Here is a 72,089-nt window from a genome sequence, read left to right as displayed (position 1 = left end):
TTTTGCACCATGAACTTTAATAAGTCAAAGTACAGGTCCAAACTTACTGATGAGCATTTCAAGCCATACTGAGGGTCTCAATTGCTTCCTCCCTCAAGCCAAATGTGGCTCAGCTGTGTAAGAAGAGGAAGCGCTGCCAGGTCTCTGGAAGCATGGAGTAGGTAAGAGAAGCCTATGTTCTGAAGAACCGTTCATGTTCTGAACTGTTATTAATAAAGATTGAGAAGATTGGATCAGTTGCACTTTTTTTTGGAATACTTGATGCGGCCCAGCCTCACCCAGACTCTACCTCCAGCGGCCCCCAGGTAAGTTGAGTTTGAGACTCCTGCTCTGAACGCATGTTTCTAAATATGGAGGGAAAAACTGGAAGACCTGGAGAACAATCCACGCGACCACGGGAGAGAGAGAGACATGCAAACTCCAAATATACAGGCGTCAGGGTCCAGATCGACCACACGACCTCTTGCATACCTGGTGAAGGAGTTAACATCCCACCACCACGGCACCCTTATGTACCAGGTTACACAGTCACGGACTCAAATGAAGACACAGTCCCTTCATTTAACAGTCTGTTCGATAAATAAGTGCTGTTAGCGAGCACCTATTAAGGCTAGCATGCCACACGAGGGGGTGGGTGGTCAGTTTTAGCCAGGATAGCCCTACTGGCTCTTTTCAGGAGGGTTCTACCACATTTCCCAGCAATGATTACTAGGCACAGTATATTCCAACTGGGTAATTTGCGGGCAATTGTATTTAATTCGGTAAATCTGGTCCATGACGCTGGGATCTTCAACGTCCACTGAAGCAGACGGCACATGGTGTCTTTGCGGTGAACACGCCTGTAGCATTAAACAGGGCGGCCGCTGGATTCAAACCGCGAACATCTACGACAAGCGGCACACGTACAACTGCTACAGACACACGCCGAGTGTGTAATCACTCAATATGTGAGTGATTACACGCAACATTGTTGTGTGATTAAACACAACGTTGTTGTGTGTGTAATCACACACAAAAATATTGATGAAACGCAACGACGTTGTGTTTAGTGTAATCACACACAACGACGTTGTGTTGAGTGTAATCACACACAACGACGTTGTGTTGAGTGTAATCACTAACAACGACGTTGTGTTGAGTGTAATCACAGGCAACAATGTTGATGACACACAGCGTCCAACAGAGGGCGTCGTAGTCGTGCCATGGGGAGGCGGCGAGTGATGAACGCCACTGCGGCGCCGCAAAGAGATCAGAGCCGTGATATTTATTTATTTGTACACTGGAGGAGGAATCCGATGAGCTACGAAGTTCTTTATCACAAACGTCCAGCGTCTTGGCCGTCACGATAGAACGAGGCCGATAAACGTGGAGGTATAAATGAGGGTGATGCTAAGTCGGTGTGCCGTGCCCTAAGTGAGGTTGCCATGGGCGTGTGTGTTGGCCGTGTCAGGAGCGGGTGAGGAGGACGAGGCAAGGGGTGAGGAGGACGAGGTGAAGGGTAAGAAAAACGAGGTCAGGAGGTGAGGGGTGAGGAGGACGAGATGAGGTGTGAAGAGGACGAGGAGAGGGGTGAGGAGAACGAGGAGTGAAGAGAACGAGGGGTGAGGAGGACGAGGGTGAGGAGGACGAGGGGTGAGGAGGACGAGGGGTGAGGAGCACGAGGGGTGAGGAGGACGAGGGGTGAGGAGGACGAGGGGTGCCGAAGACGAGGGGTGAGGAGGACGAGGGGTGAGGAGGACGAGGGGTGAGGAGGACGAGGGGTGAGGAGGACGAGGCGAGGGGTGAGGAGGAGGCGAGGGGTGAGAACGAGGGATGAGGAGGACGAGGCGATGGATGAGGAGGACGAGGTGATGGGTGAGGACGAGGTGAGGAGAGCGAGGGGTTAGAGAAGGACGAGGTGAGGGTGAGGAGGATGAGCTAAGGGGTAAAGATGACGAGGCAAGGGGTAAAGATGACGAGGCAAGGGGTAAAGATGACGAGGCAAGGGGTGAGGACGAGGCGAGGACGAGGCGAGGACGAGGTGAGGAGGACGAAGTGAGGGCGAGGTGAGGGGTGAGGAATACGAGCTGAGGGATGAGAAGGACGAGGTGAGGGGTGAGGAGGATGAGGCGACCCGAGCTCGATTCCCGCTTACAGCCACCATCACCACTGCGTCCTGGATCTCGAGAGGTCGGTTCAGCCTTAAATTAGTATCTGGTACGTTGTGTACACATCACAACTCGGGAGAAAAAGGCAGCTGAGGGTGGTCCCGGCCACCCACACAGAACATGTGTGAAACCCAGAGATTATGCGTGAAACACGTGCAGATCATTAGAAAAACAGGCAAATATCTTGTGTGATATCAAATATGGATCATGCGTAAAACACATACCGATCATACGCAAGAAACACACACTCAGGCAATGTATGAAAACACACTCATATGCTGCTGTAGGATACGTTGGTTCAGCAGATGTACAGGGTGATGGATTACAATGTAAAGTTTTTTTTTAAAATGGCGATGAAGAATATTGTCCATTCATTTGCAGTCCAGCCGTACACTCATTCATTCACGTGCTATCTTTTCGTCTATGCATCGGTCAATCCGCAAGTCAATTATGCAAGAGGACTCAGTCCCCCCTTGCCCCACCCCCCTCTGCAAGTAGTAGCAGCTCCCTGCACCACCCAGCTAACCCCACACTGCATGCCGCGTTCTGCGCGATGCCTCAAGTTCAAGGTCGTGTGGGTAACACATTACCGTGGTGATTATTTGAAATGTAACTTTTTATTTTACCAGGTAAGTGAGCCATATAGCTCTTTTTAAGAAGCGATCTGGTCACAAATGTTAGTTTTAACGGAGTGGCTCATCTTGTGGAAATTTATAGCAGTAAAATACTCTAAACCAGGGGTCTCAAACTTGCGGCCCGCAGGCCAATTGTGGCCCGCGGAACGATATTTTGTGGCCCACTATTTGACATCAATTTTTTATTTTTTAATTATTATATTTTTTTACCATAGCTCAGGCTCGTGACAGCTTCCGGTGTTTGTTGACAAGTTAGCCAACGCGAATTAGCAACGTTAGTCACTTGGTTGAAACGTGATTCCGGAGTGACACCAAGTGGAAGGAAAATATATCCTGTCACTCAGTGCAAGGTACAGAGGACTTAGGAAGTGGGCGGACTCAACAAGTGTAATCAGTGACCTAATAAAGACAACAGAGTGTTGCGATAGGAAAGGGAAAATAATTACATGGATAGCAAATAGCATGAGATGGGTGGCAAGAACAAAAGCCAAATGGTGGTTAGAACCTGAATATTATAAAGAAGTTATAGATTATTATTACAAGAGAAACAAAGAAAAGGAAAAAGGACAGATATGTGCAATCGCAAAAGAAAATAATTTACCAAGAACAATTTAATGAAAAAGAGCAAGAAATTAAAAGATATAAAACATGAGACAATGCACTTGATGTTAAGAATTAAGACAGGTGGAGTAACATGGACACCAGAGTTAGCTCAATGGCATCCAGAGAGATTCATTAGAGCAGAAGGATATGTAGGATGTGAACAAAAAGAAGAAAATCTAGATCACTTTATTTATGAATGTGAAAGGTATAAACACCTGAGAGAGAACACGATTGATGAATTCAATAATGATAAAAAAAACGAAGTGCTCAAAAAAAGCATGAACAATGATAAAGTTTTCAAATACCTCTCAGAATATATAGAAAGGGCATACTAAATAAGATCCCAAATACTCAGGTATTGGGATAAAAACATGTAAATATATATCACCCCCACCTTCCCTGAGCTTTCCAGGATGTTCAAGCAGACCATGGGCCTTTTTGGGAGCACATATCTGTGTGAAAAGCTCTTTTGCACCATGAACTTTAATAAGTCAAAGTACAGGTCCAAACTTACTGATGAGCATTTCAAGCCATACTGAGGGTCTCAATTGCTTCCTCCCTCAAGCCAAATGTGGCTCAGCTGTGTAAGAAGAGGAAGCGCTGCCAGGTCTCTGGAAGCATGGAGTAGGTAAGAGAAGCCTATGTTCTGAAGAACCGTTCATGTTCTGAACTGTTATTAATAAAGATTGAGAAGATTGGATCAGTTGCACTTTTTTTTGGAATACTTGATGCGGCCCAGCCTCACCCAGACTCTACCTCCAGCGGCCCCCAGGTAAGTTGAGTTTGAGACTCCTGCTCTGAACGCATGTTTCTAAATATGGAGGGAAAAACTGGAAGACCTGGAGAACAATCCACGCGACCACGGGAGAGAGAGAGACATGCAAACTCCAAATATACAGGCGTCAGGGTCCAGATCGACCACACGACCTCTTGCATACCTGGTGAAGGAGTTAACATCCCACCACCACGGCACCCTTATGTACCAGGTTACACAGTCACGGACTCAAATGAAGACACAGTCCCTTCATTTAACAGTCTGTTCGATAAATAAGTGCTGTTAGCGAGCACCTATTAAGGCTAGCATGCCACACGAGGGGGTGGGTGGTCAGTTTTACCCAGGATAGCCCTACTGGCTCTTTTCAGGAGGGTTCTACCACATTTCCCAGCAATGATTACTAGGCACAGTATATTCCAACTGGGTAATTTGCGGGCAATTGTATTTAATTCGGTAAATCTGGTCCATGACGCTGGGATCTTCAACGTCCACTGAAGCAGACGGCACATGGTGTCTTTGCGGTGAACACGCCTGTAGCATTAAACAGGGCGGCCGCTGGATTCAAACCGCGAACATCTACGACAAGCGGTACACGTACAACTGCTACAGACACACGCCGAGTGTGTAATCACTCAATATGTGAGTGATTACACGCAACATTGTTGCGTGATTAAACACAACGTTGTTGTGTGTGTAATCACACTCAAAAATATTGATGAGACGCAACGACGTTGTGTTGAGTGTAATCACAAACAACAACGTTGTGTTGAGTGTAATCACTCAAAACGACATTGTGTTGAGTGTAATCACTCACAACGACATTGTGTTGAGTGTAATCACTCACAACGACATTGTGTTGAGTGTAATTACACACAACGACGTTGTGTGTAATCACACACAACGACGTTGTGTTCAGTGTAATCACTAACAACAACGTTGTGTTTAGTGTAATCACTAACAACGACGTTGTGTTGAGTGTAATCACAACAACAACGTTGTGTTGAGTGTAATCACTCACAACAACGTTGTGTTGAGTGTAATCACAGGCAACAATGTTGATGACACACAGCGTCCAACAGAGGGCGTCGTAGTCGTGCCATGGGGAGGCGGCGAGTGATGAACGCCACTGCGGCGCCGCAAAGAGATCAGAGCCGTGATATTTATTTATTTGTACACTGGAGGAGGAATCCGATGAGCTACGAAGTTCTTTATCACAAACGTCCAGCGTCTTGGCCGTCACGATAGAACGAGGCCGATAAACGTGGAGGTATAAATGAGGGTGATGCTAAGTCGGTGTGCCGTGCCCTAAGTGAGGTTGCCATGGGCGTGTGTGTTGGCCGTGTCAGGAGCGGGTGAGGAGGACGAGGCAAGGGGTGAGGAGGACGAGGTGAAGGGTAAGAAGAACGAGGTCAGGAGGTGAGGGGTGAGGACGAGATGAGGTGTGAGGAGGACGAGATGAGGTGTGAGGAGGACGAGATGAGGTGTGAGGAGGACGAGGAGTGAGGAGAACGAGGAGTGAAGAGAACGAGGGGTGAGGAGGACGAGGGGTGAGGAGGACGAGGAGTGAGGAGAGTGAGGGGTGAGGAGTAAGAAGAACGAGCTGTGGGGGTGAGGACGAGGTGAGGGGTGAGAACGAGGTGAGGGTTGAGGACAAGTGAGGTGGACGAGGTGAGGGGTGAGAATGAGGTGAGGGGTCAAGAGGACGAGGTGAGGGGTCAAGCGGACGAGGTGAGGGGTGAGGAGGATGAGGAGCAGGGTGCGGTGGACGAGCGAGGGGTGAGGAGGACGAGGGGCGAGAAGGACGAGGGGTGAGGAGGACGAGGGGTGAGGAGGACGAGGAATTAGGAGGTGAGGAGCAGGGTGCGGTGGACGAGCGAGGGGTGAGGACGGGGGGGTGAGAAGAACGAGGTGTGGGGGTGAGGACGAGGGGTGAGGAGAGCGAGGGGTGAGGAGAGCGAGGGGTGAGGAGAGCGAGGGGTGAGGAGGACGAGGGGTGAGGAGGACGAGTCGAGGGGTGAGGAGGAAGAGGTGAGGGGTAAGAAGAACGCGGTGTGGGTGAGGACGAGGTGAGGGGTGAGGCGGGCGAGGCGTGAGGATGACGAGGCGCGGGGTGCGGTGGACGAGGTGAGGGGTGAGGAAGACGAGCTGAGGGGTGAGGAGAACGAGCGGTGAGGAGGACAATGGGTGAGGACGAGGGGTGAGGAGGGTGACGTGAGGTGAGGGGTAAGTAGGATGAGTCGAGTGGTGAGGACAAGATGAGGGGTAAGAAGAACGAGGTGAGGGGTGAGGAGGACGAGGTGAGCGGTGAGGACGACGACGGGTGAGGAGGACGAGCTGAGGTGAGAGGTGAGGACGAGTCGAGGGGTGAGGTGGACGATGGGTGAGGAGGACGAGGGGTGAGGAGGACGGGGGGTGAGAAGTAAGAAGAACGAGGTGTGGGGGTGAGGAGGACGAGGGGTGAGGAGGACGAGAAGTGAGGAGGACGGGGGGTGAGAAGTAAGAAGAACGAGGTGTGGGGGTGAGGAGGACGAGGCGAGGGCTGAGGAGAGCGAGGCGTGAGGAGAGCGAGGGGTGAGGAGAGCGAGGGGTGAGGAGAGCGAGGGGTGAGGAGGACGAGGGGTGAGGAGTGCGGAGGATGAGTCGAGGGGTGAGGAGGAAGAGGTGAGGGGTAAGAAGAACGCGGTGTGGGTGAGAAAGACGAGGTGAGGGGTGAGGCGGGCGAGGCGTGAGGATGACGAGGCGCGGGGTGCGGTGGACGAGGTGAGGTGAGGGGTGAGGAGAACGAGGGGTGAGGAGAACGAGCGGTGAGGAGGACAATGGGTGAGGAGGACAATGGGTGAGGAGGACAATGGGTGAGGAGGGTGAGGTGAGGGGTGAGTAGGACGAGTCGAGTGGTGAGGAGGACAAGATGAGGGGTAAGAATAACGAGGTGTGGGGTGAGGAGGACGAGGCAAATGGTGAGGACAGCGAGGGGAGGACGAGGAGTGAGGACGAGCTAAGGGTGAGGAGGACGAGGCGAGGGAGAGGTGAGGGGTGAGGAGGACGAGGTGAAAGGTGAGGCGGAGGGGTGAGGACGATGGGTGAGGAAGATGAGGCGAGGGGTGAGGAGGACGAGGGGTGAAGAGGACGAGGGGTGAGGAGGATGAGAGGTGAGGACGAGGGGTGAGGAGGATGAGGGGTGAGAAGGACGAGTCGAGGGGTGAGGAGGACGAGGGGTGAGGAGGACGAGCTGAGGAGTGAGGAGGATGAGCTGAGGGGTAAAGCGGATGAGGTGAGGGGTGAGGAAGACGAGGTAATGGGTGAGGATGAGGTGAGGGGTGTGGACGAGGTGAAAGGTCAAGCGGACGACGTGAGGGGTGAGGACGAGGTAAGGAAGACGAGCTGAGGGGTGCGGAGGACGAGGTGAGGAGGACGAGGTGAGGGGTGAGGAGGACGAGGTGAGGAGGATGAGCTGAGGGGTAAAGATGACGAGGCAAGGCGTGAGGAGGACGAGGCGAGGACGAGGTGAGGGGTGAGGAGGACGAAGTGAGGGGTGAGTACGAGGCGAGGGGTGAGGAGGGTGAGGGGTGAGGAGGGTGAGGTGAGGGGTGAGTAGGATGAGTCGAGTGGTGAGGAGGACAAGATGAGAAGTAAGAAGAACGAGGTGTGGGGTGAGGAAGATGAGGCAAATGGTGAGGAGAGCGAGGGGAGGGGAGGACGAGGAGTGAGGACGAGCTAAGGGTGAGGAGGACGAGGTGAGCGGTGAGGACGACGACGGGTGAGGAGGACGAGCTGAGGTGAGAACGAGTCGAGGGGTGAGGACGAGGTGAAAGGTGAGGCGGACGAGGGGTGAGGACGATGGGTGAGGAAGATGAGGCGAGGGGTGAGGAAGATGAGGCGAGGGGTGAGGAAGATGAGGCGAGGGGTGAGGAGGACGAGGGGTGAGGAGGACGAGGGGTGACGATGACGAGAGTGAGGAGGACGAGGGGTGAGGAGAGTGAGGGGTGAGGAGAGTGAGAGGTGAGGAGTAAGAAGAACGAGCTGTGGGGGTGAGGAGGACAAGGTGAGGGGTGAGAACGAGGTGAGGGTTGAGGATAAGTGAGGTGGACGAGGTGAGGGGTGAGAACGAGGTGAGGGGTCAAGAGGACGAGGTGAGGGGTCAAGCGGACGACGTGAGGGGTAAGGAGGACGAGGTGAGGGGTGAGGAGGATGAGGAGCAGGGTGCGGTGGACGAGCGAGAGGGTGAGGAGAACGAGAAGTGAGGAGGACGGGGGGTGAGAAGTAAGAAGAACGAGGTGTGGGGGTGAGGAGGACGAGGGGTGAGGAGGACGAGGCGAGGGCTGAGGAGAGCGAGGCGTGAGGAGAGCGAGGGGTGAGGAGAGCGAGGGGTGAGGACAGCGAGGGGTGAGGAGGACGAGGGGTGAGGAGGTGAGGAGCAGGGCGCGGAGGACGAGCGAGGGATGAGGACGGGGGGTGAGAAGAAAAACGAGGTGTGGGGGTGAGGACGAGGTTTGAGGAGAGCGAGCGGTGAGGAGAGCGAGGGGTGAGGAGGACGAGGGGTGAGGAGAGCGAGGGGTGAGGAGAATGAGGGGTGAGGAGGACGAGGGGTGAGGAGGTGAGGGGTGCGGAGGTGAGGGGTGCGGAGGACGAGTCGAGCGGTGAGGAGGAAGAGGTGAGGGGTAAGAAGAACGCGGTGTGGGTGAGAAGGACGAGGTGAGGGGTGAGGCGTGAGGATGACGAGGCGCGGGGTGGGGTGGACGAGGTGAGGTGAGGGGTGAGGAAGACGAGCTGAGGGGTGAGGAGAACTAGGGGTGAGGAGAACGAGCGGTGAGGAGGACAATGGGTGAAGAGGACGAGGGGTGAGTAGGATGAGGTGAGGGGTGAGTAGGACGAGTCGAGTGGTGAGGAGGACAAGATGAGTGGTAAGAAGAACGAGGTGTGGGGTGAGGAGGACGAGGCAAATGTTGAGGACAGCGAGGGGAGGGGAGGACGAGGAGTGAGGACGAGCTAAGGGTGAGGAGGACGAGGCGAGGGAGAGGTGAGGGGTGAGGACGACGACGGGTGAGGAGGACGAGCTGAGGTGAGAGGTGAGGACGAGTCGAGGGGTGAGGAGGACGAGGTGAAAGGTGAGGCGGACGAGGGGTGAGGAGGACGATGGGTGAGGGGTGAGGAGGACGAGGGGTGATGATGACGAGAGTGAGGAGGACGAGGGGTGAGGAGAGTGAGGGGTGAGGAGTAAGAAGAACGAGCTGTGGGGGTGAGGAGGACGAGGTGAGGGGTGAGAACGAGGTGAGGATTGAGGACAAGTGAGGTGGACGAGGTGAGGGGTGAGAACGAGGTGAGGGGTCAAGAGGACGAGGTGAGGGGTCAAGAGGACGAGGTGAGGGGTCAAGCGGACGACGTGAGGGGTAAGGAGGACGAGGTGAGGGGTGAGGAGGATGAGGAGCAGGGTGCGGTGGACGAGCGAGGGGTGAGGAGGATGAGAAGTCAGGAGGAGGGGGGGTGAGACGTAAGAAGAACGAGGTGTGTGGGTAAGGAGGACGAGGCGAGGGCTGAGGAGAGCGAGGGGTGAGGACGGGGGGTGAGAAGAAAAACGAGGTGAGGACGAGGGTTGAGGAAAGCGAGGGGTGAAGAGAGCGAGGGGTGAGGAGGACGAGGGGTGAGGAGAGCGAGGGGTGAGGAGAGCGAGGGGTGAGGAGGACGAGGGGTGAGGAGGACGAGAGGTAAGGAGGTGAGGGGTGCGAAGGACGAGTCGAGGGGTGAGGAGGAAGAGGTGAGGGGTAAGAAGAACGCGGTGTGGGTGAGAAGGACGAGGTGAGGGGTGAGGTGGGCGAGGCGTGAGGATGACGAGGCGCTGGGTGCGGTGGACGAGGTGAGGTGAGGGGTGAGGAAGACGAGCTGAGGGGTGAGGAGAACGAGGGGTGAGGAGAACGAGCGGTGAGGAGGACGATGTGTGAGGAGGACGATGGGTGAGGAGGAGGAGAGGTGAGGACGAGGGGTGAGGAGGACGAGGGGTGAGGAGGACGAGGTGAGGGGTGAGTAGGACGAGTCGAGTGGTGAGGAGGACAAGATGAGGGGTAAGAAGAACGAGGTGTGGGGTGAGGAGGACGAGGCTAATGTTGAGGACAGCGAGGGGAGGGGAGGACGAGGAGTGAGGACGAGCTAAGGGTGAGGAGGACGAGGCGAGGGAGAGGTTAGGGGTGAGAAGGACGAGGTGAGCGGTGAGGACGACGACGGGTGAGGAGGACGAGCTGAGGTGAGAGGACGAGTCGAGGGGTGAGGAGGACGAGGGGTGAGGAGGACGATGGGTGAGGAAGATGAGGCGAGGGGTGAGGAAGATGAGGCGAGGGGTGAGGAGGACGAGGGGTGAGGAGGATGAGGGGTGAGAAGGACGAGTCGAGGGGTGAGGAGGACCAGGTGAGGGGTGAGGAAGACGAAGTGATGGGTGAGGATGAGGTGAGGGGTGTGGACGAGGTGAAAGGTCAAGCGGACGACGTGAGGGTTGAGGACGAGGTGAGGAGGACGAGGGGTTAAGAGGACGAGCTGAGGAGGACGAGGTGAGGGGTGAGGAGGACGAGGTGAGGGTGAGAAGGATGAGCTGAGGGGTAAAGATGACGAGGCAAGGGGTGAGGAGGACGAGGCGAGGACGAGGTGAGGGGTGAGGAGGACGAAGTGAGGGGTGAGAACGAGGCGTGAGAACGAGGGTTGAGGAGGACGAGGCGATGGGTGAGGAGGACGAGGTGATGGGTGAGGACGAGGTGAGGAGAGCGAGGGGTTAGAGAAGGACGAGGTGAGGGTGAGGAGGATGAGCTAAGGGGTAAAGATGACGAGGCAAGGGGTGAGGACGAGGCGAGGACGAGGTGAGGGGTGAGGAGGACGAAGTGAGGGCGAGGTAAGGGGTGAGGAATACGAGCTGAGGGATGAGAAGGACGAGGTGAAGGGTGAGGAGGACGAGGCGAGGGGTGAGAACGAGGGGTGAAGGAGAACGGGGTGAGGAGGACGAGGCGAGATGCGAGGACGGGGTGAGGACGAGGTGAAGGGTGAGGAGGAGGTGATGTTTGATTCGTGACAAAACATGTAATAAAGTTATTAATAACAATCTGAATTATAGTCAATTATTCACGTCTACTACATAGAGTGCAGGTAGCCGTGTGAGGATGAGGTGAGAACGAGGTGAGGGGTAAGGACGAGGTGAGTAGAACGAGAGGCGAGGGGTGAGAACGAGGTGAGGGTTGAGGACGACGGGTGAGGTGGACGAGGTGAGGGGTTAGGATGAGGCGAGGGGTGAGGATGAGGCGAGGGGTGAGGATGAGGCGAGCGGTGAGGACGAGGTGAGTAGAACGGGGGTGAGGACGAGGCGAGGGGTGAGGAGAACGAGGTGAGAAGATGAGGGGTGAGGAGAGCGAGGTGAGGGGTTAGGGGTGAGGAGGCCGAGGCTAGGGGTGAGGACGAGGCTAGGGGTGAGGAGGACGAGGTGAAGGGTTAGGGGTGAGGAGGCCGAGGCTAGGGGTGAGGACGAGGCGAGGGGTGAGGAGAACGAGGTGAGAAGATGAGGGGTGAGGAGAACGAGGGGTGAGGAGGGCGAGGTGAGGGGTTAGGGGTGAGGAGGACGAGGCTAGGGGTGAGGAGGATGAGGTGAGGTCGGTAAGGGAGGTGTCCGTCTCCGGAGTGTTGCATGATATTTGTTGCTATGCTCGATGTTTGGTTGGTGACATAACATTCAATAAAGTTCTAAATAACATCCTGAAAGATAATACATTACTCGTGTCTGCTGCATAGAGGCCAGGTACCCGCGTTTGCCTTCCGCGTGTGCGTGTAGATAAATCAGAATCTGTATTTTACATGAGTTTTGACGTTCTCTTTCACACACGTCCAGAAGGGTCGGGTTAGCCAGTTGCATCAACAACAAAATGCAATTAAAGATACTCGAGTAAGGATTGAGAAAATGTAGTCAAGTCACGAATAAATGTCATGTAAAATCAAACTGTGCAAGCTCATACCTTCTTGTAGATTTGTCAACATCAAATCCAAGCTTGGGCAAGATGGCAAAACACCAACAGTCAAAGGACCATACCAAGACAGTGGCCTCGATTAAATTGCATTCAAACATTGAACTCTCGACACGTGAGTGAAGAGGTTCCGAGTTTCAAATCGCAGACGCAAAAGCCGCGTCGAGAAATTTGAGCCCTGGCTGATACGGAGGCAGCTTCCTCTGCCGCCATAGGGTGCCTGGGGGCACGACGTGATCTGGCTCCGCCCATGGTAGGCGGGGCCAAGTGCGTCACTTCCTGCGCTCTCACCTCCGACCCCAATGGTGTTACGTCACTCCGGCAGGGCGAGCGAGCTGAGTGGCTGCGTTTGTCTCTTGCGCCCCCAACAGGAGCCATGAAGTTCTTCAAGAGACGGCAGCAGATGCAAGCGACGCTGGAGACTCCAAATTCGTCAACAGTGGAGGTGAGTGGCGCCACCTCTTGCGTTGGAGTTATACGAAGTAACAAATATAGTACTGTGATCACATCGAGAAAAAATATTATTTTTTAAAATATTTAAATTTTACTTTAAATTGAGCGCTTGATGCGTGGGTAACGAGGTTCATAGTTTAAGATCACAGATTGAGAGTTTCATCAAGGATTTTAGTCGGAGAAAGCTTTCTCTGGGCAGTTGGTCCTTGTTTGCGTTGCCAAGGTGATAGCATCTCGTGTCAACTGCCATTTCCCAGCAGCTGTGCCTGGGGGTCACGTGACGTTTGGTGACGCAATAAGGCCCGAGCCATTGGCTCCGCCCTTTTTGGGTAAAGCCAGTGACGTAATCACTGCCATTGATGACATCGTCACTGTATTCGATGCCTTCTTCACTGAAATTGACGTCGTCACTGTAATTGATGACGTCATCACTAATCGATGTCGTCATCGCTGTAGTCGAAGGCGTAATCGCTGCATCAACGTCATCGCTGCATTTGATTACGTCAGCGCTGCGGGCTCCTTATCGCTGCGTGGTGGCCTGTAATTCGGGCAAAGCCAGCGATCTGAGCACCTGTGTTTCTTTATCTGCGTCGGCAAGAATATACATGATATTCTTCAACAGACCACAGTTGAGAAAGCAACACATGAGACAATGAATGTGTCAACAGTGTAGGTGCGTAGTGCCACCTCTTGGGGGCCGTCCATAAATGACGTCACGCACTTGGGGGGGGGGGCAGACATTTGTGACGATGTGTGACGGGGAGGGGGTTTGAGAAATGTGATGTCACATCAAAATGCGCAATTTTAAATAAAAATAGACAACACGTTCTACTTAATTAAATACTTTTTAATAAATGTTCTACAACATCAGAGTGCAGCACCACATTAATACGCACTACAATGACAATAGTTTAAGATGTTTTCTTGTTCATGTTTTTGTTTGTTGCGGTTGCACCCGATTCAAGAGCTGAATGGCTCGCAGGGCTATACCAAATAAATGGAACTATGAACTAAAGCGATTTGAAGCATGTTTTTTTTTTGGGGGGTCTGACTTTTTGTGACACCGTGTGACAAAGGGGGAGGGGTCCAAAATCGCGTGACGTCATTTATGGACGGCCCCTTGTGTTTTGATGTCAGAGGAGTTGTACTCGGCAAGAGGTAGGGGACAGACACAAATCTAGGCTGGAGTGGAGGCCACCACTCTGCCACTTACCAGCTAAAATGCAAACGTGTATGGAATGATAAAAAAAAAGCTTTGCCCCAACACCAGATTGACACCTTTTACAAGGCAGCAAGTCCGCATGAACCACAAATACCTGCTAACACCAGTGGCGAGGGATATCTGAGCCAGTGTTGGGACTCCCCTATGTCGACTTAGGCTGAAATGAATACAGGCAGTCTCGCTTAGCGCTCAAGATGCCTATGTGGAGAAATGAGCATTCAGGAAATCAGCGCGAAAAGGGTTATACCATTATATATGGGGATGACTTCTCGACAGCGTTATCGCTTATGAACAATAAATGAGGGCTTCATTGGAGTATCAGTATCAGCGCTATTTTATAAGAGTAATAAAACAGATGGTAAACATTCCATCAAAACGAATTTTTTTTTAAATAATAGCATCAGGAAGTATTATGTACTGTACTCACCAGTGTAATCGCCATATGCTCACTCACCTCGACCGGCCTTATCACTGGCATGTTGACATTCCCAGACATTTTGGGGCTAAGGCAGAGAGACCAAGGAGGAGCAAACACGTCGGCGGACGAGTTTGTCTTTTAAAAATTGGCAAGCGCTGTGTGGCTCAGAGCGTACTGTGATAAAACTGAATATCAAATTAACCTTATGGCGGGACCCCGAGGTCGCGAATAAACGTAAGTCAAAATCGTAATGAATACATTTTTGGTGACTCCGTCACACCGCGCACATAAACGGCGCGACCTACCTGGCGCGGATCATTCTGTTGTCATGCCGTCCAAGCGCAGCGAGGACGAATGCGCAGAAGAAACCAAACTTTGAAACTTTGATTAGCGCATCGTGTAGAGCTCGTCGAGAGGAATAGTTTGCCGTTTTTTTATTCGCCTTCAACAGACAAAATGATGTCGCAACGCAGTTTATGCGAGAGCCGGGGGCTTATGGTACCCCATAAGGTTCAAATATTGTATTAACATTGACGAAATTATTGATTTTTAAGTACTCATGGCCATGAATGCTGGTTGTCTTGGAGCATTTGTCACTCTCATTGGCTGAGCGAATGTAAATGAAGATGGTGTGGGTGCGTTTCCTAGGCCAGCGCTGCTGCGCATTCTACCACTCTGTTTAGGCTGTGCGGGGAATCGTGGTGTTGCCTTTGCTTGGGTGTGTGGGTGTCAGCCCATCTGTCCTATGTGTGTTTACCTGTGTATTAGGCACCTCACTTGCCATGTGCCATGGTGTTGTCTCCACCATCCGATGGCGAATGGCATGTCACAATGCGATTGAAGGCAGGATTTACGCTGGGAGGCGCTAACGTGCCCGTGCCATGTGCCCTTGCTCCCGTCGCAGTTGGAAATGCCGGAGAAAGAAATGCACCAGCTGTCCCGGGAGGTATCGACCCTGCGGGACAATCTGAGCAGGGCAAGAGCGCAGTTCGCCACCCTGCGTGGCGCACTGCGCCAGACAGAGAAGAGTCTCCATGAGATGCTGCACCAACTCAAGAAAAACCATGCTGAGGAGGTACTGTGGCCACCACCAACCCCCCTGTCCCCTTGTTACACGGAGCACGGCTAAAATGAAACTTCGTTTGTCAAGATTTCGTCGATCTTACATTTACATGCAAATTTCATCAAGCCCTGCCCACTGACCCTTGAGCTACACCCATCTCAAACCTTTTTAACTCCCTGCCTTAGCAGCGCTCCCGCCATATATTTTTTCCTGCCTCGGCAGCTCTCCTGCCATATCCTTCACTTGATGACGATTGCTTGTGTTGCGATCGAAATGTCGTGATATTGTTATTATTTTTTTATTATTTTTGTATCTACATGGCCTTACCGAAAGACCCGAATAACGTGTTCACGTTGTGAAGCTGCGTGGCACACAAGCAGAGATAACAAAACCTCAACATATTCGTCAATAACGCTGCAATGGATACTGCTTTGACTTCTCTGATGCGATGAAGGCCATTGCCTGAAACATCACCTTTTAGAAGCTCTGCCCTATTAAGTGCATCATTATTGATTCATGCGTTGAGTTTTTATTCAGAGTTACGATCTGAACGTCAAGGAAATGGCACATTAAATGAGTGCATTCTGGGAGGTAGCTAGGTGCCCCAGGGGTCAGACATGCTGTGCCAGCATGGCTGAGATGCCAGGATTGAATGTGGATTACAGCCGCCCAACCACAGTGATTAAACCGGATTCTCAAGCATAGTGGTCTCAGCCTAGTTGCAAATGAGTGCACAAAAAAACCCATCGAATTATATTTTGGTTCCGTAATAAATTTTGCTAAATTCACTGTAGCGAGTGGTCCATGGTTTTATTCCCAATAATGTTGAAAATGAAAAGATAAAAGCAGATCAAACTAAATTTTTGTATCATAGCATCTCCCCACATAATGTGCATGTATTATGTTTTATTGATTAATACATCTGTACGGTGCTGACCAGCATGGGGAAGTATAGTCAAACACATTCCCATGACCGACATGGTGTGAGGAGGCGTTGTTAGTTATTTGTTTTGAATATTGACTCAATTTGAAGATGAACATTTGGGTGCAACGAGTTTCTTCATTATCTTATGATGAAGAACGTTGCCATGTTGTATGCACGCTTACCAATCGTTGATTGATGTATACAATGTATCATGGTTCTATTTTTTGACTTTCTATTATCATTCTAAATATTTTAAACGTGATTGTGGTATGTTCAATAAGACCACAGGTGTTTACCTTGCATATTTTTGTAGTTCTTGATTTGTTTACAATAGAATCTCAATTTCTTATTTTCATCTTGAAAAGCATCCACTGCACGTGTGCGTCCATCTGCATGCGAGGCGCCTGTATGTGCGTCTCTGTACTCAATGCCCGTGTCTCCGCATTCTTATCTTGTCTCCCTCTGCATGTTCTGCCTTTGGCTATGTACAGCTCTCTCCACATGCACTGTCTTTCCATAATGTGTCCAAATTTGTATGACTTGCTTGTGTCTTTGTGTGTATGTCTCTGCATCTGTAATTTATTTTCTTGTGCCTCCTGCCCATGTCTATAGTCTCTTATCTCTCTGTACAACTACATGCTCCGTGTGTCTGTATGTCTGTACCTGTCCTCATCTGCACGCTGCATGTGTCTGTGATGAAGGGATGCCCACCTATGCATGCACGTGCCTGTGACACTGTGCCCTTCTGCCCGTGAGCAGCTAATGGCACACTCGCAGGCCATCAACAGCCTGCAGGTGGAGTTGGAGGCAGTGCGGTGGGGCGAGCGCGAGGAGCAGCTGAGGCGTGAGCACGATGCGACTCTGCATCTGGCATACATAGAGCTGGCCGAATATCGTGCATCACATATGCACGAAGATTCAGAGTACGACGCTCACGTTGTGCACATCACGGTCCTCCAGAAGGTGAGGCCTCCACTCTCGCAACAGCCACCCCCCTTCTTGCAACAGCAATGTGTCCTGCCCAAGCCCACTTATTTTCTCAATATTTTGGATGAATGCTAAACAATTTATTAATATATTCAAATTACATGTTGTAATTACGTGTAATTTAGATGCTGCCCGTCTCCGCCCGCAGGCGCTGAAGGAGCGTGACGAGCTGCTGCGGCGCTCAGAGGCAGACCTGGTGGCGGCGCGGGAAGAGGCGCGAGAGCGCGGGACTGAAACCGAGCGGCTGGGCACCGAGGCCGCGGAGCTGAGAGCGAACATGCGCGACCTCTTTACCAACCAAGAGGTGCAGCAGACCGAGGTGGACAACCTGCGGCATGAAGTACTGGAGCTGCAGCAACGACTGCAGGAGGCTAACGCTTGCTGCGAGGAGACCGGTGGGTAGGGGCCTGTGCTCCAAAATCTTTCTGAATCCACGGACCCATTGAACACTAATTTTTGTCGAGCACTGTGCACCAATAACTTCTTTTTACGAGTTAAAACGAGTAATTCCTCGTTTTTACTTCATTTCCCACGTGGACCACTTCCGCTGTCTAACATAGGACTGCACTGGGTTTACTAACTGCTCTCTCACTAGGCCCTTCCTGTGCATATATTATTATTCTGGACCCTGTGTTTGCATGCAAGCTGGTGAATAGGTCTGAGGGACCTCAGACCTATTCTGTCTGCTACTACTCCCGCTGCTGGTACTCTTCCTCCTGAGCTGCTGCTCCTTCTCTGTCTGCTGCCACTGGTGGCTGTACTGTCTTCATCGGCATGGTTTTGTGTCCCTTCCGACAGGCAATTCTCTGGAGCAACAGACGGACTTTCTCAAGGCCGAGCTGGGAGTCTCCAGGGCAGAGGAGGCCGCGAGGGCACAGGAGGTGGTGCAGCTGCAGCACACACTTCAGCACACGGATGCTGAGATGGAGTGCATGCACGGCCAGATCGCCGGGCTGCAGCACCAGGTAACCAGAGCCTTATGCGACAGCCCCCCCACCTCCATGTGTGTGCATGAGGCCTGTCCTCATCGCCTGAGCAGTGCACCATCGCATGTTCGAGAATGTTTTTTTAGGTAAAGTCACGTAGAAATAAGAAATAATAAAATTAATAATAAAAACCAAAGAATAATTCCTGCAGTCACGAAAGCTCCAAATTCAAGTTTCATGTTAGAGAATGGTTTGCAGAAGCATAAATCACATAACTACTTCTGAGAAATATTTAAGTGCCCTCTGGTACCCACCCAATAGGAGGAAATACTTTGATATCTGCCCTGCTATGGAAAGTAATGAGTAATGTTCATCACAAAACAGTCGGATCTTTGGTTTTCAGAGCTGGAACTTCGCTCGATTTAGTGTAAATCCGACATTGTTTTCATGGGCTTTTCTGTGAAGTCATTGATGATCAGGCTGAGATCATTAACTCACTGCACATGTGAACCTGGCTTAATCACAGGTGGCTGAAACCTGAAGTGGTTATATAAGTAATATGGATGCAGCCAGGAAGGCAGACAGCCAGAATGTTTTTTTTCGAATGTAGTATGATAATGCATTTCTATATGGCAAAAGGTATAATTGTGACCACAGGATCGGTCCTCCCCTCATGGCTCTTAATTTTGTCTGCAGATATGTGAATGTTGGATGCGGTAATTACACTAGACAAGGCAATTCCTGACTAGGCCTTTAACTAATTCACTACCTCTCAGAATTTGTCATGATTCAGAGTTGCGAATGTATTTTCTCACATTTTAATACTTTCAGTTAGAATAAATACAATTTAATTATAAAGTCAGCTGCAGTTTACAGGACTTTTTCTAAAATGTGATTGGCTTGCATTTGTTAGAGAAACAATATAGGCTTGCAGACACACAGCTATATGCACACCACAGAGTTTAAATGACTTAAGTGGTAATTATTTATCTGTTTGCAAGCCGGGCTTAATTACAGCTGGGTCTTTTCCAACCCAGAAAAGATTTCCACATTCTGCACCCCATATTCAGTATACTTCCCCAGACATGAATCCAGCATTGTGGAACGTGTGCGTGCCTGTAGCTGAAGGAGTCGGAGGGGCACGTCCAGGCACTTGGGATGGAGAAGGCGCAGCAGCAGGACGCGCATCGGAAAGAGGCCTGCGAGCTGGCGACAGGGCTGGAGGAGGTCCGGCTCACCCTCACCGATGCTTTTAAGCAGTTCGAGCGCAACTCCAAGAAGGTATCGGCTCGCAAGGGCACGCGTGGTGAAGCCGCGATTGGCACTGAAGAGGGGCGCCACGGTGGCGAGATGTTAACTACCTCGCCTGTATGCAGGAGGTTGTGGGTTTGATCCCAACCCCGACACCTGTATATTTGGAGTTTGCATGTTCTCCCTGTGGTCACGTGGATTTTTTCCAGGTCCTCCGGTTCTTCCTCCACATTTAGAAACGTGCGTTTAGATTCTATAGCTGCAATACATTTCCACATGATAAGCCACTTCGTTGAACTTTCATTTGTGGGCAGGTCGCTTCTGAAAAAGAGCTATATAGTTCAGTAGGCCTTAGCTGGTAAAATAAAGATAATTAAAGTTTGAGTTTTAAGACATTTGTGGCAGCGTTCACAAGAGGAGGAGACCCTTGTGCGGCGAAATATTTATGATGATATACAACGTATTAATTTACTGTGATGAGCCTTCTGCACTCTGAACCAAGCTGTCCGAGTTTGATTACCAACCATGGCTAGCATTGGTGGCCAGTGAAATCTGACCCAGTCTTGGGTGTACCACTTCGTGCTGACCAGTGTGATGAAGTATGATCAATTAATTCCCATGACCGGTATGGCTCAGGGAAACTTTCATCCAGCAGTATCACAAAAACACATTCAGCGGTGGACGGATCATGGCTGTTCATGATGATGATGGTGATGATTACGATGGTAAAACGAACGTTGCCTGTATTAAGGCTCAGGAGGACGAGGACACAATCACTCGGCTGAGGGAGGAGCTCAAGGCGAGCAAGGAGGAGCTCGCAGCGAGTGAGGCGGAGCGCGCCAGTGCCCAGCCGGAGCTCTCCACCCCCCAACAGGGACTGTCGGCGCTGCAGGATCAGCTGACCACGTCCCAAGCTGAGAATGAGGACACTCTGCGTCAGGTAATGCTCCCAGCCTCGTTCCCACGGCCGCTGAGAACCCAGGCTCTCCTGGCCCCGGAACGGCCCAGGTCTGACCGTGACACAGCACTTGAGTCGTCAGGCTGTGTAGGGTCTGACCATCTGCTCCCCTCTGCTACGTGCATGTCCATGCCCTCCCTGTCCTGGTTTGGGAAGCGATTTTAATCTGACCTTTTAATGCAGATTTTGGGTTACTTAATCCATATATGTGGGCTTTTATAGGCGTAATCATGGGTTGTGTGCATGATGGTCTGACAAGATTGGGTGCATCCTGGGTGATTTGGTCAAACATGGTGTATGGACATCTGTGAAAAATATTTTCACAGCTCATCAGACTCCTCCAATATGAATAAAGATTCTGGTTCTAAATGTGTCTGTTGTTGCATCTGTATGTTCTACAATAACCGCACACAGTCGTTAAAATGCTTTTCTCTGTCCCTCTGCCTGTGGCCCAAGCAGCTGTTCGAGAGGAGCCAGGAGCTGGGATCCCTGCATGCGGGGATTCTTTGGTATCAGCGTATGCTGGCCGAGCTGCACACAGAGCTGGAGCAGTACCGCGAAAACGCACAGATCGGACGCTCACAGCTGCAGCATTTGGACATGCTGCGCCAGCAGAGCGAGGCGGAGGTGAGTACACTGCATTCGCACGTCGCAGACAAAGACTCCCCGTATAGCCTTAATAGACTGTTGGGGAAAGTACTGTTAGTGAGCAGCACCTATGAAGGCCGGCATGGCACACAAGGGGGTGATTGGCCAGCACCATGCCTCGCTGCCTTTGTCTCTCCAGTGGTGGTGTTTACACATCGCACCAGGTACTCATTTGAGGCTGGGTCGATCTAGGGGACGCCCAGGACCGGTTCACATAATCGTCACTGGTGTTGGCCATGAACGGGAATCGAACTCGGGTCGCCGCTTTCGAAGGCTAATCGCTACACTACCGCTCCCCACACATTCACTTTCATACACATAGACACGTGCGCGTGCACACACACACTTATAGGCAAACACTTGCTCCAAGCGCCATCCTGAATTATTACATGTCGCGGAGGATTGCTCCACTGAACAAAATAGTGACGCGGTTCAATTTTCAAGTGCAAGTTCGCGTTTAAAGTCAATGTTATAAAATATATATTTGATGGAAGCAGGTTCGTAAGTGCAGGTGTTTGTAAGTTGAGGACTGCCTATATATACACTTATTTTTCACACAGATGTGTATATGCGCACTGGGTTACTGAGCATCCTCTGTTTAGGGACTGTACCACATTACAATCCACCATCCCACCTCTAGTAAAAGTACCTACTACTACTAGAACATCTGCTCCCCTCTGCTACGTGCATCTCCATCCCCTCCCTATTTTTGGTTGGGAGGCAATTATAATCGGACATTTTAAAGTAGCTTTTGGGTTAATTAATCCATATATCTGGGCTTTTATAGGTGTTATCTTGGGTTGTATGGATGGTGGTCACCCATCCAAGTACCATAAAAGTTCAACCCTGCTTTTCTTCCAAGATCTTATAATATTGGGTGCATTCCGGGTCATTTGGTCATAGGTGGTGTGGTGTATGGACATCTGTGAAAAAGAGTTTCATAGCTTATCAGATTCCTTCATTTAAAATAAAGATACTGGTTCTGTATGTGTTTGTTGGATTTGTATGTTCTTTAACAACTGCACGCAGTCGTTAAAATGCTTAGCCATGTCCTTCTGCTGCCGTTTGTCCGTGGCCCATGCAGCTCATCGAAAAGAATGAGCACCTGGGATCCCTGCAGGCGGGGATTTTGGGTTACCAGCGTGTGGTGGCAGAGCTGCACGCTGAGCTGGCGCCATGCCAAGAAAACCTGCAGAGCATTCACTTTCAGCTCCAGGATCTGCAAGTGCTGCACCAGCAGAGTGAGGCGAAGGTGAGCAAGTGCTGTTAGCGAGCACCTATGAAGTCCGGCATGGCACAAACGCAGATATATACAGTAATACCATTATTTACGCCGTCCCGTTGTACGTACTTTCACTATTAACGTACTCAAGTCATTGATAGCCAATCGCATGTTATGTACTGTGGTACCTTGCCATAGCGTACTTGAGATTTACGAACTTTACTATAAAGACCCAAATAGTTTACGCTGGATGGCGACAGTAAGGCACCAGATGACGCCCAAGCGTTTGCATCTCTGACTACAGTAGTCACTTTCATGTGTACATGTGTAGTGACTAACTCAGAGACAGTAAGACTTTTAGGCGCTTCTTTTATTTAACGAGCACCATTGGGATAATACAGACACCCTACGTGGGTACACACTATTACCGTTGCTGGCCTATACAAAACACTAACCATCTAACACTGACAGCACTGAACGGAGACAGCGAACACCTATCTAGCAGCGTAATATCGAGTGAAGACGGCAGCGACGATGGCGACAAGACGACAGCGACGAGACGACAACGACGATGACGAGATGGTGACGACGACTATCTTATATATACGAACAGCACGACGAGGATCCCACTTCCAGCAACAGCCACAAGGTCCCTCACAGGGGCCCTTCTTATACTCTCAGCGTGGCCTCGCTCCGCCACGGCCACGCCCCCTCTCTGGAACCTACTAGCGGGTTCCCGATGGCCCCCCCTCTGTGACCTTTCCCCTAGATGTCCCCCTCTCGTGTCTATCGTGGCCTGCTGACGTGGGTACTACCATACACCGCAGTTACCCTTTTTTACCAGCAGCCAGCGCTATGCCACTACACATACTCTATCAATATTTTTTCCCCACATACCGGATTTATGGTGAATATTTTTCAAGTGTAAACTAATTTTACATGATAAACAACTAATAATACACACAGTATAATAGACAAATATATCAATAATATGGCAGTCCTCGACTTACGAACGCATTTAGTTCCTGAGGCCCATTCATAAGTCGGAACGGTTCGTAAGTCGGAATACAATAATGTGCGATATTTAAATTCCCATATTGTCAGTGTTATAAAATGTGTTAAGGTTCAACAAAAGAGTTAAACTCGTAAATAAGAAATCATGTACATTTGCATTAACACTAAAAATATAGTGTATCGTAAGTAATACATAAAATGTAGTAAAAATATATTTTTTTCACTCACCGCTTTTAAATCACAAGCGTGCTCACCGCTACACTTCCGATCCGCACAAAGATCCACCGTGTAGCTGTAATAGGCTGTTGGGGCACGTGCTGTTAGCGATAGCCTATGAAAGCCAGCACGGCATGCGAGGGGTTGTGTGCCAGCACCACACCCAGCTGCATTTGTGTCCCGAGTGGTGATGTTTATAAAGCGCGCTAGGTGCTCATTTGAGGCCGAGTTGACCTACGGGAGGCCCAGGAATGGTTCAGATAATCGTCACTGGTGTTGGCCGTGAGTTGGAATTGAACTTGGGTCGGTGGGTTTGCAGCGCAGCGCGTGAACTGCAACACTACCGCTCCCCACACAATCACTTTCACATATACGCACATGTGCGCGTGCACGAGGCTGACTCATGACATCTTGTGGAGGATCGCAGCACTGAACAAAATAGTTCTGTGGTTCAGTTTGGAAGTGCAAGTTCGCGTTTTAAAGTCAATGGTATCCAAAAATTAATACATTTCATAGAAACAGATTCGGAACTCGGGTATCCGTAAGTCGGGTCTCCGTAAGTATGGTGTTCCTAAGTCGAGGACTGTATGTATACACTTATTTTTCACACTGATGGTTGTACAGAATGGATGCGCACTAGGTTACTGAGCATTCTCTGTTTAAGGACTGTACCACGTTACGATCCACCATCCCACCTCTAGTAGAAGTACCTACGACTACTAGACCATCTGCTCCCCTCTGCTACATGCATCTCCATCCCCTCCCTCTTTTTGGTTGGGAAGCGATCTTAATCTATTATTTTAATCCAGATTTTGAGTTAATTAATTCCTAAAAAATGTTTAACATAAAACTTCGTGACTGCAGGAATTCATATTCTTGATTCTTTCGGTAAAGTCACGTACTTTTTTTTAATAATATAAAAAAACCCCACGACGTTTCGATTGCAACACAAGCGGTCTTCATCATGCTTTTATAGGTGTTATCTTGGTTTGTATTGATGGTGGTTGCCCATCCAAGCATTTGAAGTTCAACCATGCTTTTCTTCCAAGATCTGAGATGATTGGATGCATTTCGGTTTATTCGGTCAAAGGTGGTCTATGGACATCTGTGTAAAAGAGCTTCGTAGGTCATTACATTACTCAATTATAAATAAAGATCCTGGTTGTGTGTGTTATTATACCTGTATGTTCTGCAATAACTTCACGCAGTCGTTAAATGCTTTCCTGTGTCCCTCTGCCGCCATTTGCCCGTGGCCCACGCAGCTCATTGACAGGAATTGGAAACTGGAATCTCTGCAGGCAGAGATTCAGTGGTATCAACGTGTAGTGGCGGAGCTGCACGCTGAGCTGGCGCCCTACCGCGACAACGAGCAGAGTGCACACTCGGAGCAGCAGCATCTGCAGAGCGAGGTGGAGGTGAGTGCACAGCACTCGCGCATCGCACACACACACACGTATATAATTTGCGTTTAACGTAAATAATAGATTCATGCACACACGATTCAGTGTATTATGATAATGATGAGCTGGTCTAACCATCACGTTAAGCCGTCATGGTCCCCGTTTACAAATACAGACAATTTCATTATTGCTGGACACAGTGATAACGATGAGAATGATTTAGCACCTTTCTGTACACCGGGGCATCTCAGAGCGCTTTACATCACATCTCATCTCAACACGTGTGAAAGGGCACCCCCAATGACAGATGTCCTGTGGGCACAAGGTGACTCAGCACCTGGTGTGCAATTGGCATTTGTCTGCCAGTAGGGGGTGCTGATTGTTGTGTGTAATCCCAGTTGAGCTGGTAGAAGTACTGAGTTGTGTGTAGTGTCTAATGGGTCAGTATGTCCACAGCTTGTCACGGTTGAGGAGGAAGAGGACATCTCTGGCTGCTCACTGGAGCCCGGCATTCAAGAAGCCTCCCAAGACCTGCCCCCCCAGGCCTCGAACACCCTCTGAGCATCTCACAGCCCCCCACACTTCCAGCACCACCCACCCCCACCAGCACCTCCCCTTCCTTACAAGGCGTCGCGTTTTAATAATAAATATTTGTATCTAATACTATCGCCTCGTCTCAATTCTTTTGAGTGTTTGGGACACGCGAGTGGCTCACATTTATAATGCTAAGGGCTGTCTACATCCACAGTGTGGCTGTTGCGGAGCTTCTAGAAACCAAATGTGAGGCAGAGTTCTGTGTCCCTTGGGTAATGCCAGCCCTCCAAGGGGTTTGCACTGAGTTTGAGTTGGGGGCGACAAGCACAAGGTTGTGGAGGTGGTGATGGTGGTGGAAATTTAGGAGGATGGCAAGGAGGAGATGCCCATCAATAAACTAGTTGGCCACGGTGAAGCCAGCAACCATAGTCGTTCCTACGTCCCCTGATGTGAGCGGCAGTGCTGGAGGGCAGTTCCACGGTCTCAGACGGACGTGGATACTCATTACCATAATCGCACAGTTATCTTACCTTGGGCAAAGTATTTCAACCAAGAGATTCAGATAGAAATCATCTGTGTGAATAATGTAATTTCTAAAGCAATAATTACCTTCTATATTATATCCCATATAAATATATAAAATTAAGATGATGCTGAAATTGTGATGTTTGCCTAATATGTGAAACTGCCCTACATGAAGTGCCAAACACTGACGCTCTGAAAAATATTTCTGCAGCAAATCTGTAGCCCTATCCCTAACTCCAAGCCTGAATAGACTATGGAATATATTAAAACTCAATGTCCAATTCACAAATTCGGAGGCATCATCACAGCGATGCACCAACTCTACTTCTTACACAATGATCTGGCTCAACCACCTCAATCCAATATAGTTGTTGCTCTACATAAACGTCGACCATACGAAGAACATGACTCCAACCCCTGTTCGTCCCCTTGTGCTAATTCATTGCTCAAGACAATGCGTTTCCATGTAGTTCTCCCCTCTTCGGGTTTTGAGAGATCCTTCCCATGATGTGTCCCCAGGTTGTGTACGTCACAGATGGCAACTCTTATCCTCGTACATGGACTGTCACGTTGCGTCCCTTGTCTCCTCCCATCACCCATCACTTGCCATCCCTCCCCCCCCACCCCAATGTAATCACTCAAAACCAACTGTGATTGACTGCAGCAGTGTTTTTAACAGACACCAGTCGTGTTACGGCTATTGGTGTTGTTATCGTTTATTGTAATAAACGCATTGCCTCCAAGAGAAGTCTCGCTCTACGTTCATACCCACAACACAGGCGCAAAATACATTACAGAAGTTATGTTAAGCAGCGGCAAAGTTTGAGTGATAGCTCATCTGACACTGACTCCTCTCACAACGATCAACTTTCCGAATACTCATTCAGTAGTAAGACTCTTAAATTGACGGAGAAAGCTCTCGTCAGAATCCCCTATTTTGATCCACACAATAGGAACAGAGACATACACTCATATCACAACAGTCGAAGTGGAGGCAATGATCAGAGGTCTGAGGAAGTTGGACGAGAAAACAAGTGCTGAAAAGAAGGTTACATGAATATTCTATACCATGGGTAAAGTCGCTACCATACAAGGTTAGGAATTATTTCAAACAACTCAGCCTAACAGTGATTACGAAGTTTGGAGAATATTCAACACTGAGGGGTTTAATGCTGCCAAATTTATGACCCAGTGCGTAAACGAGGAGTGTATTACGCAGGTGATGTTGATCAATACCACGAAGGTGACAAAATGTTCAAGATTGTTTTTTTAATCCTTGAGTCCAGAGATTACAGAAATTGTGGGTATGGTTTTGGACCCAGAGACGGCCTCCTTACACCACATACAGAATAGGGTTCACACGGCATGGCTATATAGAATTAGGAGCCATAATTCGGACAAAACACAGGGAGAGAGATAATGCACCCCGCCATCTAGAGGGAAGTAAAAATCACGTGAGCAGCTACAGCACCTCACACCAAGCCCCACAATAAAGAGTTAGTTAGTTCATAGTTCATTTATTTGGTATAGCCTTGTGAGCCATTCGGCTCTTGAATCGGGTGCAACCGCAACAAACAAAAAACATGAACAAGAAAACATCTTAAAGTGAGTATGTGACTGTGCAAACAGAAAATACAGGAAAAAAATATCAAAATATTCCTGAAATAGCACCGTACACCAACGCTGTGTGCAAAAATCCCAGTGGGATGCAAGTCAAATAACAACAACAACAACAACCACAAGACAACTAAGATTAAAGCCATCAGTCTAACTCCGTACTACAATAAACAAAAACATGGCCAAAACAAAACAAAAACTTTTCGAAATCACCAAAATAAAAGCCATAATTCCAATGTAACAGTGATCATAGGGACTGTGACCGAATTTTTAACAATAAACTACATAAATAAATTATAACACCAAAATCTAGAGCCATATTTTAGGCCACTGAATAGCAGTGGCAGCTAGGGTTGTACAACTCCTCTAGAGCAGTTTTGAGTGAAGATCTCATAGGTAGTGATTCAAGTTGCAGTTTATTGGCAATAGCATTCCAGACCCTGGGGGCATCAATAGCAAAGGCCCTTCCTCCAGTTTTTGTACGGCAATAGGGAATGTGAAGCTGGTAAATGAGGGAAGACCTGAGGTCAAATTTGTTCTTTGAAACAGAGAGGAGATCCAGTAGGTAGTCTGCGGAATTTTTTTTCAGAGAGGAGCAAGCACCCACGAACTACCAACATAATTACACGCATAGATGGCAAGGTAACAATCCAGCGAGAGAGTGGCACACCAATCCGAGGCAACCACAGCGCACAAAGACAGGTAATTATTGGAATTTCAGGGTGTGGAAGCCAAGAGCGGAATCATACCAGCACCCCATGCCACGACAAATTCAAGGTTAAACAAAATCTGCCCATTCCCCCTTCGATACCCCCACCCGGCTATACCAGGAGGGAGTAGAGAAACAGGAAAGGAAACAAAAATGGACTCAACTCAGATACAAAATGTGGCACAAACACGTGGTGAATCACCCACATTAATTGAGAATGAGCTGCCAGTGAGAGCACTGCCCACTGAATTACTGAAAAATAGTTTTTCATCCAAAGGCCGATGCCTGCATTCCTCAGGGCGTGTCCCTGTAGCACGTTCCTCTGCCCCATCCATCGTACAATCATGCAAATCCGCGAGACAATGGGCGACTTTTCCAATTACCTGGCGATTAGGTTTTACTCCCCCTCCCTGCGGTTTATAATCTCCTGTCGGATGTAGATCGGAGTGCTGAAATGGGGGAAGGGAAGATTCACAATGGATCGGGAATTATGTTGAAACCCAGCACACCCAAAAGCACAAAAGAGGGGAGGACCCAACGGGGCACGGAATCGACTCATCGAGTTAAATGTACGGATCAATGAGTGGTGGCCCACTTTACTCCAGTGACCCGGGTGCTGCTGCGGGGTCCACTTTCTGCCCCGCCTCCTTCCCCCCCCCCCCTTCTCTCTCCCCCCTACTGCCGAGGCCTATATAACCTCGTGCCACGGCAGATCTCTCGCCTACTTCAGCAGTGTTTTCTTGCTGTGGTTGTCCCACCTGATGGGAGGGACTTGATCACATCAGCCGCGTCACAGGAAGTAAGATGTGGGGATGGCTGTCATTTTTAAAGGGGTCTGAGTAATTGACCATACACTACACGCGCTAACCACTACACGACAATGCGTTACGCTTCCACATGTGCGGGTCACGTGACAGATTTGACGTCACAGCTCACTTGCCGTACAAAAAATAAATGCATTATTGAGCTCCCCCCCCCCACACACAAAAAAGTGTATTTTCATAACTTTTGCATGGTGTAGAGTCTGGGAAGTACCCACATGGTAAATTTCAAGTTTGTTGCATGTCGGGAAGTACGATAAACATTTTGAACAGACACACATATTTACAACTTTTATATATATGGAGATAACACAAAATAATCATTACCACATTTGCGTTCGTTTGAGCATTCAGTGTCTCAAACCGACGCTGGTGAACTGCCAGATATTTGCAGGCAAGGATGCTCTCTGTTAGTTACAGGTCCTAGTTCTATGCAAAACTGTGGAATACTTCACAAAAAGTCATCATGAGCTTCGCAGAGCTGAAAACCATTCTGACGTTTGCTCGTGTTGAACCAATGCTGCTGAAATAAAAATCACGGCCAGAAAGACAGTAGGCTTTCACGACCAATATTATTCATAATAAACGTTTTTGGGTTAGATCGCATTATTCATAAATGTGTCGTAACCCTCCACTACCCGACACGGCCAATCAGTAAAAAATGTGTCACATTGACAAAAGAGAAATAGATCACTCCTTCAGCCCACCGGTGTGTTGAAGAGTGAATCCACAACATTTACAATTTTTGAGTACGACGTTTCGCTGGTAATTACATCCAGCATCATCGGGCAATTTGCCAGAAAGGTGAAGCCCTCACTTCCTCCCGGTCTTAAAAAACCGGGAGCACCGTCACCATCGCAGCATGACACATGTGTGCCCGTTGAAACGTGCAGCCCTCGATCGCAATAGAACCGATAATAATTATTGTTGGTACAACTTTCTTACTCATTAAAGCTCTGCGAAGTTTCAATATAATAATTGGCTTACATCGTGGATATGAGTAACAAAATTAACACGCAAACGATGATTCCCCTCTTTCACATATCTGTCTTTCCACTTAAAAAATACAAGTATTTGTACACATCCCATTAGCCACACGGCTTTCCTTCTGGGAGTGCATCATTTCAGCAGTATTGGTTGTACATAAAGCAAGCTCTGGTCCGGTTTTTATATTCATCAGCACACTCCAGCTCACTTGAAGCAACGCTGGTGAACTGCCAGCTGTTATAGGTTAGGGCCCGCTCTGTGAGATATGGGTGCTTGAAGGTTGTTGTATATGTAGGTTATGAAAATTTGATGAAAATAATGAAAATTTGATTAAATTTGAAATTTAAATAATTTATCTGAATTAATTGGTGTAATTATGTGCATAAACTATGCTAATTCGAGAGATAATCGTATTAATTTATGCGAGTGGGCGTGGTTATGATGCAGGTCGTTATGATAATTTGGTCCAGCCTCGGTGACGAAGGTTGGTTATTAATTGGAACAACGCAATTAATCGTATGCAGTTGTGCAGGTATTGTGAGCGTGAATGAGAGAGAGTCGACTCGACTTGCTATTTAATTCCGTATTTTCAATAAGGATACAATTATCTTCGATTTAATGCTTATTGATTATGTGCTGGATTAGTGATTAGTGTGCTTATGATAGGTAACCGAGATTCAGATCTCATTCGCAGAACAATTCTATGCAGAATCACGGAAAGAATCACACACAACTCTTCTGCTTTAATCAATTTTATTTTCTAGCTAAACTCTCAACTTCGGAATTTCAACACAGCATTAACATGGTACACATCACGATTGCGTTGTTTCACTTCGATAACGGCACCTGTGGTTAATTCCCGACGCGTAACGCAATGTTGTTGTTGTTGAGAGAGATTAAAACATGCAAACTATTCTATCAAAACCTTAACCTTATAATATGTAATTCGTATTTAAATTGTTACACAACACGGCATTCGGTCATTGATCATATGCGACCCTTAATGCAGATTCTTGTCACGTTGTTAACAGTAGGACGATTGATTATTATGCAACGCTGTTCATATGTAAAGACACTCAAACCATTATTATTCCTAAAGGCACAAATATGCGTTCATAGATTCGTCTTGTTCATTCATGGATACCAGCAAGATTATGCAATAGAAAGAAAACGAACCACTCAAATACCATGAACTGTGATATGGTCGCTGAGGTGAATGAGAACATGTGGGGGCACCGCGCTACAGACACATGCGCGACACTTTCCGCAATACGCTTTTATGCTTCGATGCAATAACGAGCAACAACTATTCTTCAAACATTGAGGGCCTTGTGGCTCTATGGCCACAAATCCTTTCATTACTCCGACCACTTCCCACCCTCCCTTTTGCCCACAGCCAGATGAAAGCGACAATATTTATTTTTCAATTATTCTTAACGTGGTTGAGATGACTTAGACATATACCCAGCTGGAATCTGTTTTTTTACATTTATTGCCATAAACTTCACCTTAATCAGCACTAACTTGACGATTGCCTCTCTTTTGCATTGACTCCGTGACATCACGACCATTTCCAAGGTCGGCCAACATCAAAGCGAGCAGCTCCCATAGGAAAGTGGGCCAAGTGGCACAGTTTAAGGGGCCTGCGTGGCCCACTTGCGGCAGGCGTCGCCCACTGAGACTGCCGTGGGCATCCAGGCTGGGCCTAGATACCTGGTTGACAAACTGGATTGTTACATTGGCTTCTCTCTTGTGCATGTGTGCGCCCACTCTCAGGTGTCTGCAGGACACCCTCATGGAAGTGGACGCGAGCACCGTCCCACCCATGGACATGACTGATCGCAAACGGTTTGGGGCGCGTTCGCGCGTCACCAATGATACCGCTCATCTCCCCTTCCGTTCTGCCCCTGCCACTCGCTCCCCCCTCTTCCTTCATCACTGTTGCCGCTCCGGCCCCGGCTACGATCTCCAAAAACCATGGTCGCCTACCATCATCGTTTCCGTCGACAAACTGCTGGATGGATTCCACAGGAGGCGTTTGTGCAGCGAGCGGAGTCCACCTGGGATTACTGGCGATCTCTGCACACGTCCCACCAACCCTTTCCTCAATTGTTGATTGTTTTAACCCCAGTCGGGAAGGGAAGAGGACAAGATAAAAAATAATTGTATTTGCAACTTGCGTCCTCAAACACACTAACACCTAGTACCCTGGTTGTTATTTCCCCCCACCCTTATAAACGTGACATCACAGGATGTTGCCATGATGTAATGGTTGGTACACAATATAGAAGTCGCCGGTTCGATTTATCGTGGCCATTTTAATCAATGTGGATTTTTCTTAAATCCCTCCGGCTTCTGTCCACACAACCGGTACGAATGAGTAGATAAACAATTGGGAGAACTCAAACATCCCCAAGAAGTGCCTCATCGTGGATCAAACCATCAAGAAGCTCGCTGGACCCCCACCACCACAAGCAGTGGGGGGCCACCGTACACCGGATCCAACCTGGCCATGGCACGAGCAATTGCCTCCACAAATGGAAAACAAAAGCATCACCAAAATGCCACGGCGGGGCACCGCAACGGTGAAAAATGCACAAACGCATCAGGAAGCTCTCTTCACCTGCTGGAGGCCTGCATTACCATTAAGAGGCTATGGTCTTGGATTATTCTTCGTGTTATTTAGGGTCCCTGACTCTGTTCACGACCATTAAAGACCATGATGGTGGGCAGGCCCACGTAACGCTGCATGGCCGGGTGTCAGAGCCATTTCCTCATGTTTACTGTGGGGTGTGATGGGGATGTCCTCTGGCCCCGACACTATTTCAAGTATTCTTGATCGCAGTCTTACAAGATATAATTCCCAGTTGTGGCCAAAATCAGTGATGAATTATATTCTATTTTGCAAACATGATGCCTTGAATAAAGGTGTCAGTTTTTTGTGCCAGTTAAAAGGGTAAAACCTATTCCTATACCAATTATATTCTAATCGACCCTATGCCTCCCCTAAGTCGACTTAACCTTAAATTAGTATCAGGTGTGGTTGGTAAACATCACCACTGGAGAGACAAAGGTGGCTGAGTGTGTTTCTGGAAACAAATCCCCACCATGACAAGTTTGCCTCTGAATGCCAGTTTCTTGGCCCAAGCCACTGTATAAAGTCCAGCAAATATGCATCCGACACAAGATCCTAACCTTTTATATAGTCATATTCATAGCCAGTGTAATGTCATCATTTTTTTTTACTCAAAATTATTCACCTCAATTTTGGTTCACACGACGAACAAATAATGCTACTCAGCTGATTCGGCGTGAGACCTCTGCTGACTGCATAAGTACGGAAACTTCTCCACTTTCTCTACGACTGCCCCATCACTCATACAAAGATCCCCCTAGACTGACGGTGATGTCACGTCGACCCACGCGGCACAGCAGCCTCACGTGACACAGCAGCCTCACGCAGCAGCCTCGCGCAGCAGCCTCACACGCGGCACAGCAGCCTAATGCACAAGCCGCACGTGGCACAGTAGCCTCATGCAGAAGCTGCACGTGGCACAGCAGGCATGAAGGAAGCTGTGGAAGAACTCGAGGAGCTGCTTGGCCTCGTCTGGCAACCCTGGTCAGCTGGTTCAGAACTGGAGGAGGAGAAGCAGCTGTTGTGAATCCCTGCAACAGCTGTCCCTGTGAGCTGCCCCTCACTACAGAGAGCTCCATGGAGAGCATGGGGATGATCACACCCACTCACCCACCCACCCAATCACCCACCGACCCACTCACCCTGTAACTCACTTACTCACCCTCGTAACTTACCCAATCATTTACCCAGTCATCCACCCATCCACTCAATCACCCACTCACTCACCCACCCATCCACTCACTAACTCATTCACCAACCCACTCATCCACCAACCCCACACCCACTCACCCACTTATTAACACAGGCATTCATTCACTAACTCACCCACCCACCAATTCACCCACAAACTCACTAACCAACCCAACCACCCACTCATTCACTTAACAAACCACATACTCACTCAAGAACCAACCCACTCACCACCCACTCACCTACTACCAACGCAACCTCTCACTCACTCACCCACCCATTCACTCACTGACGTATCCACTCACTAACTCACTCATCCCAACCACTCCTTCACGCACCCACCAACCGATTAACCACCCACTCACTCACCCTCTCACTTGCCAACACACTCACCCAATCAATCACCCACCCATCCACTCACTCACTCACTAACCTACCCACGCACCGTTTCACCCACTCACCCATCAACTCACTCAACAACCCATCCACTCACTCAAAAACCCATCCATGAACTCAACCATCCACCGAGCCACCAGCACAGACTCACCCAGTCACCGACTCCATCACCCACAGACTAACACACAAATTAACTCAAACACCCACTAACTCACCCACTGAATCACCAATCCACTCAACCACTCACTCAATCTCTAACCCATCCACTCACTCGTGCACTCACCCACCCACTCACCAATCCACTCACTAACTCACCCACTCACTCATTCATTCACCCCACTCAATCAACAACCCATCCACTCTGTCTCACTATTGCATCTTCACTATCGCATCCACTAAGTCGCCTGTCACTAACGAACCCACGCACGTAGTCACCCAGTGAACAACCCACCCACTCACCCATTACCCAGGCTACCACTCCACTACTCCCCCACCCACCTAGTCACTCCTGACCCACCCACAAACCCACTCACCTACCCGCCAACCCACTCACCTACCCGCCAACCCACTCACCTACCCGCCAACCCACTCACCTACCCGCCAACCCGCTCACCTACCCCCCAACCCACTCACCTACCCCCCAACCCACTCCCTGCCAACCCACTAAGCCACCCGCCAACCCCCTCACCCACCCGCCAACCCACTCCCCTTCCCGCCAACCCACTAACCCATCCACAAACCCACTAACCCATCCACAAACCCACTCACACACCCACCAACCAATTCACCCACCCACTAACCCACCCAACTACTCACTCACATACCCACCCACTCATTCAGCCACACTCACGCATAAACTCACCGACTCAACCTCCCACACTCACCCACCCATCCACTCCGCCAGTGGGGGGGGGGGGTAAGGCACGTGCCCCCCCCCAATGATCCGACCAAAATCCCTAATTTCGATCGGATCATTGGGGTTTATTAGTAATAAATCGGCATTTTGCGACCCCTACTGCCACTGTGTAGCATATTATTACGTGCCCGGAACTCTATGAGATGATAGGATAAGAGTCTGAGTCCATAATTGGCAATAAGTAACGGCAAAGCAGTTATAAGTGACTCACAGAATTGTGCGAAGTTGCGAATAGTACACAACTTCCCGCAAGGCATTCACCTTTAGTGAGCGCGATGCCGATCACACAACACGTTCGAATCCGACCCTCGATCGATGGCTGCGCCACTCAATCTTGTACCCACGAGCTCACTCACCCACCCACACACTTATGCACAGACTCACTCACCCACCCACTCACTCACCCTCCCACTCACTCACCCACAGACTCAATCACCAACCCACCCACCCAATAACTCACCAACTGACCCACCCACAAACTCCCTAACTAACCCAAACACTCATTCACTTCAACCAACCATCCACTCAGCCACCCACCTATTCACCCCCACTCACTCACTCACCCCACTAACTCAATAAGCCACCCACTCACTCACCCACCCACTCATTCAGCTACACACCGACACATTAACTCATCCACTCAACATACCACACTCACACACTCATTCACCAATCCATCCATCCTCTCATTCAGCCACTGACTCACCCATTCACTCACACCCTCAACCTCCCACACTCATCCACTCACCCACCCTCCCACTAAGTCAACCACATACACCTACTCACCACCCACTCACCCATTACCCATGCAACAACTCACCCGCTTACCCACCCACTCACTCATCCACCCATCCACTCACTCACTCGGTCAACCACCCATTCACTCACCCACCCATTTCATCCATTCACTCACCCACGAACTGACCGACCCCTTCACTCACCAAACCCCTCACTCACCCAAACCCTCACTCATCCACACACTCACCCACTCAACCCCCCACATTCACCCACCCACTCACCAACCCACCCTCTCATCCAGCCATTCAATTACTCATCCCCACTCACCCCTTCAACATTGCACACTCATCCAATCACCCACCCACTAACTCAAACACCCTCACAATTACCCACTCACTCACTCATCCATCCACTCAATCACCCACGCACCACATCACTGACCCAACCCATCAACTCACGAACCCACCTATTATTCAGAAACTCACCCAGGCACTGACCTACTCACCCACGACGCACTACACACGTAACTACTCGCCCATTCTCCCACCAACTGACTCAATTTCTCACCCAGCCACCCAACCGCTTGACTCACTTACTCAATCACTCTCCCACTCACTCACCCAGTCATCCACCCATCCAGTCACTCACTCAGCCACACAACTCACTCACTTAATCACTCACCCACCCACTAGCGCTCCTACTAACTCATTCACCCACCCCTCACTCACCTAACCACTCACTCCCTTCAAGCTCCCACACTGCTCGCATCAGCCACCGACTTAATCAACCACAAATATCCACACACTCACCCATCCACTCACCCACTCAATCACACAACCACCCACTTCGTCACACAACCACCCACTCAATCTCTAACCCACTCACTCACCAACCCCCACACCCACCTACTCATCCACCCACGTATTAACAGGCATTCGTTCACTCTCTCACCCACGAACTCACCTTCTCACCCACCCACAATGTCACGAACCAACCCAACCACCCACTCACTCACTCAACATCCCATCCACTCACTCAACAATCCACTCACTCAAATACCTACCCACGCACTCACAAACTCACGGTATCATCCAACCACTAACTCACCCATCCCCTCACCCACTCATGCACTAACTCACTATCGCATCCACTAACTCTCCTGCCACGAACTCATCCACCCACATACTCACCCAGTCACTCACCCACTACTGAGGCTACAACTCCATTACACCCACTGCCACCCACTCACTCACTCACCCACCAACCCACTCACCTATTCGCCAACCCACTCACCTACCCGCCAACCCAACACCTACCCGCCAACCCACTCACCTACCCGCCAACCCACTCACCTACCCGCCAACCCACTCACCTACCAGCCAACCCACTCACCTACCAGCCAAACCACTCACCTACCCGCCAACCCACTCACCTACCAGCCAACCCACTCACCTACCAGCCAACCCACTCACCTACTAGCCAACCCACTCACCTACCAGCCAACCCACTCACCTACCAGCCAACCCACTCACCTACCAGCCAACCCATTCGCCTACCAGCCAACCCACTCAGCAACCACTCGCGCATAAACTCGCGCATAAACTCACAGATTCAACCTCCCCCACTCACCACCTACCCACTCACTAAACCAACTATTCACTCACCCCACTCACTCACCCATCCATACATTCACTCACCCACCCCCTCACTCACCGAACCCTTCACTCATCCACACACTCACCCAATAACTCACCCACTGAACCTCCCACATTCACCCACCCACTAACCAACCCACCCGCTCAACCAACCATTTAATCACCCATCGACTCATCCCTTAAACCTCACACAGTCATCCAATCACCCACCCACTAACTCAAACACCCATTCACTCACCCATCCCTCCACTCACCTACTCAATCACATAACCACCAACTCAATCTCTAACTCAAACACTCACCAACTCACCCATCTTCTTATTCACTCAATCTTGTACCCATTAACTCTAATCACTCACCCACCCTCCCATTCACCAACTCACTCACCGACACACTCACACACCAACTCAGCCAGCCACGACCCACTACCCACGTAACCACTCACCCACCCAAGCATTAAATCACCCATCCACTCACCTTTTCAACCTCCCACTCATCCAATCACCCACCCACTGACTCAAACACAAACATCCATTCACTCACCCACCCACCTGCTCACTCACCCACCCACCTGCTCACTCACCCACGCACCAAACCACCCACCCACCCAATCACTCACCCACCCACCTTTTCACCCAGCCACCCTCTCAAACCCGTACCCACTAACACACCCACTGACCCACCCTCACCCACCCACTCATGAACTCACCCATCCAATTATTAACCCACCCACTAACCCACTAACTCACCCACTAATTCACCAACCCGACCACTCACCAACACAGCCTAAATATAAATTGTTTGTTTTACCAGGCAAGGCCCACTGAGATATATGGATGATTTTCAGAAGCAACTTCGCCACAAATGATAGCTCAACAGAGTGGCTTATCACGTATACATTTATAGCAGCCAACTCCTCTAAATGCATGTTTCTAAATGTGGAATCGAACCCACAACATCCTGTATACCCGGCCAGGTAGTTAACATCTTGCCACCATGACACTCCATTCTCTGACTCTCCCACCCACGAAACCACACACTCAAACACCGACTCACTAACTCAACCATCCATTAATTCAACCACCGAGCCTTGCACACACTCACTCACCCAGCCACGCACTCGCCAAGCCACGCACTCAATCTCTAATCCACACTCACTCACCAAGCCTCTCACCTACTACCCATCGAACGTCGCACTCACTCATCCACGCACCCACCCACAAAACCGCCCATCTACACACCAAATAAAAATGTAGCTTTTTTTTACTTTACTAGGTAAGGCCCATGCTATATACATCTTTTTCAGAAACAAGCAGAGTACAAATGATTGCTCAATGGAATGGCTTTTCACATAGAACGTTATAGCAGTCAAAGTCTATAAATGCATGTTTCTAAATGTGGAGGGGCAACCTGGAGTACACAGAGAAAATTCCATGCAACCACGGGGGAGAACGTGCAAACTCTAGATATACAGGCGAGGTTCTTAAAATTTTGCCACCTTGCCATTCCACTCTTTAACTCAACCACCCACTCAAACACCCACCCACCCAAACACAAACCACTTGTAGAGTAAAATGGGGACGTGACGTCATGTGTGCCGTCTAGTGCGATGACGTCACGGAACGTGGCGTCATGCGCGCTGGGCGGCTCGATGACATCATGTCTCCTCTAGTATTTAAGTGGGACCCCGTGACCAAAGCGGGGTCACTGTGGGAACGGGTAGAGTGAGAAGGGTGGAGAGGGAACCAGGGGTAGAGAGGGATCGACGAAGAGTCAGGAGTGAAGCCGGTGGTAGCCGTAGGAGGTGCTGCTCTTCCCGGTCGGTGGGGTTGGCAAGTTCCCCCATCCGACTCGAGGGAGAGAGACCGGAGCTAGCCGGGCTGGACCAGGACTTAGTGTAGGACCCCTAACCCCTGGGAAGTTGCCACACCCTTTGTGTTATTGTAATATACTTAATAAACCTTTGGCGAAAGCCCTTACCTTCAAGCCGTCTCCGAGTCGTCGTCGGGAACTCCTCAACACACTAACCAAATCAATCTCTAACTGACTGACTCACCCACACACCCACAAACTAACTCACCAACCCACTTACCAGCCCACCCACTACCTAACTCAACAACCCACTCACTCAACAATCCACTCACCCACCAGGTCACCTATTCACTCCCTCACACACCCACCCATCCACCAACTCAATGTCTAACTCACACACTCACCCACCCAACCAATCACAAACTCACCCAGCCACTCACCCTGCCACAAAATCAATCTCTAACCCACGCACTCAACATTCCACCTACTCACTAATCCAAACTGACTAAATTCAACTATTTTTTAAGTTACCAGGTAAGACCCACAGAGCTATATAAAATATTTTTCCAAAGTAACCTGGCCACAAATGAGAGCTTCACTAAGTGGCCTATCACATAGTAATGTATAGCAGCCAAATCCGATAAATGAATGTTTCTAAATGTGGAGTCGAAATCCACGTGACCATAGAGCACATGCAAACCCCAAATATACAAGCATCAGGGTTGGGATGGAACCTACGAACTCCAAAATACCAGGCGACGTAGCTAACATCTCGCCACAGTGGCGTACAATTCTCGAACTCACCCACTCAACTACTAAAGACACCCACCAACCCACTCACAAACCCGCTCACCCTGCCATGCACTCAATTTCTAATCAACGCACTCACGCACACACCCACTCACTCACTCAACCACTCATCCACGCACCCACCTACACATGCACTCACTAACTCACCCACCCACCCACCCAACCTACCCACCCACTCACCTCACCCACCCACTCACTCAGTGACCAACTCACGCTCCAACCCACCCACTCACACTGTGACCCACTCAATCTCCCAACAACTCACCCAGCCCCTCACCTACTTACTTAACCACCCATTCACTCACCGACCGACGCACTCACCGCCCACTCACCCAACTGTAAACTAAAATTTAACTATTTTAATTTTCATAATAAAGGTTTTTGGGTTAGATCGCGTTTATTTATAAATGTGTCGTAACCCTCCACCACCCGACACGGCCAATCAGCAAAAAAGTCTCACGTTGACAAAAGACAAATAGTGAATTATTTGTCTTTTGTCAACGTGACACTTTTTTTTGCTGATTGGCCGTGTCGGGTGGTGGAGGGTTACGACACATTTATAAATAAACGCGATCTAACCCAAAAACCTTTATTATGAATAATATTGGTCGCGAAAGCCTACATGTTAAACTATTTTAATTTTACCAGGAAAGGCCCACGGAGCTATATAGATTTTTTCATAAGCGACGCGGCCACAAATGACTGCTCAAATAAGTTAGTGAGTGCGTGTGTAGGTGGGTGCGTGGATGAGTGGTTGAGTGAGTGGGTGTGTGCGTGAGTGCATTGATTAGAAATTGAGTGCATGGTAGGGTGAGCGGGTTTGTGATTGGGTTGGTGGGTGGCTTTAGTAGCTGAGTGGGTGAGTTCGAGAACAGCCAAAACCTCGAAATGCATGTTTCTAAATATGGAGAGAAAACCCGGAGGACTCGGAGAAAATTCCATGCAACCACAAGGAGAACATGCACACTCCAAATATACAGGCGTCATAATCGAGATCGAACCCACAACCTCCTGTACAAAAGGCGAGGTAGTTAATATCTCACCACCATGGCGCTCCACTTTCTTGACTCAGTCACCCACTCACCCACCCATTCAGCCACCTACCCACTCAAACACCCACCCACTCAAAAACCCGCACCTTGCCACCAACTCAACCACTTACCGACGCATCCACTTACACACCCACCCATCCACCCACTCAATCTCTAACTCGCACACTCACCAGTCCACCCGCTCACCCAGCTACTTACCTACTCACCCACTCACCCTGCCACCCACTCACCCTGCCGCCCACTCAACCTCTAACCGACCTACCGACCCAACCAGCCACCTACCCCCTAAAATATACTACTTTTTATTTCACCAGGTAAGGCCCATTGAGCTATATAGACCCTTTTCAGAATCGGCCTGGCTACAAATGATAGATAAACGAAGTGGCTTATCACATACATTTATTGCAGCCAAATCCTCAAAAGGCATGTTGATTCTAAATGCAGCGGAAAGGACCCGGAGCAAAATCCACACGACCAGGCGGAGAACATGCGAACTCCAAATATACAGGCGGCAGGATCGCAATCGAATCCACAACCTCATGTATACTAGGCGAGGTAGTGAACATTTCACCACCGTAGCGCCCCACTCTTTGACTCACCCACTCACTCACAAGCTAACTTACCCACTCAACCTCCCACATTAACTTACCCACCCAGCAGTCACTCACCCATTCACTCACTCACCTACTTTCTGACCCCATTCAGTCAACAACTCACCGACCCACCCAACCACTCACTCACTTAGTTAACCACTTGCTCACCCACCCACTCACCCTATGACCCACTTAATCTCTAAATCACTCACTCACTAAACTACACACTCACCCAACATACTAACTCAAACACTCACCAACGAACTCACTCACCCAACCAAGAACTGACCCACTCACTCACCCACAAACTCGCGAACCAAAAACACACATACCCAACCCATCACTCACCCAACTCCTCACTCACCGACTTACTCAATCATCCATCCAGACACTCACCCACTGACCGACCCACCAACTCATTAACTCACCCAGGACTCACTCACTCTGCCACCCATTCAATTTCTAACCCACTAGCTCAACCACCCACTAACGCAACCACTGACCCACTCGAACTCATCCACTCAAAAAGCCACCCACTAAAATATCTAAACCACACTCATGCAACCACCCACCCACTCACCCTCACACTTACCAATGCGCTTTCCCACTCACTCACCCATCAACTCACTAACCCACCCATTAATTCAGGAACTCACCGAGCCACTGACCTATTCACCCAAGACGCACTACCCACGGAACCACCCACCCACCAACTGACTCAATTTCTCACCCACTCACTCACCCACCCACGAGTGCTCCCACTAACTAATTAATTCATCTACTCACTCACCCACCCCTCACTCACCTAACCATTCACTGCTTCAAGCTCCCATACTCACCAAATCACCCACCGACTAAATCACCCACAAATATCCACTCACTCACCACCCACTCACCCACTACTCACACAACCACTCACCAACTCATTCACTTGCTCACCCACGCATTCACTCACCCCACTCACTCACCAACCATCCACTCACTCACCCACTCACTGAACCACCCCTTCACTTACCCACCCCCTCCATACTTAACCGCAATAACTCACCCACTCAACCTCTCACATCCGTCCACTCACTCACCAACCCAACCTTCCACGGTCATCCAATCTCGTACCCACTAACTCAATCACTCACCAACGCACTCACCGTCTCACTCATCCATTCCCTCATCCATCCACTCACTCACCCATTCACCAAATCAATCACGCACAAATTAACTCACCAATTCAACCAGCCACTGAGCTACTCACCCACGAGCCACGTAACCACTCACCCACCCTCCCTCCCACTGAATCTCTAACCCACCCACTCACACATCAACTAACCCACCCATCATCTCACCCACTCACCCAGCCACCCACTCAATCTCGTACCCACCAATTCAATCACTCACCCCCCATCCAAGCATTCAATCACCCATTCACTCACCATTTAAATCTCCCACTCATCCAATTACCCTCCCACTCATCCAATCACCCACCCACTCATCCAATCACCCACCCACTAACTCAAACATAAACATCTATTCACTCTTTCGATTTAAAGCTTTCGTGACTGCAATGATTCATCTTCTTTGGTTCTTTCGGTAAAGTCACGTAGAATGAGAATAAAATAATAAATTGATAAAATAAAATAACACAATAATATTCTCACGACGTTTCGGCCACAACACAAGCGGCCTTCATCAGGTGAAGGGGGCGAGACTGTCTGGTAGGACAGCGCTGGAGTGAGAGAGCCACGTTCAGATCACGGCTTTTAAGCTGTGTGAGAGGAACAAAGAGCCTTGACGAAGGAATTAGCATAAAATTTAGCATTGAAATGGCTGAATGATTAGCTTGTGACTGGTCACAGAAATAGCTATGTTAAAAGTTAAAGCATACACATCCGCAGAGGCACCCATTGTTAAAAGGAATTAGCATAGAATTTAGCATTGAAATAGCTAAGTTAAGGCATACACATCCGCAGAGGCACCCCTTGACAATGGGATTAGCATAGAATTTAGCATTGAAATGGCTGAGTGATTCGCTTGTAACTGCTACAGAAATAGTTACGTTGAAGTCAGAGCATACACATTCACCGAGGCACTTAGTACAAATCAAACAGGAGAATTTAGCATTGAAATAACTAGGCGAATTTAGCATTGAAATAACTGGGTGATTTGCTAGTGACTGGTCACAGAAATGACTACACATCTGAGCTATTCACAGTACTATATAGTGAACCAATAAAAACTAAAATATAAATTACCTTCATGTTATCAATAAACTCTATATTCTCCAATCAGCTAAGCTACCAACCATAAGTCGTTATATATCACAATGCTATATGGCGAAAAAATGGGTGGATTCTTACCCTCAAATTTCCGTACCACGGATAGCTACGGGCCCCGTTCAGACGGACGAGTTCGTCCATGGTCGGAACAGAGGAGGGGGAGAGAGACAGCTGCGAAGCCCTAGTATACTCCATGTTGTAAACCATACCATTAACCGTGGTGTGAGAGGTATTAAGAGGCAATGCTGGCAAAAGAGCTGCGGTCTGAAGGTCATCGTAAAATTACAATTAATTAAGAACAGAAATGATTTAACACATCTTTCCAGTGGTTACTAAGCCTGAATCCATCTTCTCGGTTGAAATTGTCTCTGTGCTTGTATATGTGAATGGCCTCATGAACGAATCTCTCATGGTAGCCAGTTGGTTTGCAAAGAACCTCCGTCTTGGAGAAGTCAATGTCATGTGAGCCCACTGAATTGTAACAGTGATCTGCCACGGCAGAGGAGTTCGTCTTACCGTGTTTCAAGTCTGCTTTATGTTCGCGGATGCGGTCCGAGATATGTCTTTTGGTTTCTCCAATGTAGCTACTCCAGACATACGGTACCCGGGCGTTTACAAACTAAAGTGCCTCTGTGGTAGTACGAACGTGGCTCTCTCACTCCAGCGCTGTCCTACCAGACAGTCTCGCCCCCTTCACCTGATGAAGGCCGCTTGTGTTGTGGCCGAAACGTCGTGAGAATATTATTGTGTTATTTTATTTTATCAATGTATTATTTTATTCTCATTCTACGTGACTTTACCGAAAGAACCAAAGAAGATCTATTCACTCACCCAATCCTCCGCTCACCTACTCAATCACATAACCACCAACTCAATATCTAACTCAAACACTCACCAACGAACTCTCAACCTCCCACACTCATGCACTCACCCACCTAACCAGTAACTCAACCACACAAATCCACTAATTCACCCCTTTGCTCAGCCAATCAATCACACAACCACCCACTTAATCTATAACCCATCCACTCACTCAACGACCCATCTTCTCACCCACTCAGATAACCACCCACTCAACCACACACTAACTGATCAATCTACTCATTCACCCACCCACCAACTCACCCAACCCCTCACTCACGCAACCCCTCACCTCCACCCACCCAACCTCCCACTCTCACCCTACTACTCAATCACCCACTCAATTTACAAACTCAATCACCGACTCCATCACCCATCCACCCATACTGACCCACCCCCTAACTCACCCGCACACCCACTCAGCCACACAATAATTCACCCACTCACTCACCCCAATTATCCAACAACCTACCCACTCAACTCACCCACCCCTTCACTCATTCACACACCCACTTAACTTCCCACGCTCACCCACCCATACAACCATTAAATTACACATCCACTCACCCCCTCAACCTCCCACAATCATCCACTCACCCACCAACTCATCCACACACACACTCACTAAACCACAAACACTCATTCACCTACCCCTCCGTTCAGCCATTCAATCACACGATGATTGATTAAATCACTAACCCACCCACTCGCTCCCCCACTCACTCACTCCCCAACCCACTCACGCACTCCCCAACCCACTCATCATCTCACTTACCCACCCATGCACGCACTCACTGACTCACCGAGCCATTTACACAATTAACAATGCACTTACCAAATCACCCATGCATCCACTCACCCACTCAAACTCCCCCACCCACTCACCATCCGTCTCACTCACCCACTCGACCCCCCTCACTCACCCACTCGATCTCCCACACTCACCCACCTACTCACCAACCCACTCTCTCATCCAACCATTCATTCACACCCTCAACCTCCCACATTCGCCCACTCGGCCACCTACCAACTAACTCAACCACATACACCCGCTCACTCAACATTACCCACTCACCCTCTACCCACGCAATCAATCAATGCCTCCTTCACTCACCCAACCTGTCACTCACCCAACCCCTCAGCCACCTACCTCCGTCTCAAGCCTCGTGCAGTCCAAGCTCCAGGAGGGCCTCCTCCTCCTCGAACCCGCCGAGGTTGGGTCCCGTGTACGTGCCCTCGTGGCCACGCACGCTCACGCGCACACGGGGTCGCGCGTTTGTTCTCGCCACGCGAACCTCGGCCGTTATCTCCCACCCGAGTCCCCGCCCACTGGGGCCCCATTAGGGTCCCCGTCGGGGGGAACAATGAGGTGTCCATCCGCTGTGTCTCCTCCCCTCTCGACCCCGCTAGGACCCCCTGCGCCGCTCACGATATCCCCCCAGGAGGACCCTGTCCCTCCTGTTCCCATCTCGCGGGGTCGCCTCTCCGCACTCCCGCGCTTCAGCAGGCTCAGTGCTTGCACCACCATGCGGCGCTCCTCAGAACCTGCGGAGGTGGACGAGGGTGGGGGGGATCATCATCGTCAGCAGCAGATGCAGCATCATTATTATTATAAGCAGCTACAGCAAGTCGCAGCATCATAATCATCATCTGAATTACCAACACCAGCAGGAGCACTATCATCACCATCTTCAACTTGCCAAGCCATCATCATTACATCATCACCAGATTAATAGATCTCTACCATCACCATGCGTAAAGACATTAGCATTATATTCACTATCTCCTGCATATGCTAATCTCAACATAATTATCGTTAACATTATAACCAACATCATATCGATCAACGCACCGGTGTAAATTGTTCTAGTTGTATTCAATACAAATCAGTTAATATTTGCATTACTCGAACGTGCCACACCACTGCTCCACTCCCCACTGCCCTTCTCCATCCTCCCCCTTGCTCCTTGGCCCCTTACCATCTGCCAACTGCCCCCTTGCTGCCCGGGCTCGTGGGTACCCTCAGAGGATTTGTATTCAGCTGTAATATCGAGGCTAGAATACATTTCCGCGTGATAAGCCACTTCGTTGAGTTATCATTTGTGATAGCCAGGTCGCTTCAGAGAAACATCTATGTAGCTCAGTGAGCTTTACCGGGTAAAATACAAAATTGTTTAGTTTTTTTGTCTGATGGTAAGGTACCACGCAAACCACCACCATCATGACTGCTGTCAGGCTCCGTAGAGCAGGGTGCGTGTTTGTTGTCATCGTCTACAAGAGCTACACGTGGCAAACCGGGGGTGCTGTCGCATGGCTCGGCGATTGCGCATTTGCAGAATTAATCTGGCAAGGGTCACATGATCAGAAAAGGGGCAGTCCAGCAACATGAACCCTTGCACTGTGCCGCTCCCCACACCTGCAACCAACCAGCGTGGTGAAGTATGGTCAAATACACCGCAACGATCCGCTAGGTTGTGGCGGTCCCCATACAGCAGCGGAATCGTGAAAGGGCCATAGCGTGGTCGCACATCCATCGTCCCACGTGATACCACCTGCGGGGCACGCCTCGCAACGCTCAGGTGAGCGTTACCTGCACTCGCTTCCTGCCGGATAGCTTCAACCACCTGCCAGCCATCGTATCCCGAGGGGAGGTCGGGTCGCTTCATTTGCTCGTCGCTCCACAATTGGAAGTTCCTGGCAAAGGTGCGCGAGGTGGATGAGCTGGAGTCCTGTCTGTGAGCGTGTGGGTTTAGCACGCTGCGCTACAATGAATCCGGCGACCCGAGCTCGATTCCCGCTTACAGCCACCATCACCAGTACGTCCTGGATCTCGAGAGGTCGGTTCAGCCTTAAATTAGTATCTGGTACGATGTGTACACATCGCAACTCGGGAGAAAAAGGCAGCTCAGGGTGGTCCCGGCCACCCACACAGAACATTTGTGAAACCCAGAGATTATGCGTGAAAAACGTGCAGATCATTAGAAAAACAGGCAAATATCTTGCGTGATATCAAATATGGATCATGCGTAAAACACATACCGATCATACGCAAGAAACACACACTCAGGCAATGTATGAAAACACACTCATATGCTGCTGTAGGATACGTTGGTTCAGCAGATGTACAGGGTGATGGATTACAATGTTAAGTTTTTTTTAAAATGGCGATGAAGAATATTGTCCATTCATTTGCAGTCCAGCCGTACACTCATTCATTCACGTGCTATCTTTTCGTCTATGCATCGGTCAATCCGCAAGTCAATTATGCAAGAGGACTCAGTCCCCCCCTGCCCCGCCCCCCTCTGCAAGTAGTAGCAGCTCCCTGCACCACCCAGCTAACCCCACACTGCATGCCGCGTTCTGCGCGATGAGTTCAAGGTCGTGTGGGTGACACATTACCGTGGTGATTATTTGAAATGTAACTTTTTATTTTACCAGGTAAGTGAGCCATATAGCTCTTTTTAAGAAGCGATCTGGTCACAAATGTTAGTTTTAACGGAGTGGCTCATCTTGTGGAAATTTATAGCAGTAAAATACTCTAAACCAGGGGTCTCAAACTCGCGGCCCGCAGGCCAATTGTGGCCCGCGGAACGATATTTTGTGGCCCACTATTTGCCATCAATTATTTTTATTTATTTATTATATTTTTTTACCATAGCTCATGCTCGTGACAGCTTCCGGTGTTTGTTGACAAGTTAGCCAACGCGAATTAGCAACGTTAGTCACTTGGTTGAAACGTGATTCCGGAGTGACACCAAGTGGAAGGAAAATATATCCTGTCACCCTGTGCAAGGTACAGAGGACTTAGGAAGTGGGCGGACTCAACAAGTGTAATCAGTGACCTAATAAAGACAACAGAGTGTTGCAATAGGAAAGGTAAAATAATTACATGGATAGCAAATAGCATGAGATGGGTGGCAAGAACAGAAGCCAAATGTTGGTTAGAACCTGAATATTATAAAGAAGTTATAGATTATTATTACAAGAGAAACAAAGAAAAGGAAAAAGGACAGATATGTGCAATCGCAAAAGAAAATAATTTACCAAGAACAATTTAATCAAAAAGAGCAAGAAATTAAAAGATATAAAACATGAGACAATGCACTTGATGTTAAGAATTAAGACAGGTGGAGTAACATGGACACCAGAGTTAGCTCAATGGCATCCAGAGAGATTCGTTAGAGCAGAAAGATATGTAGGATGTGAACAAAAAGAAAATCTAGATCACTTTATTTATGAATGTGAAAGGTATAAACACCTGAGAGAGAACACGATTGATGAATTAAATAATGATAAGAAAAACGAAGTGCTCAAAAAAGCATGAACAATGATAAAGTTTTCAAATACCTCTCAGAATATATAGAAAGGGCATACTAAATAAGATCCCAAATACTCAGGTATTGGGATAAAAACATGTAAATATATCACCCCCACCTTCCCTGAGCTTTCCAGGATGTTCAAGCGGACCATGTGCCTTTTTAGGAGCACATATCTGTGTGAAAAAAGCTCTTTTGCACCATGAACTTTAATAAGTCAAAGTACAGGTCCAAACTTACTGATGAGCATTTCAAGCCATACTGAGGGTCTCAATTGCTTCCTCCCTCAAGCCAAATGTGGCTCAGCTGTGTAAGAAGAGGAAGCGCTGCCAGGTCTCTGGAAGCATGGAGTAGGTAAGAGAAGCCTATGTTCTGAAGAACCGTTCATGTTCTGAACTGTTATTAATAAAGATTGAGAAGATTGGATTACTTGCACTTTTTTGTAATACTTGATGCGGCCCAGCCTCACCCAGACTCTACCTCCAGCGGCCCCCAGGTAAGTTGAGTTTGAGACTCCTGCTCTGAACGCATGTTTCTAAATATGGAGGGAAAAACTGGAAGACCTGGAGAACAATCCACGCGACCACGGGAGAGAGAGAGAGACATGCAAACTCCAAATATACAGGCGTCAGGGTCCGGATCGAACCCACGACCTCTTGCATACCAGGTGAAGGAGTTAACATCCCACCACCGCGGCACCCTTATGTACCAGGTTACACAGTCACGGACTCAAATGAAGACACAGTCCCTTCATTTAACAGTCTGTTCGATAAATAAGTTCTGTTAGCGAGCACCTATTAAGGCTAGCATGCCACACGAGGGGGTGGGTGGTCAGTTTTACCCAGGATAGCCCTACTGGCTCTTTTCAGGAGGGTTCTACCACATTTCCCAGCAATGATTACTAGGCACAGTATATTCCAACTGGGTAATTTGCGGGCAATTGTATTTAATTCGGTTAATCTGGTCCATGACGCTGGGATCTTCAACGTCCACTGAAGCAGACGGCACATGGTGTCTTTGCGGTGAACACGCCTGTAGCATTAAACAGGGCGGCCGCTGGATTCAAACCGCGAACATCTACGACAAGCGGCACACGTACAACTGCTACAGACACACGCCGAGTGTGTAATCACTCAATATGTGAGTGATTACACGCAACATTGTTGCGTGATTAAACACAACGTTGTTGTGTGTGTAATCACACAGAAAAATATTGATGAGACGCAACGACGTTGTGTTGAGTGTAATCACAAACAACAACGTTGTGTTGAGTGTAACCACTCAAAACGACATTGTGTTTAGTGTAATCACTCACAACGACGTTGTGTTGAGTGTAATTACACACAACGACGTTGTGTGTAATCACACACAACGACGTTGTGTTTAGTGTAATCACTAACAAAGACGTTGTGTTGAGTGTAATCACTAACAACGACGTTGTGTTTAGTGTAATCACTAACAACGACGTTGTGTTTAGTGTAATCACTAACAACGACGTTGTGTTGAGTGTAATCACTTACAACAACAACGTTGTGTTGAGTGTAATCACAGGCAACAATGTTGTGTTGAGTGTAATCACTAACAACAACGTTGTGTTTAGTGTAATCACAACAACAACGTTGTGTTGAGTGTAATCACTAACAACGACGTTGTGTTGAGTGTAATCACAGGCAACAATGTTGATGACACACAGCGTCCAACAGAGGGCGTCGTAGTCGTGCCATGGGGAGGCGGCGAGTGATGAATGCCACTGCGGCGCCGCAAAGAGATCAGAGCCGTGATATTTATTTATTTGTACACTGGAGGAGGAATCCGATGAGCTACGAAGTTCTTTATCACAAACGTCCAGCGTCTTGGCCGTCACGATAGAACGAGGCCGATAAACGTGGAGGTATAAATGAGGGTGATGCTAAGTCGGTGTGACGTGCCCTAAGTGAGGTTGCCATGGGCGTGTGTGTTGGCTGTGTCAGGAGCGGGTGAGGAGGACGAGGCAAGGGGTGAGGAGGACGAGGGGTGAGGAGGACGAGGGGTGAGGAGGACGAGGGGTGAGGAGGACGAGGGGTGAGGAGGACGAGGGTTGAGGAAGACGAGGGGTGAGGAAGACGAGGGGTGAGGAGGACGAGGGGTGAGGAGGACGAGGGGTGAGGAGGACGAGAGGTGAGGAGAGTGAGGGGTGAGGAGGACGAGGGGTGAGGAGGACGAGGGTTGAGGAGAGCGAGGGTTGAGGAGAGCGAGGGTTGAGGAGAGCGAGGGTTGAGGAGAGCGAGCGGTGAGGAGAGTGAGGGGTGAGGAGGACGAGGGGTGAGGAGGACGAGAGGTGAGGAGGACGAGGGGTGAGGAGGACGAGGGGTGAGGAGGACGAGGGGTGAGGTGAGGGGTGAGTAGGACGAGTCGAGTGGTGAGGAAGACAAGATGAGGGGTAAGAAGAACGAGGTGTGGGGTGAGGAGGACGAGGCAAATGGTGAGGACAGCGAGGGGAGGGGAGGACGAGGAGGACGAGCTAAGGGTGAGGAGGACGAGGCAAATGGTGAGGACAGCGAGGGGAGGGGAGGACGAGGAGTGAGGACGAGCTAAGGGTGAGGAGGACGAGGCGAGGGAGAGGTGAGGGGTGAGGACGAGGTGAGCGGTGAGGACGGCGACGGGTGAGGAGGACGAGCTGAGGTGAGAGGTGAGGACGAGTCGAGGGGTGAGGAGGACGAGGTGAAAGGTGAGGCGGACGAGGGGTGAGGAGGACGATGGGTGAGGAAGATGAGGCGTGAGGGGTGAGGAGGACGAGGGGTGAGGGGTGAGGAGGACGAGAAGTGAGGAGGACGGGGGGTGAGAAGTAAGAAGAACGAGGTGTGGGGGTGAGGAGGACGAGGCGAGGGCTGAGGAGAGCGAGGGGTGAGGAGGACGAGGGGTGAGGAGGACGAGGGGTGAGGAGGACGAGGGATGAGGAGGTGAGGAGCAGGGTGCGGTGGACGAGCGAGGGGTGAGGACGGGGGGTGAGAAGAAAAACGAGGTGAGGACGAGGGTTGAGGAGAGCGAGGGGTGAGGAAGACGAGGGGTGAGGAAGACCAGGGGTGAGGAGAGCGAGGGGTGAGGAGGTCGAGGGGTGAGGAGGACGAGTCGAGGGGTGAGGAGGAAGAGGTGAGGGGTAAGAAGAACGCGGTGTGGGTGAGAAGGACGAGGTGAGGGGTGAGTAGGACCAGTCGAGTGGTGAGGAGGACAAGATGAGGGGTAAGAAGAACGAGGTGTGGGGTGAGGAGGACGAGGCAAATGGTGAGGACAGCGAGGGGAGGGGAGGACGAGGAGTGAGGACGAGCTAAGGGTGAGGAGGACGAGGCGAGGGAGAGGTGAGGGGTGAAGACGACGACGGGTGAGGAGGACGAGCTGAGGTGAGGACGAGTCGAGGGGTGAGGAGGACGAGGTGAAAGGTGAGGCGGACGAGGGGTGAGGAGGACGATGGGTGAGGAAGATGAGGCGAGGGGTGAGGAGGACGAGGGGTGAGGAGGACGAGGTGAGGGGTGAGGAAGACGAGCTGAGGGGTGAGGAGGACGAGGGGTGAGGAGGACGAGCTGAGGGGTAAAGCGGATGAGGTGAGGGGTGAGGAAGACGAGGTGATGGGTGAGGATGAGGTGAGGGGTGTGGACGAGGTGAAAGGTCAAGCGGACGACCTGAGGGGTGAGGACGAGGTGAGGAAGACGAGCTGAGGGGTGAGGAGGACGAGGTGAGGAGGACGAGGGGTGAAGAGGACGAGCTGAGGAGGACGAGGTGACGGGTGAGGAGGACGAGGTGAGGGTGAGGAGGATGAGCTGAGGGGTAAAGATGACGAGGCAAGGGGTGAGGACGAGGCGAGGACGAGGTGAGGGGTGAGGAGGACGAAGTGAGGGGTGAGGAGAATGAAGTGAGGGGTGAGTACGAGGCGAGGGGTGAGGAGAACGAGGGGTGAGGAGGACGAGGCGAGGGGTGAGGTGAAGAGGACGAGCTGAGGAAGACGAGGTGAGGGGTGAAGAGGACGAGGTGAGGGGTGAGGAGGACGAGGTGAGGAGGACGAAGTGAGGGGTGAGGAGAACGAGGGGTGAGGAGAACGAGGGGTGAGGAGGACGAGGCGAGCGGTGAGGAGGAGGCGAGGGGTGAGAGCGAGGGTTGAGGAGGACGAGGCGATGGGTGAGGAGGACGAGGTGATGGGTGAGGACGAGGTGAGGAGAGCGAGGGGTTAGAGAAGGACGAGGTGAGGGTGAGGAGGATGAGCTAAGGGGTAAAGATGACGAGGCAAGGGGTGAGGACGAGGCGAGGACGAGGTGAGGGGTGAGGAGGACGAAGTGAGGGCGAGGTGAGGGGTGAGGAATACGAGCTGAGGGATGAGAAGAACGAGGTGAGGGGTGAGGAGGACGAGGTGAGGGGTGAGAACGAGGGGTGAAGGAGAACGGGGTGAGGAGGACGAGGCGAGATGCGAGGACGGGGTGAGGACGAGGTGAAGGGTGAGGAGGAGGTGATGTTTGATTCGTGACAAAACATGTAATAAAGTTATTAATAACAATCTGAATTATAGTCAATTATTCACGTCTACTACAGAGAGTGCAGGTAGCCGTGTGAGGATGAGGTGAGAACGAGGTGAGGGGTAACGACGAGGTGAGTAGAACGAGAGGCGAGGGGTGAGAACGGGGTGAGGGTTGAGGACGACGGGTGAGGTGGACGAGGTGAGGGGTGAGGATGAGTCGAGAGGTGAGGGGTGAGGATGAGTCGAGGGGTGAGGAGGACGAGGTAAAACGTGAGGCAGACGAGGAATGAGGAGGACGATGGGAGAGAAAGATGAGGCGAGGGGTGAGGACGAGGGGTGAGGAGGACGAGGGGTGAGGAGGACGAGGGGTGAGGAGGACGAGGGGTGAGGAGGACGAGGGGTGAGGAGGACGAGAGTGAGGAGGATGAGAGTGAGGAGGACGAGGGCTGAGGAGAGTGAGGGGTGAGGAGTAAGAAGAACGAGCTGTGGGGGTGAGGACGAGGTGAGGGGTGAGAACGAGGTGAGGGTTGAGGACAAGTGAGGTGGACGAGGTGAGGGGTGAGAATGAGGTGAGGGGTGAGAATGAGGTGAGGGGTCAAGAGGACGAGGTGAGGGGTCAAGCGGATGACGTGAGGGGTAAGGAGGACGAGGTGAGGGGTGAGGAGGATGAGGAGCAGGGTGCGGTGGACGAGCGAGGGGTGAGGAGGATGAGAAGTGAGGAGGACGGGGGTGAGACGTAAGAAGAACGAGGTGTGTGGGTGAGGAGGACGAGGCGAGGGCTGAGGAGAGCGAGGGGTGAGGAAGACGAGGGGTGAGGAGAGCGAGGGGTGAGGAGGACGAGGGGTGAGGAGAACGAGGGGTGAGGAGGACGAGGGGTGAGGAGAGCGAGGGGTGAGGAGGACGAGGGGTGAGGAGAGCGAGGGGTGAGGAGGACGAGAGGTAAGGAGGACGAGGGGTGAGGAGAACGAGGGGTGAGGAGGACGAGAGGTAAGGAGGTGAGGGGTGCGAAGGACGAGTCGAGGGGTGAGGAGGAAGAGGTGAGGGGTAAGAAGAACGCGGTGTGGGTGAGAAGGACGAGGTGAGGGGTGAGGTGGGCGAGGCGTGAGGATGACGAGGCGCGGGGTGCGGTGGACGAGGTGAGGTGAGGGGTGAGGAAGACGAGCTGAGAGGTGAGGAGAACGAGGGGTGAGGAGAACGAGCGGTGAGGAGGACGATGTGTGAGGAGGACGATGGGTGAGGAGGACGAGGGGTGACGAGGGGTGAGGAGGGTGAGGTGAGGGGTGAGTAGGACGAGTCGAGTGGTGAGGAGGACAAGATGAGGGGTAAGAAGAACGAGGTGTGGGGTGAGGAGGACGAGGCAAATGGTGAGGACAGCGAGGGGAGGGGAGGACGAGGAGTGAGGACGAGCTAAGGGTGAGGAGGACGAGGCGAGGGAGAGGTGAGGGGTGAGAAGGACGAGGTGAGCGGTGAGGACGACGACGGGTGAGGAGGACGAGCTGAGGTGAGAGGACGAGTCGAGGGGTGAGGAGGACGAGGGGTGAGGAGGACGATGGGTGAGGAAGATGAGGCGAGGGGTGAGGAAGATGAGGCGAGGGGTGAGGAGGACGAGGGGTGAGGAGGATGAGGGGTGAGAAGGACGAGTCGAGGGGTGAGGAGGACGAGGTGAGGGGGGAGGAAGACGAAGTGATGGGTGAGGATGAGGTGAGGGGTGTGGACGAGGTGAAAGGTCAAGCGGACGACGTGAGAGTTGAGAGGACGAGCTGAGGAGGACGAGGTGAGGGGTGAGGAGGACGAGGTGAGGAGGATGAGCTGAGGGGTAAAGATGACGAGGCAAGGGGTGAGGAGGACGAGGCGAGGACGAGGCGAGGACGAGGTGCGGGGTGAGGAGGACGAAGTGAGGGGTGAGGAGAACGAGGGGTGAGAACGAGGGTTGAGGAGAACGAGGCGATGGGTGAGGAGGACGAGGTGATGGGTGAGGACGAGGTGAGGAGAGCGAGGGGTTAGAGAAGGACGAGGTGAGGGTGAGGAGGATGAGCTAAGGGGTAAAGATGACGAGGCAAGGGGTGAGGACGAGGCGAGGACGAGGTGAGGGGTGAGGAGGACGAAGTGAGGGGTGAGGAGAACGAGGGGTGAGAACGAGGGTTGAGGAGAACGAGGCGATGGGTGAGGAGGACGAGGTGATGGGTGAGGACGAGGTGAGGAGAGCGAGGGGTTAGAGAAGGACGAGGTGAGGGTGAGGAGGATGAGCTAAGGGGTAAAGATGACGAGGCAAGGGGTGAGGACGAGGCGAGGACGAGGTGAGGGGTGAGGAGGACGAAGTGAGGGCGAGGTGAGGGGTGAGGAATACGAGCTGAGGGATGAGAAGGACGAGGTGAAGGGTGAGGAGGACGAGGCGAGGGGTGAGAACGAGGGGTGAAGGTGAACGGGGTGAGGAGGACGAGGCGAGATGCGAGGACGGGGTGAGGACGAGGTGAAGGGTGAGGAGGAGGTGATGTTTGATTCGTGACAAAACATGTAATAAAGTTATTAATAACAATCTGAATTATATTCTTAGTTTAGTTATTTTGTTGTTTTTCTCTTCAACGTGACTTTACCGAAAAAACTAAGAATATGAATTACTGCAGTCACGAAAGCTTTAAATCAAAATTTAATCTGAATTATAGTCAATTATTCACGTCTACTACATAGAGTGCAGGTAGCCGTGTGAGGATGAGGTGAGAACGAGGTGAGGGGTAAGGACGAGGTGAGTAGAACGAGAGACGAGGGGTGAGAACGAGGTGAGGGTTGAGGACGACGGGTGAGGTGGACGAGGTGAGGGGTGAGGATGAGGCGAGGGGTGAGGATGAGGCGAGCGGTGAGGACGAGGTGAGTAGAACGGGGGTGAGGACGAGGCGAGGGGTGAGGAGAACGAGGTGAGAAGATGAGGGGTGAGGAGGGCGAGGGGTGAGGAGGGCGAGGGGTGAGGAGGGCGAGGGGTGAGGAGGGCGAGGGGTGAGGAGGGCGAGGGGTGAGGAGGGCGAGGGGTGAGGAGGGCGAGGCGTGAGGAGGTCGAGGGGTGAGGAGGGCGAGGGGTGAGGAGGGCGAGGGGTGAGGAGGGCGAGGGGTGAGGAGGGCGAGGGGTGAGGAGGGCGAGGGGTGAGGAGGGCGAGGGGTGAGGAGGACGAGGGGTGAGGAGGACGAGAGTGAGGAGGACGAGGGCTGAGGAGAGTGAGGGGTGAGGAGTAAGAAGAACGAGTTGTGGGGGTGAGGACGAGGTGAGGGGTGAGAACGAGGTGAGGGGTGAGGACAAGTGAGGTGGACGAGGTGAGGGGTGAGAATGAGGTGAGGGGTGAGAATGAGGTGAGGGGTCAAGAGGACGAGTTGAGGGGTCAAGCGGACGACGTGAGGGGTAAGGAGGACGAGGTGAGGGGTGAGGAGGATAAGGAGCAGGGTGCGGTGGACGAGCGAGGGGTGAGGAGGATGAGAAGTGAGGAGGACGGGGGGTGAGACGTAAGAAGAACGAGGTGTGTGGGTGAGGAGGACGAGGCGAGGGCTGAGGAGAGCGAGGGGTGAGGACGGGGGGTGAGAAGAAAAACGAGGTGAGGACGAGGGTTGAGGAGAGCGAGGGGTGAGGAAGACGAGGGGTGAGGAGAGCGAGGGGTGAGGAGGACGAGGGGTGAGGAGAACGAGGGGTGAGGAGGACGAGAGGTAAGGAGGTGAGGGGTGCGAAGGACGAGTCGAGGGGTGAGGAGGAAGAGGTGAGGGGTAAGAAGAACGCGGTGTGGGTGAGAAGGACGAGGTGAGGGGTGAGGTGGGCGAGGCGTGAGGATGACGAGGCGCGGGGTGCGGTGGACGAGGTGAGGTGAGGGGTGAGGAAGACGAGCTGAGGGGTGAGGAGAACGAGCGGTGAGGAGGACGATGTGTGAGGAGGACGATGGGTGAGGAGGACGAGGGGTGACGAGGGGTGAGGAGGGTGAGGTGAGGGGTGAGTAGGACGAGTCGAGTGGTGAGGAGGACAAGATGAGGGGTAAGAAGAACGAGGTGTGGGGTGAGGAGGACGAGGCAAATGGTGAGGACAGCGAGGGGAGGGGAGGACGAGGAGTGAGGACGAGCTAAGGGTGAGGAGGACGAGGCGAGGGAGAGGTGAGGGGTGAGAAGGACGAGGTGAGCGGTGAGGACGACGACGGGTGAGGAGGACGAGCTGAGGTGAGAGGACGAGCTGAGGTGAGAGGACGAGCTGAGGTGAGAGGACGAGTCGAGGGGTGAGAGGACGAGTCGAGGGGTGAGGAGGACGAGGGGTGAGGAAGATGAGGCGAGGGGTGAGGAAGATGAGGCGAGGGGTGAGGAGGACGAGGGGTGAGGAGGATGAGGGGTGAGAAGGACGAGTCGAGGGGTGAGGAGGACGAGGTGAGGGGGGAGGAAGACGAAGTGATGGGTGAGGATGAGGTGAGGGGTGTGGACGAGGTGAAAGGTCAAGCGGATGACGTGAGGGTTGAGAGGACGAGCTGAGGAGGACGAGGTGAGGGGTGAGGAGGACGAGGTGAGGAGGATGAGCTGAGGGGTAAAGATGACGAGGCAAGGGGTGAGGAGGACGAGGCGAGGACGAGGTGAGGGGTGAGGAGGACGAAGTGAGGGGTGAGGAGAACGAGGGGTGAGAACGAGGGTTGAGGAGAACGAGGCGATGGGTGAGGAGGACGAGGTGATGGGTGAGGACGAGGTGAGGAGAGCGAGGGGTTAGAGAAGGACGAGGTGAGGGTGAGGAGGATGAGCTAAGGGGTAAAGATGACGAGGCAAGGGGTGAGGACGAGGCGAGGACGAGGTGAGGGGTGAGGAGGACGAAGTGAGGGGTGAGGAGAACGAGGGGTGAGAACGAGGGTTGAGGAGAACGAGGCGATGGGTGATGAGGACGAGGTGATGGGTGAGGACGAGGTGAGGAGAGCGAGGGGTTAGAGAAGGACGAGGTGAGGGTGAGGAGGATGAGCTAAGGGGTAAAGATGACGAGGCAAGGGGTGAGGACGAGGCGAGGACGAGGTGAGGGGTGAGGAGGACGAAGTGAGGGCGAGGTGAGGGGTGAGGAATACGAGCTGAGGGATGAGAAGGACGAGGTGAAGGGTGAGGAGGACGAGGCGAGGGGTGAGAACGAGGGGTGAAGGTGAACGGGGTGAGGAGGACGAGGCGAGATGCGAGGACGGGGTGAGGACGAGGTGAAGGGTGAGGAGGAGGTGATGTTTGATTCGTGACAAAACATGTAATAAAGTTATTAATAACAATCTGAATTATAGTCAATTATTCACGTCTACTACATAGAGTGCAGGTAGTCGTGTGAGGATGAGGTGAGAACGAGGTGAGGGGTAAGGACGAGGTGAGTAGAACGAGAGGCGAGGGGTGAGAACGAGGTGAGGGTTGAGGACGACGGGTGAGGTGGACGAGGTGAGGGGTGAGGACGAGGCGAGAAGATGAGGGGTGAGGAGAACGAGGGGTGAGGAGGGCGAGGGGTGAGGAGGGCGAGGGGTGAGGAGGGCGAGGCGTGAGGAGGGCGAGGGGTGAGGAGGGCGAGGGGTGAGGAGGGCGAGGGGTGAGGAGGGCGAGGGGTGAGGAGGACGAGGGGTGAGGAGGACGAGGGGTGAGGAGGACGAGGGGTGAGGAGGACGAGGCTAGGGGTGAGGAGGACGAGGCTAGGGGTGAGGAGGACGAGGCTAGGGGTGAGGAGGACGAGGCTAGGGGTGAGGAGGACGAGGCTAGGGGTGAGGAGGACGAGGCTAGGGGTGAGGAGGATGAGGTGAGGTCGGTAAGGGAGGTGTCCGTCTCCGGAGTGTTGCATGATATTTGTTGCTATGCTCGATGTTTGGTTGGTGACATAACATTCAATAAAGTTCTAAATAACATCCTGAAAGATAAGAAATTACTCGTGTCTGCTGCATAGAGGCCAGGTACCCGCGTTTGCCTTCTGCGTGTGCGTGTAGATAAATCAGAATCTGTATTTTACATGAGTTTTGACGTTCTCATTCACACACGTCCAGAAGGGTCGGGTTAGCCAGTTGCATCAACAACAAAATGCAATTAAAAAGATACTCGAGTAAGGATTGAGAAAATGTAGTCAAGTCACGAATAAATGTCATGTAAAATCAAACTGTGCAAGCTCATACCTTCTTGTAGATTTGTCAACATCAAATCCAAGCTTGGGCAAGATGGCAAAACACCAACAGTCAAAGTACCATACCAAGACAGTGGCCTCGATTAAATTGCATTCAAACATTGAACTCTCGACACGTGGGTGAAGAGGTTCCGAGTTTCAAATCGCAGACGCAAAAGCCGCGTCGAGAACTTTGAGCACTGGCTGATACGAAGGCAGCTTCCTCTGCCCCCATAGGGTGCCTGGGGGCACGTGATCTGGCTCCGCCCATGGTAGGCGGGGCCAATTGCGTCACTTCCTGCGCACTCACCTCCGACCCCAATGGCGTTACGTCACTCCGGCAGGGCGAGCGAGCTGAGCGGCTGCGTTTGTCTCTTGCGCCCCCAACAGGAGCCATGAAGTTCTTCAAGAGACGGCAGCAGATGCAAGCGACGCTGGAGACTCCAAATTCGTCAACAGTGGAGGTGAGTGGCGCCACCTCTTGCGTTGGAGTTATACGAAGTAACAAATAGAGTACTGCGATCACATCGAGAAAAAATATTATTTTTTAAAATATTTAAATTTTACTTTAAATTGAGCGCTTGATGCGTGGGTAACGAGGTTCATAGTTTAAGATCACAGATTGAGAGTTTCATCAAGGATTTTAGTCGGAGAAAGCTTTCTCTGGGCAGTTGGTCCTTGTTTGCGTTGCCAAGGTGATAGCATCTCGTGTCAACTGCCATTTCCCAGCAGCTGTGCCTGGGGGTCACGTGACGTTTGGTGACGCAATAAGGCCCGAGCCATTGGCTCCGCCCTTTTTGGGTAAAGCCAGTGACGTAATCACTGCCATAGATGACGTCATCACTGTATTCGATGCCTTCTTCACTGAAATTGACGTCGTCACTGTAATTGATGACGTCATCACTAATCGATGTCATCGCTGTAGTCGATGGCGTAATCGCTGCATCTGATGACGGCATCGCTGCATTTGATTACGTCAGCGCTGCGTGGTGGCCTGTAATTCGGGCAAAGCCAGCGATCTGAGCACCTGTGTTTCTTTATCTGCGTCGGCAAGAATATACATGATATTCTTCAACAGACCACAGTTGAGAAAGCAACACATGAGACAATGAATGTGTCAACAGAGTAGGTGCGTAGTGCCACCTCTTGGGGGTCGTCCATAAATGACGTCACGCACTTGGGGGGTTGGCAGACATTTGTGACGATGTGTGACGGGGGGGGGGGGTTTGAGAAATGTGATGTCACATCAAAATGCGCAATTTTAAATAAAAATAGACAACACGTTCTACTTAATTAAATACTTTTTAATAAATGTTCTACAACATCAGAGTGCAGCACCACATTAATACGCACTACAATGGCAATAGTTTAATATGTTTTCTTGTTCATGTTTTTTGTTTGTTGCGGGTGCACCCGATTCAAGGGCTGAATGGCTCACAGGGCTATACCAAATAAATGGAACTGTGAACTAAAGCGATTTGAAGCATGTTTTTTTTTTTGGGGGGGGGGGGGTCTGACTTTTTGTGACACCGTGTGACAAAGGGGGAGGGGTCCAAAATAGCATGACGTCATTTATGGACGGCCCCTTGTGTTTTGATGTCAGAGGAGTTGTACTCGGTAAGAGAGGTAGGGGACAGACAAATCTAGGCTGGAGTGGAGGCCACCACTCTGCCACTTACCAGCTAAAATGCAAACGTGTATGGAATGATAAAAAAAAGCTTTGCCCCAACACCAGATTGACACCTTTTACAAGGCAGCAAGTCCGCATGAACCACAAATACCTGCTAACACCAGTGGCGAGGGATATCTGAGCCAGTGTTGGGACTCCCCTATGTCGACTTAGGCTGAAATGAATACAGGCAGTCTCGCTTAGCGCTCAAGATGCCTATGTGGAGAAGTGAGCATTCAGGAAATCAGCGCGAAAAGGGTTATACCATTATATATGGGGATGACTTCTCGACAGCGTTATCTCTTATGAACAATAAATGAGGGCTTCATTGGAGTATCAGCGCTATTTTATAAGAGTAATAAAACAGATGGTAAACATTCCATCAAACGAATTTTTTTTTTAATAATAGCATCAGGAAGTATTATGTACTGTACTCACCAGTGTAACCGCCATATGCTCACTCACCTCGACCGGCCTTATCACTGGCATGTTGACATTCCCAGACATTTTGGGGCTAAGGCAGAGAGACCAAGGAGGAGCAAACACGTCGGCGGACGAGTTTGTCTTTTAAAAATTGGCGAGCGCTGTGTGGCTCAGAGCGTACTGTGATAAAACTGAATATCAAATTAACCTTATGGCGGGACCCCGAGGTCCCGAATAAACGTAAGTCATTGGCTGAGCGAATGTAAATGAAGATGATGTGGGTGCGTTTCCTAGGCCAGCGCTGCTGCGCATTCTACCACTCTGTTTAGGCTGTGCGGGGAATCGTGGTGTTGCCTTTGCTTGGGTGTGTGGGTGTCAGCCCATCTGTCCTATGTGTGTATACCTGTGTATTAGGCACCTCACTTGCCATGTGCCATGGTGTTGTCTCCACCATCCGATGGCGAATGGCATGTCACGATGCGATTGAAGGCAGGATTTACGCTGGGAGGAGCTAACGTGCCCGTGCCATGTGCCCTTGCTCCCGTCGCAGTTGGAAATGCCGGAAAAGGAAATGCACCACCTGTCCCGGGAGGTGTCGACCCTGCGGGACAATCTGAGCAGGGCAAGAGCGCAGTTCGCCACCCTGCGTGGCTCACTGAGCCAGACAGAGAAGAGTCTCCTCGAGATGCTGCACCAACTCAAGAAAAACCATGCTGAGGAGGTACTGTGGCCACCACCAACCCCCCTGTCCCCTTGTTACACGGAGCACGGCTAAAGTGAAACTTCGTTTGTCAAGATTTCGCCGATCTTACATTTACATGCAAATTTCATCAAGCCCTGCCCACTGACCCTTGAGCTACACCCATCTCAAACCTTTTTAACTCCCTACCTTAGCAGCGCTCCCGCCATATATTTTTTCCTGCCTCGGCAGCTCTCCTGCCATATCCTTCACTTGATGACGATTGCTTGTGTTGCGATCGAAACGTCGTGATATTGTTATTATTATTTTATTATTTTTGTATCTACATGGCCTTACCGAAAGACCCAAATAATGTGTTCACGTTGTGAAGCTGCGTGGCACACAAGCAGAGATAACAAAACCTCAACATATTCGTCAATAACGCTGCAATGGATATTGCTTTGACTTCTCTGATGTGATGAAGGCCCATTGCCTGAAACATCACCTTTTAGAAGCTCTGCCCTATTAAGTGCATCATTATTGATTCATGCGTTGAGTTTTTATTCAGAGTTACGATCTGAACGTCAAGGAAATGGCACATTAAATGAGTGCATTCTGGGAGGTAGCTAGGTGCCCCAGGGGTCAGACATGCTGTGCCAGCATGGCTGAGATGCCAGGATTGAATGTGGATTACAGCTGCCCAACCACAGTGATTAAACCGGATTCTCAAGCATAGTGGTCTCAGCCTAGTTGCAAATGAGTGCACAAAAAACCCATCGAATTATATTTTGGTTCCGTAATAAATTTTGCTAAATTCACTGTAGCGAGTGGTCCATGGTTTTATTCCCAATAATGTTGAAAACGAAAGATAAAAGCAGATCAAACTAAATTTTTGTATCATAGCATCTCCCCACATAATGTGCATGTATTATGTTTTATTGATTAATACATCTGTACGGTGCTGACCAGCATGGGGAAGTATAGTCAAACACATTCCCATGACCGACATGGTGTGAGGAGGCGTTGTGAGTTATTTGTTTTGAATATTGACTCAATTTGAAGATGAACATTTGGGTGCAACGAGTTTCTTCATTATCTTATGATGAAGAACGTTGCCATGTTGTATGCACGCTTACCAATCGTTGATTGATGTATACAATGTATCATGGTTCTATTTTTTGACTTTCTATTATCATTCTAAATATTTTAAACGTGATTGTGGTATGTTCAATAAGACCACAGGTGTTTACCTTGCATATTTTTGTAGTTCTTGATTTGTTTACAATAGAATCTCAATTTCTTATTTTCATCTTGAAAAGCATTCACTGCACGTGTGCGTCCGTCTGCATGCGAGGCGCCTGTATGTGCGTCTCTGTACTCAATGCCCGTGTCTCCGCATTCTTATCTTGTCTCCCTCTGCATGTTCTGCCTTTGGCTATGTACATCTCTCTCCACATGCACTGTCTTTCCATAATGTGTCCAAATTTGTATGACTTGCTTGTGTCTTTGTGTGTATGTCTCTGCATCTGTAATTTATTTTCTTGTGCCTCCTGCCCATGTCTATAGTCTCTTATCTCTCTGTACAACTACATGCTCCGTGTGTCTGTATGTCTGTACCTGTCCTCATCTGCACGCTGCATGTGTCTGTGATGAAGGGCTGCCCACCTATGCATGCACGTGCCTGTGACACTGTGCCCTTCTGCCCGTGAGCAGCTAATGGCACACTCGCAGGCCATCAACAGCCTGCAGGTGGAGTTGGAGGCAGTGCGGTGGGGCGAGCGCGAGGAGCAGCTGAGGCGTGAGCACGATGCGACTCTGCATCTGGCATACATAGAGCTGGCCGAATATCGTGCATCACATATGCACGACGATTCAGAGTACGACGCTCACGTTGTGCACATCACGGTCCTCCACAAGGTGAGGCCTCCACTCTCGCAACAGCCACCCCCCTTCTTGCAACAGCAATGTGTCCTGCCCAAGCCCACTTATTTTCTCAATATTTTGGATGAATGCTAAACAATTTATTAATATATTCAAATTACATGTTGTAATTACGTGTAATTTAGATGCTGCCCGTCTCCGCCCGCAGGCGCTGAAGGAGCGTGACGAGCTGCTGCGGCGCTCAGAGGCAGACCTGGTGGCGGCGCGGGAAGAGGCGCGAGAGCGCGGGACTGAAACCGAGCGGCTGGGCACCGAGGCCGCGGAGCTGAGAGCGAACATGCGCGACCTCTTTACCAACCAAGAGGTGCAGCAGACCGAGGTGGACAACCTGCGGCATGAAGTACTGGAGCTGCAGCAACGACTGCAGGAGGCTAACGCTTGCTGCGAGGAGACCGGTGGGTAGGGGCCTGTGCTCCAAAATCTTTCTGAATCCACGGACCCATTGAACACTAATTTTTGTCGAGCACTGTGCACCAATAACTTCTTTTTACGAGTTAAAACGAGTAATTCCTCGTTTTTACTTCATTTCCCACGTGGACCACTTCCGCTGTCTAACATAGGACTGCACTGGGTTTACTAACTGCTCTCTCACTAGGCCCTTCCTGTGCATATATTATTATTCTGGACCCTGTGTTTGCATGCAAGCTGGTGAATAGGTCTGAGGGACCTCAGACCTATTCTGTCTGCTACTACTCCTGCTGCTGGTACTCTTCCTCCTGAGCTGCTGCTCCTTCTCTGTCTGCTGCCACTGGTGGCTGTACTGTCTTCATCGCCATGGTTTTGTGTCCCTTCCGACAGGCAATTCTCTGGAGCAACAGACGGACTTTCTCAAGGCCGAGCTGGGAGTCTCCAGGGCAGAGGAGGCCGCGAGGGCACAGGAGGTGGTGCAGCTGCAGCACACACTTCAGCACACGGATGCTGAGATGGAGTGCATGCACGGCCAGATCGCCGGGCTGCAGCACCAGGTAACCAGAGCCTTATGCGGCAGCCCCCCCACCTCCATGTGTGTGCATGAGGCCTGTCCTCATCGCCTGAGCAGTGCACCATCGCATGTTAGAGAATGTTTTTTTAGGTAAAGTCACGTAGAAATAAGAAATAATAAAATTAATAATAAAACACCAAAGAATAATTCCTGCAGTCACGAAAGCTCCAAATTCAAGTTTCATTTCGATTTAAAGCTTTCGTGACTGCAATGATTCATCTTCTTTGGTTCTTCCGGTAAAGTCACGTAGAATGAGAATAAAATAATAAATTGATAAAATAAAATAACACAATAATATTCTCACGACGTTTCGGCCACAACAACCTGATGAAGGCCGCTTGTGTTGTGGCCGAAACGTCGTGAGAATATTATTGTGTTATTTTATTTTATCAATTTATTATTTTATTCTCATTCTACGTGACTTTACCGAAAGAACCAAAGAAGATGGTTCAAGTTTCATGTTAGAGAATGGTTTGCAGAAGCATAAATCACATAACTACTTCTGAGAAATATTTAAGTGCCCTCTGGTACCCACACAATAGGAGGAAATACTTTGATATCTGCCCTGCTATGGAGAGTAATGAGTAATGTTCATCACAAAACAGTCTGATCTTTGGTTTTCAGAGCTGGAACTTAGCTCGATTTAGTGTAAAGCCGACATTGTTTTCATGGGCTTTTCTGTGAAGTCATTGATGATCAGGCTGAGATCATTAACTCACTGCACATGTGAACCTGGCTTAATCACAGGTGGCTGAAACCTGAAGTGGTTATATAAGTAATATGGATGCAGCCAGGAAGGCAGACAGCCAGAATGGTTTTTTTTTCGAATGTAGTATGATAATGCATTTCTATATGGCAAAAGGTATAATTGTGACCACAGGATCGGTCCTCCCCTCATGGCTCTTAATTTTGTCTGCAGATAGGTGAATGTTGGATGAGGTAATTACACTAGACAAGGCAATCCCTGACTAGGCCTTTAACTAATTCACTCCCTCTCATAATTTGTCATGATTCAGAGTTGCGAATGTATTTTCTCACATTTTAATACTTTCAGTTAGAATGAATACAATTTAATTATGAAGTCAGCTGCAGTTTACAGGACTTTTTCTAAAATGTGATTGGCTTGCATTTGTTAGAGAAACAATATAGGCTTGCAGACACACAGCTATATGCACACCACAGAGTTTAAATGACTTAAGTGGTAATTATTTATCTGTTTGCAAGCCGGGCTTAATTACAGCTGGGTCTTTTCCAACCCAGAAAATATTTCCACATTCTGCACACCATATTCAGTATACTTCCCCAGACATGAATCCAACATTGTGGAACGTGTGCGTGCCTGTAGCTGAAGGAGTCGGAGGGGCACGTCCAGGCACTTGGGATGGAGAAGGCGCAGCAGCAGGACGCGCATCGGAAAGAGGCCTGCGAGCTGGCGACAGGGCTGGAGGAGGTCCGGCTCACCCTTACCGATGCTTTTAAGCAGTTCGAGCGCAACTCCAAGAAGGTATCGGCTCGCAAGGGCACGCGTGGTGAAGCCGCGATTGGCACTGAAGAGGGGCGCCACGGTGGCGAGATGTTAACTACCTCGCCTGTATGCAGGAGGTTGTGGGTTTGATCCCAACCCCGACACCTGTATATTTGGAGTTTGCATGTTCTCCCTGTGGTCACGTGGATCTTTTCCGGGTCCTCCGGTTCTTCCTCCACATTTAGAAACGTGCGTTTAGATTCTATAGCTGCAATACATTTCCACATGATAAGCCACTTCGTTGAACTTTCATTTGTGGGCAGGTCGCTTCTGAAAAAGAGCTATATAGTTCAGTAGGCCTTAGCTGGTAAAATAAAGATAATTAAAGTTTGAGTTTTAAGACATTTGTGGCAGCGTTCACAAGAGGAGGAGACCCTTGTGCGGCGAAATATTTATGATGATATACAACGTATTAATTTACTGTGATGAGCCTTCTGCACTCTGAACCAAGCTGTCCGAGTTTGATTACCAACCATGGCTAGCATTGGTGGCCAGTGAAATCTGACCCAGTCTTGGGTGTACCACTTCGTGCTGACCAGTGTGATGAAGTATGATCAATTAATTCCCATGACCGGTATGGCTCAGGGAAACTTTCATCCAGCATTATCACAAAAACACATTCAGCGGTGGACGGATCATGGCTGTTCATGATGATGATGGTGATGATTACGATGGTAAAACGAACGTTGCCTGTATTAAGGCTCAGGAGGACGAGGACACAATCACTCGGCTGAGGGAGGAGCTCAAGGCGAGCAAGGAGGAGCTCGCAGCGAGTGAGGCGGAGCGCGCCAGTGCCCAGCCGGAGCTCTCCACCCCCCAACAGGGACTGTCGGCGCTGCAGGATCAGCTGACCACGTCCCAAGCTGAGAATGAGGACACTCTGCGTCAGGTAATGCTCCCAGCCTCGTTCCCACGGCCGCTGAGAACCCAGGCTCTCCTGGCCCCGGAACGGCCCAGGTCTGACCGTGACACAGCACTTGAGTCGTCAGGCTGTGTAGGGTCTGACCATCTGCTCCCCTCTGCTACGTGCATGTCCATGCCCTCCCTGTCCTGGTTTGGGAAGCGATTTTAATCTGACCTTTTACTGCAGATTTTGGGTTACTTAATCCATATATGTGGGCTTTTATAGGCGTAATCATGGGTTGTGTGCATGATGGTCTGACAAGATTGGGTGCATCCTGGGTGATTTGGTCAAACATGGGGTATGGACATCTGTGAAAAATATTTTCACAGCTCATCAGACTCCTCCAATATGAATAAAGATTCTGGTTCTAAATGTGTCTGTTGTTGCATCTGTATGTTCTACAATAACCGCACACAGTCGTTAAAATGCTTTTCTCTGTCCCTCTGCCTGTGGCCCAAGCAGCTGTTCGAGAGGAGCCAGGAGCTGGGATCCCTGCATGCGGGGATTCTTTGGTATCAGCGTATGCTGGCCGAGCTGCACACAGAGCTGGAGCAGTACCGCGAAAACGCACAGATCGGACGCTCACAGCTGCAGCATTTGGACATGCTGCGCCAGCAGAGCGAGGCGGAGGTGAGTACACTGCATTCGCACGTCGCAGACAAAGACTCCCCGTATAGCCTTAATAGACTGTTGGGGAAAGTACTGTTAGTGAGCAGCACCTATGAAGGCCGGCATGGCACACAAGGGGGTGATTGGCCAGCACCATGCCTCGCTGCCTTTGTCTCTCCAGTGGTGGTGTTTACACATCGCACCAGGTACTCATTTGAGGCTGGGTCGATCTAGGGGACGCCCAGGACCGGTTCACATAATCGTCACTGGTGTTGGCCATGAACGGGAATCGAACTCGGGTCGCCGCTTTCGAAGGCTAATCGCTACACTACCGCTCCCCACACATTCACTTTCATACACATAGACACGTGCGCGTGCACACACACACTTATAGGCAAACACTTGCTCCAAGCGCCATCCTGAATTATTACATGTCGCGGAGGATTGCTCCACTGAACAAAATAGTGACGCGGTTCAATTTTCAAGTGCAAGTTCGCGTTTAAAGTCAATGTTATAAAATATATATTTGATGGAAGCAGGTTCGTAAGTGCAGGTGTTTGTAAGTTGAGGACTGCCTATATATACACTTATTTTTCACACAGATGTGTATATGCGCACTGGGTTACTGAGCATCCTCTGTTTAGGGACTGTACCACATTACAATCCACCATCCCACCTCTAGTAAAAGTACCTACTACTACTAGAACATCTGCTCCCCTCTGCTACGTGCATCTCCATCCCCTCCCTATTTTTGGTTGGGAGGCAATTATAATCGGACATTTTAAAGTAGCTTTTGGGTTAATTAATCCATATATCTGGGCTTTTATAGGTGTTATCTTGGGTTGTATGGATGGTGGTCACCCATCCAAGTACCATAAAAGTTCAACCCTGCTTTTCTTCCAAGATCTTATAATATTGGGTGCATTCCGGGTCATTTGGTCATAGGTGGTGTGGTGTATGGACATCTGTGAAAAAGAGTTTCATAGCTTATCAGATTCCTTCATTTAAAATAAAGATACTGGTTCTGTATGTGTTTGTTGGATTTGTATGTTCTTTAACAACTGCACGCAGTCGTTAAAATGCTTAGCCATGTCCTTCTGCTGCCGTTTGTCCGTGGCCCATGCAGCTCATCGAAAAGAATGAGCACCTGGGATCCCTGCAGGCGGGGATTTTGGGTTACCAGCGTGTGGTGGCAGAGCTGCACGCTGAGCTGGCGCCATGCCAAGAAAACCTGCAGAGCATTCACTTTCAGCTCCAGGATCTGCAAGTGCTGCACCAGCAGAGTGAGGCGAAGGTGAGCAAGTGCTGTTAGCGAGCACCTATGAAGTCCGGCATGGCACAAACGCAGATATATACAGTAATACCATTATTTACGCCGTCCCGTTGTACGTACTTTCACTATTAACGTACTCAAGTCATTGATAGCCAATCGCATGTTATGTACTGTGGTACATTGCCATAGCGTACTTGAGATTTACGAACTTTACTATAAAGACCCAAATAGTTTACGCTGGATGGCGACAGTAAGGCACCAGATGACGCCCAAGCGTTTGCATCTCTGACTACAGTAGTCACTTTCATGTGTACATGTGTAGTGACTAACTCAGAGACAGTAAGACTTTTAGGCGCTTCTTTTATTTAACGAGCACCATTGGGATAATACAGACACCCTACGTGGGTACACACTATTATCGTTGCTTGCCTATACAAAACACTAACCATCTAACACTGACAGCACTGAACGGAGACAGCGAACACCTATCTAGCAGCGTAATATCGACTGAAGACGGCAGCGACGATGGCGACAAGACGACAGCGACGAGATGACAACGACGATGACGAGATGGTGATGACGACTATCTTATATATACGAACAGCACGACGAGGATCCCATTTCCAGCAACAGCCACAAGGTCCCTCACAGGGGCCCTTCTTATACTCTCAGCGTGGCCTCGCTCCGCCACGGCCACGCCCCCTCTCTGGAACCTACTAGCGGGTTCCCGATGGCCCCCCCTCTGTGACCTTTCCCCTAGATGTCCCCCTCTCGTGTCTATCGTGACCTGCTGACGTGGGTACTACCATACACCGCAGTTACCCTTTTTTACCAGCAGCCAGCGCTATGCCACTACACATACTCTATCAATATTTTTTCCCCACATACCGGATTTATGGTGAATATTTTTCAAGTGTAAACTAATTTTACATGATAAACAACTAATAATATACATAGTATAATAGACAAATATATCAATAATATGGCAGTCCTCGACTTACGAACGCATTTAGTTCCTGAGGCCCATTCATAATTCGGAACGGTTCGTGAGTCGGAATACAATAATGTGCGATATTTAAATTCCCATATTGTCAGTGTTATAAAATGTGTTAAGGTTCAACAAAAGAGTCAAGCATTGTTAAACTCGTAAATAAGAAATCATGTACATTTGCATTAACACTAAAATTATAGTGTATCGTAAGTAAAACATAAAATGTAGTAAAAATATTTTTTATTTTCACTCACCGCTTTCAAATCACAAGCGTGCTCACCGCTACACTTCCGATCCGCACAAAGATCCACCGTGTAGCTTTAATAGGCTGTTGGGGCACGTGCTGTTAGCGATAGCCTATGAAAGCCAGCACGGCATGCGAGGGGTTGTGTGCCAGCACCACACCCAGCTGCATTTGTGTCCCGAGTGGTGATGTTTATACAGCGCGCTAGGTGCTCATTTGAGGCCGAGTTGACCTACGGGAGGCCCAGGAATGGTTCAGATAATCGTCACTGGTGTTGGCCGTGAGTTGGAATTGAACTTGGGTCGGTGGGTTTGTAGCGCAGCGCGTGAACTGCAACACTACCGCTCCCCACACAATCACTTTCACATATACGCACATGTGCGCGTGCACGAGGCTGACTCATGACATCTCGTGGAGGATCGCAGCACTGAACAAAATAGTTCTGTGGTTCAGTTTGGAAGTGCAAGTTCGCGTTTTAAAGTCAATGGTAACCAAAAATTAATACATTTCATAGAAACAGATTCGGAAGTCGGGTATCCGTAAGTCGGGTCTCCGTAAGTATGGTGTTCCTAAGTCGAGGACTGTATGTATACACTTATTTTTCACACTGATGGTTGTACAGAATGGATGCGCACTAGGTTACTGAGCATTCTCTGTTTAGGGACTGTACCACGTTACGATCCACCATCCCACCTCTAGTAGAAGTACCTACGACTACTAGACCATCTGCTCCCCTTTGCTACATGCATCTCCATCCCCTCCCTCTTTTTGGTTGGGAAGCGATCTTAATCTATTATTTTAATCCAGATTTTGGGTTAATTAATTCCTAAAAAATGTTTAACATAAAACTTTCGTGACTGCAGGAATTCATATTCTTGATTCTTTCGGTAAAGTCACGTACTTTTTTTTAATAATATAAAAAAAAACCCACGACGTTTCGATTGCAACACAAGCGGTCTTCA

The 72,089-nt window shown here is 50.1% G+C and overlaps 1 long non-coding RNA gene across 1 annotated transcript; it reads right to left on the bottom strand.

Moving 5' to 3' along the window:
• Positions 1–33,562: 33,562 nt before the first annotated feature.
• LOC142923868 (uncharacterized) lies at positions 33,563–60,271 on the bottom strand. The gene is made up of 4 exons (XR_012940913.1): positions 59,901–60,271; positions 47,567–47,670; positions 46,127–46,521; positions 33,563–33,679 (listed from the first exon to the last, which is right to left on the bottom strand). It is a non-coding gene; the product is annotated as an uncharacterized LOC142923868 (long non-coding RNA).
• Between the last annotated feature and the right edge of the window lie 11,818 nt (positions 60,272–72,089).

Source organism: Petromyzon marinus, unplaced genomic scaffold (assembly GCF_048934315.1).
Source record: "Petromyzon marinus isolate PM22_M1 ecotype Great Lakes invasive population unplaced genomic scaffold, UKy_Petmar_22M1.pri1.0 PM_Scaffold_8, whole genome shotgun sequence".
In the NCBI taxonomy this organism is placed as follows: domain Eukaryota; kingdom Metazoa; phylum Chordata; class Hyperoartia; order Petromyzontiformes; family Petromyzontidae; genus Petromyzon; species Petromyzon marinus.
This window is presented reverse-complemented; position numbering and strand designations above follow the sequence as displayed.